This window comes from Akebia trifoliata, chromosome 4, assembly GCF_017979445.1.
Source record: "Akebia trifoliata isolate Shusen 1 chromosome 4, ASM1797944v1, whole genome shotgun sequence".
Classification (NCBI taxonomy): domain Eukaryota; kingdom Viridiplantae; phylum Streptophyta; class Magnoliopsida; order Ranunculales; family Lardizabalaceae; genus Akebia; species Akebia trifoliata.
This window is the reverse complement of record NC_141378.1, coordinates 29,511,908-29,583,996: the sequence shown is the minus strand read 5'-3', so window position 1 is coordinate 29,583,996 and position 72,089 is coordinate 29,511,908. Positions and strand designations below refer to the sequence as shown.

Below are 72,089 nucleotides of genomic sequence, written 5' to 3'. Positions count from 1 at the left end.
TCGCCTGATTAATCAACTCTTCAACCCTATCGCAACGGTTCCCAATGATGGGTGTTTATTCCAATACTCTATTTTATTACCAAATATGTTTCAGAAATCCGGATGAGGTATCTTGAACTGACAAAACTGTAGAAACCACGCTACGCTAGGAAAATATGACCCCAGAAACATAGAAATCATCATCTTGCAGACAAAAATAAGATTTACGATAAAAATCACTAAAAAATGATCAAATTATCAAAATACCCCTAACCTTAAAACATCCTTAGAGCCCACGCTACGCTTAGAAAAATCCATTCAAACACATAAAACAACACATCGAAATCGAGTAAACCATGTTGCCAATTTTCATAGAATTCGATAAATTTACGAAAATGCCCCTCATAAAATTCACAATCATTTCGCACAAAAAAATTTCATAAATGACACAAACCAATATTCTCATTGAATTTATTATGAAAAACTGATTCCAAAACATCCTGGAACATTGAAAAACGACTTAAAACGCAAAAAAATCCTCTCCGAGAGCAAAACGATAATTTTACAATTTTAATAATTAAAATTTTTGAAATTAATAAATAAATCATTAAATAATGTAAAGTGAAACATTAATAAAATTAATTTAAAATTTTGAACCAAAAAATCGATCAATCAGGTTTTCAGGCAAAATTGTTGATGGTTGCCAAGATATTTATTCAAGAACCCCTCCATCTAGGGGCCCAAAGAATTAAAGATATAATAAAAGGGGGTTCTCCAAAAATTAAAGTCAATCAATTAAGACTAAAGTCAATCTTAAAGTCAATCAAGTAAGACTAAAGTCAAGATATTAAAGGTCAACCAAGAAAGGCTATAGTCAAAGTATTAAAGTCAATCTTATAAGACTAAAGTCAAAACCCTAATCTAAACTAATCAAGTCAATCTCATAAGACTAAAGTCAAAATCCTAAATTAAAACCCTAAAGACTGAGTCAATCTCATAAGACTAAAGTCAAAACCCTAAGTAAAACCCTAAAAAAACCTTAATCAAATCTTAATTCTTCTAAAAAACTTTATAAATAGGAGTCTCCACACCCTATTTTCGTATCAAAGGAAAAATCCTAAGAGAAGTAGGTCAAAAAGCTTCCCTAGCGTCCCATAAACCCTAATTTTGAAGTCCCAACTCCTTACCTAACACCCATACTTCGATTTTAGCCTGAAAAATACCTAGAATCCCTTCAAAAACACTCTAAAATCGATAATAAAATTTGAAGAATCTAGATCTAAGAAAGAGATACCTTGCCTCGGAGATCCGAAATCAGATCCGGAGACAGAACGAAGTAAGGAGTACGGTACAATGAGCATTTTTATCAAATCTGAGGGAATAAAATCGTTGCGTTCGAAGGTAAAATCTGTTTTATTTTTTCTATCTAGGTTTTTGTTAGCAATGTAGTCTTATTTGGGATAAGTAGAGACCGGCATTGGCCGGGCGGGATTGGTGCCTAATACCTTCCAACCCCGTAATGTGATCCCCGGATTCAATTTTTTCTTTAGTAGATTAGTTTCTTTATCTATTTAGAATCAGTATTTGGTTCCTAGACCGTAATAACTAGGTGGCGACTCCCAAACCTCAAAGGTCAAAAGCGAATCCGCGCACCCTGGGAATCGAGGGTACTTTCATGCGCGTGATCCGATGAAGATATATTAGGTGCAAGCTTGGGTGTTATCTGACACAGAATAGATACTCACTCGATGGAATGGAAATACCAATGAGATCAAAGAAGATGTTACAAAACATGTCAATGTTGTCCTCACTGCATCTCAAGTTGTAAAGTTCATCAAAGTAAATGTCATAAGTTGGTACAGGATAACTTTTGGAATTAATCTCTAACAACAGGTCACACTTCAAAATCGAGATTATTACTCTATGTTCAAAGTTTAAGATCCGGCATCATCTCCCTACCGTCCTCAGATTAATGAAACGGTTGAAGCAGCTAATAAGAGTCTCAAAATAATCATCATAAAAATGTGTCTATCGCATCGGGATTAGTCAGAGAAGTTGTCATTCATACTTTGGGCATATCGAACTTCAATTCGATCTTCCATTGGAGCTACTCCCTATTCCTTAGTGTATGGTATGAAAACCGTCTTGGTAGTTGAAATGGAAATCCCATCTCTCAGGGTCTTGTTAGAAAGTCAGTTCTCAGAAGCAGATTGGGTTCGTCAACGGTATGAAGAATTAAATTTGATCGAAGAAAAACGACTACAAGCTCTGTACCACGTGCAAGCCTATCAAAGAAGAGTCACCCGTGCATTAGACAAGAAGATCAAGGCCCGACACTTACAAGTCAGAGATTTAGTACTCAAAGAGAATCAGGAACCTATCTTTGACCCTAGAGGGAAGTTCAAACTAGATTGAGGAGGTCCGTTCATCATCAAAGAAATATTACCAAGAAAAGCTGTCAGACTTCAAGATCATGATGGAATTGAATTACCAGAACCAACCAACCTTGACCAAATCAAACGGTACTATATTTAAGGAGGCCATCTTTAATCGAATCAATTCTCCTATTACCCAGTTCAATATATCATTTCTCAACCCCTTTGCAGTGTTTTTCAAAAGAAAAATATTTTTTTCTTGCTCAGTCTGATCGTCCAATCTAGGGAAGGGAAAAATTCGAACTACGTTTTGGTCTGATCCTAAAATTCTGGGGTACGTAGGCAACCTAATAAGTTACTTCAGGTTTGACCACATCAAAATAAAAAGTAGATTCCCCCACAAAAATAATCCAAATTAAAAAAAAATCGTAAAAAATGGAGAAGAAAACTCAAAGGGAAAAAGAAAATAATTTAAAAGAAATGCCACACAAGGGGCATTCTGGGTTTTTGAGCCTCAAAATTCTTTTCTTCTTATGCCCAATCCTAAGCTTACCAATGAAAGTCCTCCTAAGTACCATGTGAAAAAGTCAAGGAAGGTAGCAAAGCATGATCAGGCAGTAACCCTAGAAGTTCAAAAATGAAGGAAAAGAAAAAATGGAGCCTACTAAGTTGAAAATCTAGAAGGGTGACTTAGGCAAAAATTAAGGCAAGCTCGCAAGGTTGAAAATCCAAAAGGACGATCTTGGCAACAATTAGAGTAAGGAAAAAAAAAGCCTGTTAAATTGAGAACCTGAAAGGGCGACTTAGGCAAAAATTAAGGCAAGCTCGCAAGGTTAAAAATTCGAAAGGACGGCCTTGGCAATAATTAGAGTAAAAATAAATAAATAAATAAATAATATAAAGCTCGCTAGATCGAAAATCTGAAAAGATGATCTAAGCAAAAGTTAGAGCAACCAAAAAAATAAAAGAAAATCTCTGTTGAGTTGAAAAGCTAAAAGGCGGTCCAAGCCGAAACATCAGAAGTTCGAATGACCAAATTTCAATACCCAGCTTAAAACAAGCAAGGATTCAAAAGTCACGAGCATCATCTACGATTGATCTAAAAATTTTCTGCTTTCCTAAGTGAACCAAGAGAAAAAATGGTGGATTCTACAATGAATCTCAAAAGGAAATATTTTGTTCTCTTGAGCCTGCCTCAACATCGTCAATATGAAAAGTCAAAATTAAAAGTTGAATCTTTATTGCACTTGTGGTAATCAAATATTTCAAACCTTCATAATAAATGGTACTTCTTTTTTTTTAGTGTGTAATTTTTCCCCTTACACTAGGGGCGTTTCAAAAAAAAACTGTGTTTAACTATCTTCAGTGCAGTGTTTCCTATCAAACTAATGGCATTTTGTTCTCAAGCTTGATCAATGTTAATCCTAAAGGATAATGGGAACCTTAAATTTAAGGTTACCTTTTTTATAGCAATTTTTTGAAAACCCCTGAGGTACAAAGAAGTTAAAAAAATCATAAATTTTTTGAAAAACCTTGAGGTTCAAACAGAAGTATTTCTGATCTCATATTTGGTTTTGTCTAGAAATTAACTCATTACCCTTTAGCATAGAATAGGAAATAAGGCATTCTTTCCTTCCTAGATTTATTCATTCCTTCCCAGATTTATTCATTATTTATCAGATTCATCCATTCTTTCTCAGATTCATTCATTATCTCTCAGATTCACTCTATCGCCAAAGGTTTTCTCAGAGTTATACTCAGATTATGCTCCGTTTATGCTCAGATACCGCCGATGGTTTTCTCGAAATTATGCTCAGTTTATGATCAGATACCGCCGAGGGTTTTCTCAAAATTATGCTCAGTTTATGCTCAGATACCGCCGAGGGTTTTCTCGAAATTATGCTCAGATACCACCGAGGGTTTTCTCGAAATTATGCTCAGATACCACCGAGGGTTTTTTCGAAATTATGCTTAGATACCGCCAAGGGTTTTCTCGGAATTATGCTCAATTTATGCTCAAATGCCGCCGAGGGTTTTCTCAGAATTATGCTGAAAGCGCCCTCTATCCGCAGGGTACGCGGATTCGTTTTTGATTTTTGAGGTTTCGAAGTCACCACCTAGTTATTATGGTTTAGGAACTGAACACTGACTCTAAAACACCCTCGATCAGCGGGGTGCGCGGATCCGCTTTTGACCTTTTAGGATTTGGGAGTCGCCACCTAGTTCTTACGGTCTAGGAACCGAATAGAGACTCGAAACGGATAAATCAACTAATCTACTACAAAAAATATGGGTCCGGGGATCACGTTATGGGGTTGGAAGGTGTTAGGCACCAATCCCGCCCGACCAATGCCGGTCTCTACTTATCCCAAATAAAACTACATTGCTAACAAAAAGACCTAAATAAAAAAAATAAAAGAATTTTACCTTCGAACGCAACGATTCTATTCCCTCAGATCTGATAAAGCCGTTCCTTGTACAGTACTCCTCGCTTCGTTCTGTCTCCGGATCTGATTTTTGATCTCCGAGGCAAGGTATCTCTTTCATAGATCTGAATTCTTTGAATTTGTTTACGGATTTCTGGGTGTTTTTGAAGGGCTTTTAAGTATTTTTTAAGCTAAAATCAAAGTATGGGTGTTAGGCAACGGGCTTCAAAATTAGGGTTTATGGGAGGCTAGGGAAGCTTTTTCACCTTCTTCTCTTAGGGTTTTTTATTTGATACGAAAATAGGGTGTGAGGACCATTATTTCTAGATTTTTTTAAGTGTTTGTTTAGATAGAATTAGGTTTTAATTATAATTCTTTTAGTTAGAGTTATACTTTAATTAGAATTGTTTTAGGTAGAGTTATATTTTAATTAGAATTATTTTAGGTAAAGTTATATTTTAGTTAGAATTCTATTAATTAGAGTTATTATTTAATTAGGATTATTAAATAAAATTATTATTTAAGTAGAACTCTATTAGGAATTTGACTTTTGGTCTTATTTGAATGACTTTAAGATTTTGACTTTAGTCTTACTTGACTGACTTTAATATCTTGACTTTAGTCTTACTTGATTTACTTTAATTTTGACTTTAGTCTTACTTGATTGACTTTAATATCTTGACTTTAGTCTTACTTGATTAACTTTAATTTTTTGGATAACCCCCCTCTATTATATCTTTAATTCTTTGGACCCCCAAATGGAGGGGTTCTTCAATAAATATCTTGGCAACCATCAACAATTTTGCCTGAGAGCCTAATTGATCGATTTTTTTTATTCAAAATTTTAAATTAATTTTATTAATGTTTCACTTTAATTATTTAATATTTTATTTATTAATTTGAAAATTTTTAATTATAAAAATTGTAAAATTACCGTTTTACCCTCGGAGATGACTTTTTGTGTTTCAAGTCGGTTTTTGATATTTTAGGATGTCTTAGAATCAATTTTTTGTAAGGAATTCAATGGAAATATTGGTTTGTGTCATTTATAAAATTTTTTGTGTGGAATGGTCGTGAACTTTATGAGGGGTATTTTCGTAATTTTCTCAAATTCTATGAAAATTGACGAAATGATTTATTTGATTTTGATTTGTTGTTTTATGTGTTTGAATGAGTTTTTCTAAGTGTAACGTAGGCTCTAAGGATGTTTTAAGGTTAGGGGTATTTTGGTAATTTGATCATTTTTTAGTGATTTTTATCGTAAAACTTCTTTTTATCTGAAAAATGATGATTTCTAAGTTTTTAGGATTATATTTTCCTAGCGTAGCGTGATTTCTACAGTTTTGTCAGTTCAAGATACCTCATCCGGATTTCTGAAACATATCTGACAACAAAATAAAGCATTGGGATAAACATCCATCATTGGGAACCGTTGCGATCGGGTTGACGAGTTGATTAATCAGACGAATGCAAAAATGGGGTATCTACAGATGCCCCTCTTTGTTAGAGGGTTGAAGCAAATTAGATAGCAAATCTATTTTAGTAGATAGTGCGATATCCCAATGCCAAAGCTAGTAACAGTTCATTTTGCAGCCTGATTTAGCAATTCGTCGGAATGTTCAAATCCTTGAGCATAAAACTCTCCCCGAACTAAAAAGTTATCAGGTTCTTGAACACAAACTCTCACTAACGGTGTCAGATCCTTGAATTTTAGAAAATTCTCCTGGACTAATGAAACAAATGTGCAAGTGTGTGGACTTAAAATCTGAGATAAATTTCAAAGAGTTTAAGTTGGAACTGAGTAAAATCTGAACACAAAGTGATTATAAATTGAGCATAAACTAAGCATAATTTGAGCATAATCTGAGCATAAACTGGGCATAAACTAAGCATAAACTAAGCATAATTCTGAGAAAACCCTCGGCGGTAACTGAGCATAATTCTAAGAAACCCTCGGCGGTAACTGAGCATAATTCCGAGAAAACCCTTGCGGCATCTGAGCATAATTCTGAGAAAACCCTCGGCGGCATCTGAGCATAATTCCGAGAAAACCCTCGGTGGTAACTGAGCATAGTTCCCAGAAAACCCTCGGCGGCATCTGAGCATAATTTTGAGAAAACCCTCGGCGGTAACTGAGCATAATTCCCAGAAAACCCTCGGCGGTAACTGAGCATAGTTCCGAGAAACCCTTGGCGGTAACTGAGCATAGTTTCGAGAAAACCTTCGGCGGTAACTCAGCATAATTCCCAGAAAACCCTCAGTAGTAACTGAGCATAATTCTGAGAAAACCCTCGGCAGCATCGGAGCATAATTCTGAGAAAACCCTCAGCGGCATCTGAGCATAGTTTCGAGAAAACCCTCGGCAGTAACTGAGCATAATTCCAAGAAAACCCTCGGCGGTAACTGAGCATATTTCCGAGAAACCCTCGGCGGTAACTGAGCATAATTCAGAGAAAACCCTCGACGGTAACTGAGCATAGTTCCGAGAAAACCCTCGACGGTAACTGCACATAATTCCGAGAAAACCCTCGGTAGCATCTGAGCATAATTCTAAGAAAACCCTCGGCGGTAACTGAGCATAATTCTGAGAAAACCCTCGGCGGCATCTGAGCATAATTCCGATAAAACCCTCGGCGGTAACTGAGCATAATTTCGAGAAAACCCTCGGTGGCATCTGAGCATAGTTTCGAGAAAACCCTCTGTGGTAACTGAGCATAATTCTAAGAAAGCCCTCGACAGCAACTAGCTGAATAAAACTGGGAATGAATGAATGAATCTGGGAAAGAATGATTGACAATAAATCTGGAAAAGAATAATTGACAATGAATCTAGAAAAGAATGATTGAAAATGAATTTGAAAAATGATAATTGAATATGGGGATGAATAGATCTGGGAAAGAATGATTGAAAATGAATCTAGAAAAGAATGATTGAATCTGGGAATAGATAGATCTGGAAAAAAAAATGAATCTGGAAAAGAATGATTGAATCTGGGAAATAATTAATGAATCTGGAAAGAATCAGGAAAATAATGAATGAATCTGGGAATAAATATGGGAAATAATGAATAAATTAGGGAAATAATGAATGAATTTGAAAAAATTTGAGTAGAATAAAACTTGAAGATTGAGAAAACCTCTGGGAAAAAAATAACAAGTTTGGCGATACTTTTATCCCCAAACAAAAAATTGAACAAACACTAATTAAAAGAAAGTTTTAAAAACAAAATCTTAAAAACTTCTGTTCAAAACATATAAGGCATCTCATTCTTTTTGGGCACATGTTCCGAAACGATCTTTAAATCTGAATTTTTTTTCTTTTTGATAAACCTGGTTTGACAATATCTGGATTTATTGAGATGGTTAATTTTTATTAGGTCAAGATTGCTCAACAGACAACTTGAACACATGAAACATAACAAGAACTTCTACGACTGAGATAAGAAAAATGCCCTTATTTAGAGATGACAAAGAATAGACGAACATGCTTGACTCAAATGACCTCATCCTTTGAAATTCTGAGACTCTTAAGAGCATCATATGTGCAACTTTGAATAGATGAACATTGTTTGAAAAACTCAAAATTTGATGAACATTGAAAGTTTGAATTTTTCTTTCGAAGTTTGAAATTAATCTGTCTTTCTCCCTTTCAGATCATTTAATTAGATGAACATTCCTTCGAAAATCAAAGATGACTTCGATGTCTTCTGATTTTTTATCAACTTTGACTTTGATATTGTCCTTCGTCTAATCTTCCTACTCTGGTACGAACCTTGAAGGAAATTTCTTAGATTCTCCTCTCGAATTCTTCTTTGATAGTGCCTTAACTTTTGCTTAAATTTCCCTCAATCTAGTAGGTTAGGAATTTTATTTTTATTTTTTATATGTTGTTCTTTTTGCTTAGACCGTCCTTTCAGATTTTTAACCTAACGAGCTTTGATTTTTTTTCTTTTTGCCTTGACTTTTGCCTAAGTCGCCCTTACGGGTTTTCAACCTAGCAAGCTTTTACTTTTCTTTTTTTTTGCCTTGACTTTTGTCTAAGTCACCCTTACGGGTTTTCAACCTAGCAGGCTTTTAATTTTCTTTATTAAGAGATCCTTATTGGCAATAGGATGAACTTCCCTTGACCATTTTGCGTAATACCCAAGAGGACTTTTTAGGTGGGCTTAGGAGGGTTTAGAAAGAAAGGATATATGGTTCAAAATCCTGAAAAATGCCCCTAGTCTAATGTACTCTCCATTTCTTTTTTTTTATTAAAAAGAATGCCCCTAGTTTGGCATTCTTGATTTTTTTTTCTTTTATACTTTGGATGAAAGATTTTTCTTTGAGAAATACTCCATTCTTTATTCATTTTTTCTCTGGGAGTAAAATTTTTTTTTTTTTAAACCGGGCCTGAAGTAACTTCTCAGGTTGCCTACATACCCCAATTTAGTTTGGGATCAGGTCTAAACGTAGTTCAAAATACCCTCCCCTAGGTTGGTTGGCTGGTGTGATTTAGAAAAAAAATGGTTATCTTTTCATATTTGATAGAGGGGCTAGCGAAGGAAAATATATATATATTTTTTAAAAAGGGTGAGATTGGGAAAAGTGAATCGTTCAAAGAAAGGCCTCCTTAAATGGGGTATTACATAATTTGATTGAGGTTAGTTAATGTTTTGCCTTTTAAGGTCTCTTTGATGATAACTGATCTGCCCTAGTTTGGCTCAAACTTCTGAACGAGTGATTTTTAACATTGAGTACTTGAGCTGGTCTTCTCTTATAGTGTTGATTCTGGCTCTTAGAGATAGTATTTTTTCTAAAGGAAAAATTTTCCCCCTTACTTGATGTCCCATTTTTGACATCCATTATATAGTGTTCCTTTCCTTGATACCTGGGATGGTAAATTCTAAACGCTGTGATCCTATTTGATGAATTACTTTGAGTATTTGAACTCATTAGTGACATTTGATTCTTCTGAGTGTAATTCATGCTCCGAATTTTCTATCTCTTGATCATGACTCCCTCGAGGTGCGATGTGTCTTCGAACTGTCAGAATAACCTCCGATTCTAGAGATATATGTCGTGCCCATATCATTAAACCAAAGATTCATTGTTGAAAAATATTAATGTTCACATTAAGCGTATCCTCATAGGATCATGCGAAAACATCTCTGAACTCCTTAAGTAAGTCCATTATTTTCTTATATTCCTCTAGGGATTGGACAGTTTTGATTCGCACTTCTCAAGAATTATTCTTAAATTCAATTTTTAATCAAATTCATTTTCAAAATTTGAAGACTTATTGCACATATGATAATCGAAAGAATCTTTTTATTTCGTTGGAATGGAAGGATTCCATTATTAACCTAGAACAATGACTCTTGTAAAAACAAATACTCTTTGAAACTTGACACAACTTGAAAATTAACGAGACAAGAAATAATGGAAAGACTAGGATAATTAGATGTTGTTTTATCCAGCAGACTCAACATTTCACTTAAAGGTTATCTTCCCTGCGTCGATGAGGTCTTGAATAGCATGGCAAAGAGATATACATTTGTTGGTGTAATGACTTGTAACTTGGTGAAACTCGCAGAATTGGTAACTTTCGTCATTACTTTGAAGGGCATTGGATACGGATTTATGCTGTAATAATCCTTTCTTTGTTAATATCCTCAAGGCGATACTCAAGGTCATCCCGAGATTATCAAACTTTTTTCTATGCTTAGATCGCTTAACAACATTAACTATCGATTGGGTTGGATTTGAGTTAGTGACCTTCAGACTAAAATGCTTCATAAAATCTTCCATGATTTCTTCCTAAGTATGAAGTCGGGATTGTATTAGCAATATAAGCCATTCAAGAGCGGGACCTTTGAGGGTGGTGCAAAATAATTGTGCCATTTTCTCATTTCCTAAACCTCGAAGATGCATGTCCCCAACATACGAGCATAGGTGAGTTCTTGGACAGGAAGTTTTATCGTATTTAAGCGTGCTTTGTAATTCATAATTTTTTGAAATATCAATTCTAGTTGTTGAATCCCCTCTATATCTGTCTTCGTTATCTTGGCATGCATGATTCATCTGATTCACAAAATCTTGCATGATTTGACGTAGATTAGCCGCGTTGAAGATTGATGATCCTTTCCGGAGACAAATTAAATATCACGATCAACAAGGGCAAAGGATTTGACCAAATAATAGAGACTATGCTTAGACAGCAAGTTAGATGACTTGATAGAATGACCGGGGTAAAGAAAAAAAATAGGATGATGTAGAATGTCTTAGAGCAATTTCGACCAAATAAAATATTTCCTTCTTTATTGAATCCGGATGCATCTTTTATCATTACCAAGTTTACCAAAATAAGAAATTAATATAATGACCTACAGTCCGATGGGTAAAGTGATGTGACCAATTTAATTCATTTGATCAGATACAAGCATAATGAAATAATAGGAACCCGCTGATTTGACTGGTTCCATGAATGAAACCACGCGTCCAATCAAGTTGTTAGTTCTATTTAGATCGATCTAACCGAATGGACTAAATTAGACTTTTATTTGCTTGTATCAATTGATCCATTTGATCATGTAAGAGTTGATCAAAAACTTATTCCAAATAGGTTAATCGATTAACTACGAACTAACTAGATCCATGGGTATTTTAGTACGTTTTCAAGGTCCATGCAAAATATATCTTTGTAAGTCATCATTTTTCCTCATTTTCTTTTCTTTTAGAAAATATTTTCTTTTGAAGAATATTTTCTTTTGGGAAATAATTTCTTTTGGAAAATATTTTTCTTTTAGAAAACATTTTTTCTAGAAAAATGTTTTTCTTCTGTATAATTTAAGATGGGTTAAAAATCAAATTAGAAAAGGGTTTGAATTCCATTTTGATTTAAATGGCCCGGCCCATTATAATCATTGAATCGAGATGGACTGGGTCATTATGAATCATTGCCAAGCTTTAAAATAGATTTTTTATTGGGCTGGTGGATCCATTTTAATCAAGTAAAAGAAAAACTTAAATCCTTGAGGATAATCATACATTTTGATCTCATCATCTACATCATTCACATACATTCATCAATCACAAGGTCCATTCAATGAACAACCCGGGAACACCCACGATAAATTCGAGTCGTGACCTACATGGAAGGTTTCTAGACTCTAAGCTTACTACGTGCAATGCATTTTTATCTGGCCACCCTTGCCCAAGTACACCTATATACCTCTCGAGCGTACTCAATCAAACAGTATGTGGTGACTTGGTTTTATATACCGTATAGGTGATAATCTAAAATTTTAACTCACTTCTCTGAAGCCAAAAACAACCAGTTTAATCCCTAGATCAGAGGTGGCGCGCGATGCTTGAGCAAAGGCACTCTTAAATCATCTCTTTTATAGAATAAACGTAGTCTATCCTCCTAGCACCAAAGTACATCGGAGCAGGATCTTGCTTAGGAAATGGTTTTGACTAAGAAGTACAATTGATGTACTTGGATCATCTTTGATATACCTTTGGGTACGGGTCAAGAGTTGTAGCTTTCATAAATGGTTTGGCATCCCACGAGGGGACCGACCACGTACTAGTACTACATTGGCAAACGGGACATGTGACTATGTGGCGTGACCGTAAGCAATGAGTCTCTTTTCGATGTGTCAGAACGTTCGACTACTATAGATTGTTAGTGATCACTGACTAATCATCTTCGTCTATGCCTATCAGGCGTGCATGTGATTCCCAAATATACAAACCAATCATATACGACCACCTTTATATTACAAGTTCACTGGTAAAAATAGAGAGGAATAACCCGGATTCCAGTTGTGACTCCACTCTCATACGCCTCCCATACCACGTATAAGCTTGATGGTCCCTACCGTACATCCCAGGATAGTACATCACTCCGAATGATATGACACACTATCCCTTCAAGCATTCACAGACTCTTTAATAGCTCACAAAATAGTTACATGTATATATTATTTTCATTTAAAAATAAAAGAGAAATTAATAATACAAGATTGAGAATGAATATCCAATTTCCTACCATGTAAGTGTGGTTAACCGGCCTAAAATAAATAACAGAACGGAAAAGTAAACAGCGCCTTGCGCTAAGAGAAATTTAAATAAACGTGCAACTAGTAACGTTATCCCTGGATATCCGTTCACCAACCTACAAACCACACAACAATGTAAAATGCAGACATCACCCCTCGAGTGTGATTCTGACATTTTACTATTTCATACCCTTTTTTTCTTTTTTCGATTTTTTACAGTTTTCAATATTTTTAATAAAATATCTATTTTTTGATATTCATCAACTCAATATGAGTTCATTGAATATTAAATCATATTTTTCAACTATAGAATTTATTTTTATCAATAATATTGAAAAAATATAAATTTTATATCAAAACGGGGTCCGAGCAGTGGACAAAACCCAACTAATGGAAATAACCTGTTAAAATGCCCTACCTACGTAAAATTTGTCAAAAATACAATTAAACATATCAAACATGCAATTTCTGGTGTGAATTTTGAAATAACAAAAGAATTCTATATTTTTGGAAACTCACCACAAATTTTTAATAAAATCCTAAATGCAATTTTCACAATCTACGATTACTAATAGAAATTAAAAGTTTCTTACAATCTCTATGCTAGATGATCGAAGCACGTGCGCGGAAATCGAGGCATATGCACGAAAATTGAGATAGATCAGATTTTGAAGCAGTTGATTTTTGAATCTGACTCGGTGGTTTTGAAGATCTCGATGCCGTGGTTTTTTCTCCCTTCTACGGCGAAGGACGGTTTGACCCTGAAACGGATGAAATCCGAGGTCGAAATTACAAAATCCCTATATATATATGGCTATTTTTTGGCGATACGAGACAAAAAAGAAAAGAAAATGGAAGGAATTTGGATGGGTTTTATAGAGAACACGGCTGCGGATGTTTCTCCCTTCTACGTCGGTAGACGATGACGAGCCGTTTGTGATAGATCTGAAGTTGAAAATCAAAGAAAAATAATTTAAAAAAAAAAAAAAGGTTTTGTTGGCTATGTTTGGATGGGTTGGAGAAGACAAATAAATTAAAAAAAATTAAAAATTTTATTTATATAAAATTTGGGACGAAATTGGTATTTTGCCAATTATTTTGATCGACGATAACTTGACCATCCGGACTCCAAAACTGATAAATGAATTCTCTATTTCACCTAATTTTTTATTCTGGATCTAATGGTATAGTCAATTTCTACAAATTCTATCTCTAACAAAAATTTACATTTTTGGCCTGAGGTGACCTCTAAAATTGACGTCATTTTAGTTTTTGACGATAATTCAACTTCCTAATCTCCAAAAATGACAAATAAATAGTTCATATTCAATAATTTTTTGTTACGAATCCAATGGTGTAATCAAATCTTAATAATTCTTGCTCTAACAAAAAGTTACTATTTTAACCTGGTCCGACTCAATAATCGAGGATTTTACAACTTTTATATTCGGACTCGTATTTGAGCGTGCTTACAGGCTAAAATATGTTTTTCGATCATTTTAAATCCAATGAAAAGGTCAGATTCCATTAAAAATGATCAGAAACATCCTAAGTTTTACCCCTAAGTCCCACTTTTAAGATTTTTTCAAAATTTCACTATTGATTTTTTCTCGAGTTACGAATCAAAAATTCAGGATTTTACATCAAAAGCGGATTCAGTGACAGAAATAAAACAAAGAATATCTCTACCAGATCTGAGAAAAAAATCATTGCGATCATCTAGGTATATTTTTTTATTTATTTTAGGTCTGTTAGCAATGTAATCTTCTTGGAAAATAGTAGAGACCGACGTTTGTTGGGCGGGGTTGGTGCCGAACACCTTCCAACCCTGTAACGTGATCCCCGGACTTGGTTTCTTTTTGTAGATTAGTTATTTTTATTCATATTGAGTCAATGCTCGGTTCCTAGACCATAATAAATAGATGGCGACTCCCAAACCCCAAAAATTAAAAGCGGATCCGCACAACTCGCGGATCGAGGGCACTTTCAGAGTGTAGAAGATTATTATAAGGGGATGGAAATTGTCAAGATTAGAGCAAACATAGAAGAAGATAGAGAAGCAACCATGGCTAGATTCATTGTCGGATTGAACAAGGAGATTGTCGATGTGGTTGAGTTGCACCATTATGTGGAGATGGATGAGTTACTGCACAATGCCATTAAAGTGGAAAAGCAAATCAAGTCTAGAAGGTTCAGATCTTGATAATCTTCTAATAGTCCGTGGATACCAAATTGGAAGGATAACAAAATTCCTTTCAAACCAAAAAAAGAAGCAAAGTCGAAGAATTCAATTTCTATTACTAAAGATAAACCTGAAACAAGGCCTCTTATTAAGTCACGTCAGATTAACTGTTTTAGGTGCCAAGGGTTTGGACACATTGCTTCTGAATGTCCAAACAAAAGGGTTATGGTTGTATTGGTAAATGGAGACATTGAAAGTGCTAGCTCAAGTAACAACGAGATGCCCCTATTAGAGGATTGTTCTGATGTTGAGGTGGAAGAACCTGTGCATGGTGATTTACTTGTCACCAGGAGAGCCTTGAGTATACAGCCTGAAGATGTAGGAGATAAGGAGCAACGTGAGCATATATTTCACACAAGGTGCCACGTGAAGGATAAAGTATGTACGTTGATCATTGATAGTGGGAGTTGTACTAATGTCGCTAGTACTTTGTTGGTAGAGAAGTTGAATTTGAAGTGGATGAAACATCCCAAATCATACAAGTTACAATGGCTGAATAACTGTGGAGAAGTAGAAGTAAACAAACAAGTTCATGTTCCTTTTTCAATTGGAAAGTATGATGATGAGGTTCTTTGTGATGTGGTACCGATGCATGCTGGTCATATATTGCTTAGTCAGCCATGGCAATTTGATAGGAAAGTTTCGCACGATGGGTACAAAAATTGATATTCTTTTGTAATGAACAACCGAAAGGTTGTATTGGCCCCTCTCAAACCTTTGCAAGCTTATGAGGATCAGGTTAGGATATCAAGATAGTGCAAAATGAGAGCGAATCCAAGGTGTGAGCAAAAAAAATAGATAATTGAACAACGTGGAGAGGAAAATAATATAATGAGTGTACTTGCTAGAAAACATGAGGTTAAAAGTGTAATGATGGCAAGGCAACCAGTATTAGTACTTATGCAATAGGATAGTATATTTGTTGTTGTTGATAGGTCTAGTAAAATGACCCATTTTATTGCATGTTTTAAAACCAACGACGCAACACATATTGTTGATTTGTTCTTTAAGGAAGTAATGTGATTGCATGGGTTGTCTAAGTCAATTTTTTGTGATAGAGATGTTAAATTTCTAAGTTATTTTTTGCATCTTTATAGAATAAATTAGGAACTAAACTTCTACTACAACATATTGAGTTTGCACATAATAGGACTATTCATTCTACTACTTCATTTTCTCCTTTTGATATTGTTTTTGGTTTTAATTCTTTAACAACTGTGGATATTTTACCTTTGCCTACTAATGAGCATGCTAATTTTGATGATAAGAAAAAAATAGATTTTATGAAAGATTTACATGCTAGAGTATAGGCCAACATTGACAGAAGGAATGATCAATATGATAGACAAGCCAACAAGGGGCGTTTAAAAGTTGTCTTCCAACTTGGAGATTGGGTTTGGGTGCACTTGTGTAATGAGAGGTTCCCTACACAAAAGATGTCAAAATTGCAATCTAGAGGAGATGGACTATTTCAAGTTTTGGAGTGAATCAATGATAGCGCCTACAAACTAGATTTGCCAAACGACTATGGTAATGTTAATGCAATTTTTAATGTTATTGATTTATCTTTGTTTGATGTAGGTGATTCAAGGACGATTCTTTTCGAATAGGGGGAGAATAATGGAGATCGGGTTGATGTTCCCAAATCTTCTCAAGAACCATTGCAAGAAATTGGCTAGGGCAAGGACAAAGAGGATGGAAGAGGCATTACAAGCATTACAAGGCTTGATTATGGAAGTACAATACAAAGAGGCCATTCTAGAAGATTCTAAGACCAACTTTGGAGATGTCAAAGCTTCACCAAGGATGGTTAACTATCTTTTTGTGCAAGGGAGTGATTTGTAAGAACAAATTGGATGCAAGGGTTAATTGGGAGTTTGATATTCTAATTGTCCTTAGTTTTGATCTTTTATTTCCAATGGACTAATTAAACCCAATCTTGGTCTAATTTGTCTATAAAGGGCACCTCATGTTGTATTTTGAACATAATTTACAATTCTAATTCTAAGATTTTGAAGTTTATTCAAGAAGCTTATGCTTGTCTTCATGTGTTCTTCTTTATGAGTTCTTGATGAGTTCTTGATCGAGTGCATGAATCTTCGACTTATCAAAGGAGTAATCAACCTTTGTGGTGTCTCAAGATTAGGGTTTAAAGGACATAGTTTCCTTAAGGTTTTAATCCGATCAATATCAATTTGTTCCTAAGCAATTTAGATTGTTTCGAAGCCATCAAATTCAAGGGTTTCTAGAGGAGATTGTCTAGAGGAATCCATATCCATGGAGATCTTCTAAAGGGGATCATATCAATTGTGAACTTCTCTAGCAAACGGGTCGTAGGAAATAACGTCATTGTCCCTAATCCAAGAGCAAGATTGTCGAGGTCTGTGATATTTTTCAAGGCGATTTCAACTTGAGTTATTCAATGAGCTAAGATAGGGTTGATAGGTAATTGATCATCTTCTAGGTCTTTACGAGGTCAAAACAGCTTGATATTCTATAACTTTATCATTTTTTCTGTCTTCAGGATTCAATTTGTTTTGGAACAGAAACAATAATCTGTGCTTGAAAGAATTTCAAAATTTGTCGAAGTGCTGTTTCACCCATGGTACTTGTTTCTTCCTTTGAAAATGATTGACTACTTCGACTTGATAAAAGTACTCTGGTAAGATGACTCCTTTTACAAACCCAAAGTGGCACAGATGGTGGTTTAGAACGTCTAGGAGCAATTATTACATGTTTGAAGTAAGCCAAGATTAACCATTGATTCCGAAGGTTTGACTCTTAACCACATGATTAACAATTTGATATAAATTAGCCCAAGTCCAATAGCAAACATTGAGTCCAAATGCACTCTAAGTCTATAGAGTCCACAAGGGTGAGAGAGGTTAGTCACGGGTTTACCCCTGGTTGGGGTAGAACCTTGGGTAAGATTAGTTAGTTTGACTTCCTAATTACATCTTCTTGGTGCGAATTAGGTTGAGTCTTTGAACCTAAAAACCAATTGGTCCAACCGGTTTGGTGTTGGCCGGTTAGATCCATTTGCCAATTTGGCCAACTGGATTAATTAGTTTATGATGATCAGTATCCTTTTTGTTTACCAATTGAGTTTATTGGGTTGGATCGATATTGCGGGTTTAATTTGAGCGGTTTAGACCGATCAGTCCACTTACTTGTTGGTTAGATTAGATAGATCAACCCGGGAGTACTCATGTCGATTCAAGTCATGGCCTAATGGGACCGCACTTAAGTTCAAAATTCTAAGTTCTAAGCTCATTATATGATTGAGGCTAGGTTATGACAAAGCTTATGATACTTCAGCCCAAAACACCGATATATTATCCTAGTTTTACCTAGTCAACCAGTATGTGGTGCTCCAGTTTGATATACCCGAAGGTACTGTACTGAAGTTGTAGCGTTCACTGTCATCCCCCGTGTCCCAAATGACCAAGTTAGCTTAGATCCGACTACGGGGTTTATAAGGACATGTCATGATGCAAATATGAGTATGCATGCTCATGAATGTATGCGAAGGGACAAATTGCATCCGGGACGTTTTCGCGAATATTCAACTATACAAGCCACATACATTTATCTAATCCAATCACAAGAAATAGCCAATGACAAAAATTATCAATCAATTACATCCAATCACATACCTATGAAAGAAAGGACAAAATCTAGTCTAATCTAAAAGTTTCTTTGAGTCAATTAGGTTGACTCGAGTGAAAAGTCAACCTAGGGATAGTCTTAAATCGGGTTAAGTTTGACCCTAAAATCCTCAACGGAGTTGCCATTGAAATCTCCTCGACCCATTTTTCACTAAATAATGAATAGGGTTCGATTCATTATATTATTCATAAAATACATTAAATGAGCCAAAATAAATTAAAAACAGCATGCAAACTTGATTCAAATACGTTCAAATATGTACAAATGTAATGAAACAATCGATCTATCGAAGATCGCATAGATTTTCTATGAAAGTATTGTATGACTAGAAAGTAGAAAAGAAGACAACCTACTTTGAGTTATTCTCTACGGTTCAATGGAGTCTAAGGATCACCTTCGACCGATCACAAAGGTTTTCTTTTGATGGAAATCAAAAATTTTAATGTCCATGAGCAACCCTCGACAAGAGGAAGAACTTTTCTTCTTGCGACGAAGTTCGGATCATTCTCGTTTAATGTAGATCTAAGTTTCAAATCTCGAGGAAATTTAGGACTGATATTTGTTTGGAGATGAGAATAAGAAAATTCAAAATTTTCTTATGATTTCAAATATTTATAACTTAAGTGGGATGCAAGCGTCATTTCTGAAATTATTTTCTCGAATTTCGATTTGGACAAACTTATATTTTATTTCAGGTGATTTTCCGAAACAAACCTAATGGTAGGATCGGATTCCTCAACTTACGTCTCTAAATTATCATTTACCTACTTGACTATTTTTATGCGAAACTCAAGGATTTGATAACTTTTTCAATTGACTTCTGATTTAGGCGTGCATAAAGGTTAAAGTATGTTTCTCGACCCTTTTGAATCTATTAGTAAAGTTAATTTTCATCAAATATTGAAAATTAAGGATTCATACTTTTGAATCAACGTAAAAACTTAAAATTCTTTCCTCGAGATACATATTAAGATTTTCAGGTCATTACATACAATGATAACATTCTCGGCTACATTTCTATTTTTTTTATATCGTTATCATTTCTCGTACTGTTTGTGGTTTCAAATTTTTTTCTTACCTCCCTTAGATATCAATCTTGAGCTTCTACTCCCTCACCTCTATCAACGAATTCCCTCAAGTATCTATTTTTGACAAGATCGTCTATTGTGAACTTCAAACTTTCAAGAAGTCGTTGTATGTTTGCAGTCTTTATGGAACATGCAGTACTTACTCAGGTCCCTGCTTTTCAGATTCTCGATCATAGGCTTTAGCCATTTTAGGAACGGTGCGTTCTTGATAATGCCAAAAGTTTTCTCTAATTAGGTGTTAAGTGGTGTAAATTTGGGAAAGAGATTGGGAGGTGACCTTGTATTCATGTTCTCTTGTGAGACGATCTGCTTTTGATTCGACAACTCCCCCCAATAAGTGATTGCGAGTATAACAATTTGGCTCAACCTTTGGTTATACTGCTAAACTTGTTGTTGGGGAACTTTGTTTTTCTTGGTATTTCAGTATACTAGAACGGGTATAAGGGGCACAGTCTGCATAGTAGAACTTCTCAAGTTAGCCCTGTGCATGTCATCCAGTCAACAATACTTCTCTGCCCTGTCTAACAGATTATCTGTATCCTCGGGCTTTCTTTTTACCAAAGAATCAAACAACCTGAAATTCTTTGATAACCCCCTCTTGAAAGCCACCAAAGTCTTCTTCTCATCGTAACTTCCAACATGTACCATCTCAGATCGAAATCTCTTGACGTACTCTCTAAGTGACTCGTTTGCCCTTTTTTGCCGTTGAGCAAGGTGTTTGAGTAGCAATCTTGGTTTCTGCTTCCCACAAATTGGATGAGGAAACCTCGGTAGAGCTATAGAATGATGAGACCAACCTTGCTTGTAAACACCTAAACCATGTTAGGATTGCTAATGCGTATAGAAAGAATTTAAAATTTATAACCAAACTTTGGAGGTAAGTGAGGCTCTAACACTAGGAAAGGGGGTAGAATTAAGTAGAATGAATGAAATTATTTGAAACTAAAACTATTAAAACTTTTTTTTGTATTTTGAAGAAACAAAAATAAAGTTACTGGAAAATTAACTAATAGAATTGTAAACTAAGAAATGGGAAGAAACACCATTAAAGTGTATTCTACCTAAAGCAATTAAATCCTACCTAACCTAGTTTTTATTATCTTCTTTGACTCAATCCTAAGGATTTGGTATTAACTCATTGGATTAGAAAGTTTAGCAATTAAAGCTTAAATTTGGGGAACCTAAGGTAAAGTTCCTTTACCCACTCATGTGTGAAGCTCTTAACACCAAATATCTAACTTAAGCATGCCTCATATTGAACTCATCTAAGTATGAAGCATCTAATTCTAGCATAAAAGGTGTAGGAGTTCACTAAAACATAAGAGTTGGACAAGCTTTGAAGTGAACTCATAAGTATCAAAGCAAGATAAGAGAAATAGAAACTAAATTACAGTAGAATTAAAAGCTTACTTTTGGTTTCTCCACTCTTCAATAGAAGAATGATTAGTCTAAGGTCATTGCAAGTAATATAAAAAGATAGAAGTAGAAAAATAAGCCTTTTTTCATTAAATAAAGATAATTACACTCTCTTCCTCACTCTCTAACTTACAAGATTTACAGAACTTTAATGGAAAATCTAAGCTAGAAATAGAAAATATAAGAAAAAAGACAAAATGGCCTTAGGTTAAGGGAAGAGAAGCCCTTTCCTCATTGGGGAAGGCTTTATTTATATAAATCCAAGGTTCTGGAAGGATCTATTTTGAGCCGTCATCACATTTGTGGATAAGATTATGTGAAGAGAAAACTTCCAAAAAATTAATCCATCAAAATCACGCGATGATGTCAGCACTTTTTGGGCTAGATTTTTATTGGATTGCTCCATTTGTCTACCTAATTGTAATGCAAAATTATTTTCTTGATTTTGGATTTTTCTTCGATAATTTGATCTTTGACTTACATAGTGAATAACATGTAATCATATTTATGACAAATGCAATTATTTAATGTAAATAAGTTTATTTAACATGGTGTAACATGCAACATGATATTTTGAGGTTTTGCATGATTATTTACTTAATATAACAAAATGGAATGAAAATCAAGATAAATATTTGGAAAAAATGCGGATAAATCAATGTTTTGAGATACTAATCAATTGTGCCTTGTAGGCTATCCGAGAATCTCTGATAGTTTAGAGCTTCGTTTTCCCCTTGTAACACCATCATTTGCTAGTAATGGTAGAGATGATCCATCAGATCATACGTCTCGTCGTACAGAATGAATTTTGGCATACATGATTTCATCTGTGAAAGGATTTCCTTGAAAATTATGCATGACTATCGTTGCCGAATGGTCAGTCATCCTTCCCCAACTTGAGGCTAGTAACTGGTCAAAATCTTCCTTAGGTTTTTTGAAGAGTTTGGCAACTTCTTCTTTCCCTATGCCATCTTGATTCACCCAATTCTAATTTTTTATATACTTTCCTATCAGAAATTCTCCTTTCATCGAGCTAACATCTTGTTGGAAGGGAGTAATACTCATGATCCTCATAATATTTTAGAGCTTCATGAAGATTCTCCTTGTGATTACCTTCTTATGCATTGCATGTTCCCCTTCTTGCTATTGCTACACTACTAGAAGGTGGGAAAAGCTCCCATGGCTCCAAATTACCAACTCTCATTTTTTGTTGTGCCACCATCCTCAGTGTTCTAGGTGTCGATTGCATTTTTCTTTTAAGTTGTATTGGACATCAGTTTGGGTTTTTAAGTGTGCTCTGAGTAAGGCGTTCTCACACTGGAGTTTGATCACCTGGTCGCTTTACTCTACGAAGTTTTGTTATAACTCCGTGAATTGGTTGTAGAAACTGTAAAGTATTGTAGCCTTGGTGGAAGCTGATTGTTCGGCCATCTCCACTAGGATGTAAAAGGGGTCCCTGAGATTGATTGTGCGTGATTCATTGTCCAATTGGTGATATTCCTTGAAAAAGATTTCATTGAGGTAAAGTGGACAACAAATTCCGAGGTCTTTCTCACAGATGACACCAAAAGTGTGGAAGGTTTTTTAGACCCCACTCATCGAGATGTGTAGAGTCCTTGATTAGGCTTGGTAAATCTTGATCTATCAAATCTTCTACTCTGATTGGTGCTTTTTTAATTGTACACCTCGACTCGTGTTGGTGTAGCTAGCTTCGAGCTTTAGAAGGTTTGAATGGAGAAAGCTAAGGCTCAATGTGGTGTTTGCCAAAGATTCTCTGAAAATCAAATAAAAATAGTAATGGCATATGAAAAGATGAAGAGGATGATGAATAGTGAATCTCAGAGAGGTAATGGGGATTATACTTATTTTTGTTATAGAAAATTTGAATCTTTTTCCTTACTTTGAATGGGGGTTTTATAGACCCGAGTCTGGACAAATGTCTCCACATGGTTTCAGGTCATGAGTTGATTACTCTCTTAGGTTCCACTTCTATGCCTCATTATTGTTAGCACTTGAGTTTGATTAAAAAAATATTACAACTCATTAATTACTAAGTTGAACTGATTTTATTATTTTTGGGGTTGGTAAGTCAGGGCATGTCATTGTCAGCTCTGTTGATAAGTGTTAGTGGATATCTCATTAAATGTGAATATTTCACCTCTGAGATATAATTTAGACTGCTTTGAATTCCTAGTATTACATTTGAGGTCTCTTCTTCAGGGAAAAGGCTTAAATTGATGCCTCTCTATAAGTCGAAGTTCAGATATTTTAGCGTACTCTTATTTTTATGCCTTGGTAAATAGGGTTCACAGATGTTTGGGTCGGTTCGTAACAGATTACTAGAGGACACGTGTCATTTCCCTGGGCTGTGATAAAAATAGGCTCCACAGGGACTTTCAGGTATTTAACAATCTCGAGTTCACAAAAAATTTCAATAAACATGTACTTTCATATATGGCTTGCTCATTGAACCCATTTGCTAGATTGAGAGGCCGAACTATACTTCTTTTGATTTATGAATATTCTACTTTATTCCTAAACTCTAAATAATCCTAAAAAATAGTATTAACTTCACATTTGTTAAATCTTTATAAACACTAACTTGTTAGTGAGACAAGTGCCTAACACCTTCTTTGTCTCACATTGAACCTCCTTACTCTTTACCTCTAGGTGAAGGTCAGATTTTGAGTCATTATTTATTAAAAAATTAGATTTTAAGACACTTTTTTATGGTGTTCATTTACACCTTAAACTCTTTAAATGGTGACGACTCCTAAACCTAAGTAGATGATGTTTAATGTCTTTAACTCTCAATCATATCTACAATTATCAAATGCAAATTTTCTATCAAATAACATAATCTTATACTAGTCATTGAAATATTTGACCTTGAATTTGTATGTAAATGTATTATCATTTAAACATTTAACATAATCTAAAGATAATATATACATGGTAAAATATTACTATCAATAGACAATATATTCTGACATGTTTCAATAGGTTTTAGACTTAAGGAATTTGATTCTTTTTATGGCCATGGGTCACTCACTTTTATATACTAACAATGCCACATATATATGGATGTATCATGGGTATTTTGAGTAATCACCATTGGTGGGACCATATCTACAACAAAAGATGCATCACCTTATAGAGGAGGTTGTATTTCGTTCATAATTTTTCCATCACACAAAAATCCTGTCCCGTTGTAATTTGATAAAAATTATACAGAATTCTTGAAAAATTATATAAACATGATACTAATGGATAAGTTAAAATAATTTTGTTATGGAAAATATATTGTGTCCAAAGTCTCGATAAGGAATTTATCACAAATTATTTTGTAGAAGTTAGACCTCTTAGACAATAATATTTCATCTTTAGAGGGGTTTTGAGGAATATTATAATGGAGAGGTAAATTGAAAATGTTTCATGAGAGTGAAGGTTTCTAATGCTATTTTCCCAAGCTTTGTTTGAAGGTGTGAAGCTTCAACTTGGATTTTGTTTGAATGTAATAACTGAAATCGACTTTTATGTTGGTGGTTAGGGCATTACTTACAAGACCATAGATTTCCTTGGACTTTTGATTATCGAGAATATGGTATAATACATAAACATTTGAACTTTAATTGGGAGGTTATAAATATTTTTCAAAAAGGTTAGGTTAATTCATTTGAAACTATGGTTGCAAAATTGAATTACTTATGTCATTAAGGATGCCCATATCTTGTCGAGGGATATTCCAAATTGTTCTTTGGGGGATGGATCTGATTAATGAAACATTGTAGAGTACCAGATTTGTCAAAATCTATTTCAATGATGACTTGGAATGCAAAACTTCAAGCATTTATGGAGTGTACCAAGGAATGGTACGGTAGATCTACCTAGATTTGTAATACATTCAAAGATGATTAAAAATACCTTATCTTTTTCCACTAAAAAATAAAATGTAGAGGGGTGTTATTGAGAAAAAAATGTGATGGACAATGTTAACGTCTTCATAAGGTTTTATATATATATGGGAATGCTAAGGTTCAAGACCTCATAGGGACTTGATAGCATTATCTATCACATTTTTTTCAATAATACCCCTATCTATTTTATTTTTTTTAGCAAAAAGATAAAGAAATATTTATATATAGGGGGAATGCTAACGTTTAAGACCTTATAGGGATCGTAGCATTCTCCAACATCTTTTTTTGTTTTCTAATAATGCCCTTAAAAGACAAGGGTATATTAGATTTTTGCATTCCAAATGCTACTAAGGTTGTTAGGCTCATATGGATTATCAAATTGGAAATTCAAGACTACATACTTCTAGATTTCATTGAAAATATCATATTAAAAAGAAAAACAATTGAAAAAAAAAAAACCTTTTTAAGCTTGATTCAAAGTGTTGAAAATTGATGTTTACCGAACTCCCAAATTTAAATCTAAATTTCAACGGTGAAAAATAACTTTGTTTTTTTTTCGAATTTTAGTTCAAAGTTATTATAATTTTGTCTTTTATAATTCTGTGACATTAGATCATGTTTTTGAAAGCCAAAAATTGATCCAGTTAGGATCCACTCCAAGTATGTTGAGTAACAAATTAATGCTTCAATTTGAATTTTATGACGTGGATCCCCACTTGAGGGTTTGCTTGGTAACAAACTTGATAAAGTGAGGTTTGGTGAGTAACAGACTTCATAAAATAAGGTTCCCTTGGAGTTGTCAAAACGTCAAGGGAGTTTTTGTAATAAAAATGCTACAGTTGGGTCTATCAGGTAAATCTCTCTCTATTAAAGAGACTTATTGGGCATACCTATATGTTGCAACTTTATTTCAAAGCTCCCTTACTTTTATTAAGTTAGTTACCGATCAAACCTTTACTTTATGAATCATGCTAACATGACTAACTTAGTAAGATTTCAAATCTTACTAAGGGTCGTTGGGCCCATATGGATTATCAAATTGGCAATCCCACAATACGTACTTCTAGATTTCAAGGAAAAAATCAGATTAAAAAGAATTTTTTTTTCTTTTTAAGTTGAATCCAAGGTATTGAAAATGGTTGGCTACCAAACTCCCAAATTTAAACTTAAAATTTAATGGTGAAAACTATTTTCTTTTTCAAACTTCCTAGAATTCTATCTTTTATAATCATGTGGCATAAATCATTTTTTTGGATGCCACAAATTAATGAGGTTAAGATCCACTCCAAGTTATGTTTAGTAACAAATTAACTCATCAATTTAAATTTGATGATGTGGATCCCCCACTTCAAGGTTTGTTGGTTAATAAACTTCATAAAGTAAGGTTCCCTTGGAGTTATTAGATCTCTTAGGGAGTTTTTGTAATAAAAAATGCAACAATTAGGTATGTTGGGAAAGTCTCTCTAAATAAAATAAAAAATGACCTAAATACCCCCACTCTCAACTTCTTAAAAAACAATTATTGTTTTTTTTTTATTTTTCTTTTCTCAAAGCTTTTCATCATCAACCTCTTGGATAAAAATTTTCACTATTTTCTTCGACCTTAAGATTCTACATACTTTTACCTTTAAACCTCAAGTCAAGATATGATTTAAAAAAAATAAAATAATAAAGTTTTGGGATAGAAAAATCAAGAGTTTTCTACCATAGGTTAGGAAGAGGTAGAATAGGCCAAAAGTAATTTTCAATAGATATGGGAGACTTTGAATACAATGGATTTCTGTGAGGGAAAAAAAATAAGGTTTTCTTGGCTAAATGTTGAAGATGAGAGCATTTAGGTCATTTTCTTTGATCAATGAGAGAAGACCTAGCTCAAGGTGCATGTCTTCAACTTGAAAACACAGGTAGGGGTGTCTCAATCATTCTCAAGAAAAAAGAAAAGAAAACTGCTGGAAAACAACAAATGATGTGGTGGTGCGTACATAATCGAAGATGCTTTTTACTGATATCTCGCAGAAAAGCATCTACGGTAATATGCACGAACCACGTCATTGTGTCACCCCAGCACGACTTAGAAAAAATAATTTGAAGAGGAAGGAAGGGACATGCCCTTAATATTTATAAGAACATCAATATATCGCGAGAAATTAGAAAAGAATTCTTTGATGTTAGTGAAAAAAAGCACCTTTTTCTCTTCGTTTAGCACGGTAGAGAAAAATAGAGGTGGCAGTGTGGAAAGGAGAAAGAAGGCAGAATAAGAGAGGTGAGAGAGAACCCATTTTCCATTTCATTTACAATCTCTCTCTCCCCCTCTCAACACGGACAGACAGGCTGAACTGAATGATAGAGTGGTAGATAACCCCAAATCTCTCTCATAATCGCCTTTTTGTGATTCCTCTCTCAGAAAAAAAAAAAGTACTCTCTCTCTCTCTCTCTTATAATTTGTCTTCCATGATTCCTCTGTGAGAACATCATCATCATCACCCACAACAACAACAACAACAACAAAGGTGTGTGACTCGTGTGGAAGAACCGAGTCATGGGTTGCTGTGAATCGTCCTTATTTACCCAAACTCACCTAGAAAAAGAGCAAAACCAACATCACCACCACCCACACAACCCTTCCTTCAGCCACCCTTCTCTCTCTGTAGATTCTGACCAAATTGGTGGTGGTGGCGCCACCACTGGAGGAGTCCCGTCCTTCTCTGAGTTCTCTCTCTCAGACCTCAAAGCTGCCACCAACAGTTTCAGCTCTGACTACATCGTTTCCGAAAGTGGCGAAAAAGCCCCAAATCTCGTTTACAAGGGTCGTCTCCAGAATCGTAGATGGATCGCTGTCAAGAAATTCACCAAGATGGCTTGGCCCGATCCCAAGCAGTTTGCGGTATAATCGCTTTCTCTTCCTTCAATTTGATTTTTTTTTTTTTTTTTTTAAATTTTAATTTGAGGGTTTTTCAGGAGGAGGCTTGGGGTGTTGGGAAGTTGCGACATCCGAGACTTGCCAATTTGATTGGGTATTGCTGTGATGGCGATGAACGACTACTTGTCGCGGAGTACATGCCCAATGATACCCTAGCCAAGCATCTATTCCACTGTATGGCTTTGATTTACATTTTCTTCTAATATTATTGAATTTCAGATGCATTTATTCTGGATTTTTGAATTCTAGGATTTTCATATTATCTATGATAAAGTACTTGTTCAAACTAAATCCAACAATGTTACATATTTTTTAAAATTTTATGAGTCATTTAGTTGATTGATTTCAGTAGCTGAGATTTTTTTTTTTTGTTGGACCCACCTATGAGAGTTTGTATTCGCTTGGTAGAAATTTTGTTAGTGTCCTTGAGGGAAGAAGAAAGAAAGTTACGAACTATGGCAGCATTTGCCACATCAAGTTGTGTACACTTATGAGAGCGTCTTAGTTGGATACATGATTCATTTGGTTGACATATGTAGTGATACATGATTCATTCAGTCTTGAACCGAAATCAATCTCTAGGATAAGGCTTCGATGATGACAATAATGATGAATGTCTGAAGAATAGTAGAGGTAAATGGATGATAGAAGGGCATTATCAACGTGTGTGGTAGAAGAAGTAATCCTCTTGGTTATGGGCTTTAGAAACTCAATATTGTTTGTGTGTAGTGATACATGTGCCATTAAATCCAAACTTGTTTTCTCTTTACAGGGGAAAATCAAACCATAGAGTGGGCCATGCGCTTAAGAGTTGCTCTATACATTGCTGAAGCATTAGATTATTGTAGTACTGAAGGCCGACCACTTTACCATGACCTAAATGCTTACAGGGTTCTGTTTGATGAGGTGTGTTTTATTTTCTCGTTTTGTATATGACTTCCAAATATTTATTTAACTTCCATTTACTGTTGGGCGATTAATTACTTTTGGAGGATCTCTAAAGTTGTCTTAACAACCAACTGATGATTTTTGATTATTCTGCTTGTTGTTTGTAGGATGGTGATCCACGACTTTCCTGTTTCGGCCTTATGAAAAATAGTAGGGATGGAAAAAGTTATAGCACAAACCTTGCCTACACTCCTCCTGAGTATCTAAGAAATGGTGTGCTTTCTCTTGGAATCTAAATTTCATATTTTTTGTTAGTTGCGAGTTAAAATTATTATTTTATTGTTGTTTTGGGAACTGATTGAGTAACCCTCATTGAAGTGAACCCGTTAAGTATGTTAAACTAAAATTTGACTCCTTAACTACCCCATTTCCAATTCCTAACTTTCTTTCTCTCTGTTAGTATAATTTATGAAGATTTGAAATTTAAACAACTATATTTGAGGCAATACACTACTATGAGCTACAAGCTAAAATTTCCTGGTTATTTGTAGATGTGTCTATGACTATGTAACAATTATGCGTAAATCTGTATTGCTGTCTGACTTGGCATGAGGTGTTTGGTATAAAATCTTAGAGAAGTCCAAAGATTTGGAGTCAGCTAAATGAATCATATTTCTCCATTTCACTTCGACCAGCCAAGAACTCTATTTAACTTCGAATTTTTTTTCTCCAATAAAACATGGAAAGAATATATGAAACATAAATGGAAACTTTTCGTCACACATAACTTAATAATAGTAGAATTCTTATTTCAAACTGCAGTTGTGTAGTCAATTGGACAAACCCTATCATTGCCATGTCCTTGTTGCATAGGTATGCGTGGGTTATGTTAGGCTTATAGCTAATATATGTAAATTTTAAGAAAATGTATAAAATCTAACACTGGTAATCAGAGTATGTTTAATTTGGAATTTTGAGTTTGCTTTGCTAAAGGAATGTATGGAAAGACACTATTCTTCTGCCTTTTCCTCTCATGCATATGTTTGAAGAAATCTATTCTTTTGTATCTTTGTTTTCTCCTAATACATTATTTCCATTTAAATGATGTAGATTGAGGTGGTAATAAAATATGTAGAGACATTTTTACCAAATGATATTCCTCTAGATAGAATTCAGTGGCAAAAAAGAATCATGTTGCCAATCCTTACTAGTTAGGATAAGTTATTGTGTATGTTGATGGGGATATGCATAATTTGTTTCCATATATATGTTCTCGGAGTATAGCTTAGTAGTAATGAGAAAGCATTCACTGGGTGTGGAAAATTTAAACCTTGAGAATAGGGGATCTTTTCATTGGTAGTTCTAAGAAACTGTGTATATCAAAATCTAGTTGGAATTAGAAAGAGGTTGTCATCTTTTCCCTTGAGGAGTGTGTTTGTGATGAGGACATCACATGCATACCCTTTAGAGTGTTCCAAAAGAGGAAAAGACACTTAGATTCATTGTGGTTGGACAGAGTATGGACAAGCACTGTTGGATCCTTCTCATTGGGTCATCATATTTGATGTTTTTATTTAGTTTATGTTTATGAGTCTATTTTAGTATTTAGGATGACTATTTTGGGTTATTTTCATGTTTTATTAGCCCATGGTGCTAGTATAGGTGTTAAGGGGCAATTTGTTAACTTTATAATGATTTTTTAATGAGTTTTCATAGGTTGAAAATTCAAGGGAAATAAAGTTACGGGATTGGGACATAGATGATTCTACTTTTGTTTTATTTAAGCTGTTTTACGTTTTATTTACGACCATTGGATCTCATTATTTTAGTTGGATGGTTGAGATTAGATTTAGGGTATAGAGAACATTATAAATATTTGCTTCTTGCTGTAATTTTCTTCAATGATGAATAAAATTGAGATTGGAGCTTTCATATTCCCATTAATGGTGTGGTGTGAGGCCATTTTGGAGTCAGTCTAAGGTAACATTCATTTTCTCTATCTAGGTAGGTATTTACTATTTTGTTAACATCTTTCTCACTATCTCTATTAAATTTCTGTTTTGAACCTCTACAACATCCATAAATGGCTACCCAATCCATTCTATAAATTAAAACCCCATCGAAATTCTTTCATCCGTGGAAAAATAACCCTAACACCCATAAAAACCAGACCGAACCCTTTCTTACTCGAATCGCATCATTCCTTACTACCCAAAATCCTAATCAACTTCCTTTTTTATATGGCCTACAATTTTTCCAATCCTTGTTAACTTGCTGCCCTCACAAATCAACATCATTTATTTGACTATTTTGCATTAAAATTGAGTCTAGAAATCTATTTTGAACATCTAACTAAAATCCTAGGTAGAGGAAGACTTGTTTTCCATTGGAACCTATTGTTAGTACTTGAATCGCTATTACCATGGGATTGTGGCGAACCTTAGGATTATTTTGATTATTGCTTGGATTCTCTTGCATATCCATGAATATATGAATTAGTGATTTATATTGGCATTGCTTATGTTAATTCAGTCTGATCTCAAATTTATCATCTTAGGGTAATATTCACTGTCGTGCATCGGTTTGGCTCACTAATACCATGGTTGATGCTCACTTTGGAGTGAAAGGATTGGTCTTGTGGATGAAAACCTCGACTTTTAGGAAGACTAAGATCACATAATTGTAACCCAATGAAAGTGGCATGTTCATGAAGCTCACAAATTTTCACACGCTTAGGATTTAATAAAACACTTATGTTCTTTGGGTGTACAAATGGTTTAGCTTGTTAACGATGGAAGACCACCTATAGCTTGAGGAAGATTTTGTAGAATCTACTCATTTTTTGTATGATATGTATATATATTTGATAAATTAGGGAAAGAAAATCAATACAAAGGGAATGTCGAGATGACCAACCAAGAAAAAACAACAACAATAAAAAAAGAAAAGGGAACTAAGAATCTAACAGATTACAAACAGCTTCCCAACGCACTAAAAAGTCTTCGAAAAATATCCCTTTAAATTCTTTGAAGATCTTGGACCAAAAGAACAATACACCCAGGATCTCCAGAAAAATTTCTTGAATAAAACTCGACTTTCTTACATTTCTTCCCTTCCAAATACCCCATAAAATCATGAAGGGTGTGAGATATTGGATATAATCTAGTGTTATTTTAGTCCTAGTTGTTTAGTATTAACTTTTATTCTTTTATTTCTTGTAAGGGCTTTTTTGTCTTTTAACTCTTTTATTATTATAAATTCTTGCCAAGCTCTCAGATTGAGACTTGACAATTATTCTTCTCAATTCTTCTTGGTATTAGAGCCAAGGAATTTCATCCCCTTTCCTTGGTTCTTCTCCTCGTTTTTCACCCCTCCTTCCTTGTTTTCTTCTCTCTTTTATTCCCTAGATCTTTATACCTAACCTAAAGCAGCTTCGTTAGATCTTTTCCCTTTCGGGGGGTCTTTCTCGTTTCTTTTTGTTTATCATTTCCTTTATCGCATGTTGCGATGGGATTTGATCACATGCTGCGTTTCTACGCTATCTCTTACCCTACAAAATAGTATTTTTGCCTTTGATAGGCTTTGTTAATGTTCTTTGCCCTCTGTTAGGGTTTTTCTCCATCGTTTTTGTCTTTGGAGAGTTGTAGCAGCAACTACAGGGACTATAAGATCTTGGAATAGCACCTAGGGTGCCTTTGGGAACCTAGTACAACAGCTACAGATCTTGTGGAGGCTTGCGGCAGCAGCAACCACCTACAACAGCCCTGTGGGTCCCTTTAAAAGTCTGCGGTAGTACATAGGGTGCCTTTGGGAATATGCTACAACAGCTACAAAGCCTTTGGACGCTTGCGGCAGCAGCAACAACAGCCACCTACAACAGCCCTATGGGTTCCTTTAAATGTCTGCGGCAACACCTAGGGTGCCTTTGGGAACCTGCTACAATAGCTACAAAGCCTTTGGAGGCTTGTAGCAACACTTACAAAGCCTGAGGAGGCTTGCAGCAGGAGCAGCTAGGTTCAACAGAACCTGTAGGTGCCTTTGGAGGCCAGTAGCAGCGAGAACACAACCTAGGGAGGCTTGCGACAATAGCACCTAGGTCAAACAATACCCATAGGTGTCTTTGAAAGCTTGCGGCAGCATCTGTATAGCCTAGGAAGGCTTGCGATAGCACCTAGGGTGCTCTTAAACTTCCCTTCAAACCAAAGCAATGACTTTCGAACAAGCAATTACGACTTCCGTCACATTCTTGGGTCTAATTCTTCAGCCCAACATATTACTACTATTCTTCTCAATGATCAGAATTTTCAGTCATGGTCTCGATCTATGCACCTTTATCTAGGTAGTAGAGGGAAATCTAGATGGCTCTTTGGCACCATTACTAAACTACCCCTTACTGATTCCAAATTTGAGTCATGGGAGATCGACAATTACGTTATCTTTGGGTGGCTATTCAACGCCATGGAGTAGTGCATCTATATCATGTTCATGTATCATGAGACTGTCCCATCTTTATGGTCCGCACTTAGACATATGCATATGTCAGGAATGACTTGAGGATTTATGAGCTCTATTGAGACATTGCCCATGCTACCCAAGGGATTCGGAGTGTAGTGGATTAATTTGGATTTCTTCAGTCACGTTGGGAGGAACTTTCTCATTATGAGTCTATGACTGAATTGTCTTCAGAAGCAACATATTTTGTCGTTAAGAGGATTGTTCGACATCAGACTTACCAATTTCTTATGGGTTTACGACCTGAGTTTGAGGCCTTTCGAACACAAATCCTCAACACCACTCTTTTACCTTATTTATTTGAGATCTTTGCGACCATTGATAGTGATGAACGTCGTCGTCGTATTGTTCCTTCTCAAACTCAAGTACTCAACATTCTTTCTACTTCAGCTACAGATTAGATGGCTTTAGCTGTCAACTTGAGTTTCTCCAACTCTCGTACCCCTGGACCAGAGAGTCGTGGTCGTGGTAAAATGAGTGATCTTACTTGCAATCATTATGGGAAGATTGGCCATGAGAAAGCCCGCTGCTTTTAGCTCTATCTTCATTTAATACCACGAGCTCCTTCCATTCCATCTTTGGGACAATCTGTTCCTCATGTCGCTATAGTGGAGTCATCATCCACTCATCTCATTGATCCTCTTTCACTTGACACGATTGACTTGCAACAACTACAAACTTAGATTGCCACTATTGTCTGAGATCAAATTTATGCCCACATTCACTCCTCTTCGACTGTGGCCTTAGTTACTACACCTCTAGGCACATCCTTTACTTTTCATGTCATTCAGTTTAGCTCTGCTCCTCTGACATGGGTTATTGATTTTGGTGCCTTTGATCACATGACTGGTGAGTCCAGTCATTTTACCTCTTCTACTTTTTCTACCACTCATAGGGAGGTTTGTCTTGCTGATGGATCTCTTATACCTATCTACAGCAAGGACATCATCCCTTTATCTTCTAGGATTTCATTAGATTTTGTGCTTCATGTCCCTTACTTATTCCTTAACCTTTTTTCTGTGAGTAGTATTACTAAATCTCTAAATTGCTCAGTTATCTTTTTTCCAACTCATTGTATTTTTCAGGACCTGACTTCGATGAGGATTTTTGGCAAGGGGTATGACAGGGATGGGCTGTACTTGTTTGGATCTCAGCTTATTGCTATTCTGGCTTTGGTGCTTCCCTCCTCTTGGAGTCACATGTTTTCGTCTTAGACTCTAGATTTATGACATACTTACTTAAGACATGCCAATTTTCAACACTTATGTTCTTTATTTCTTATTTTAAAAATTGCTTGTGGTGGACATAAATTTCAATGCTCTGTATGTGAACTTTCTAAACATGCACGTACTTTTTATATTATTCGTATGCATTGATTTAATGCAATATTTGATTTAGTTCATTCTGATGTGTGAGAGCCTTCCCCTATTACTACTTTTAATGGTCATAGATATTATGTTACATTTATTAATGACTATTCTTACTGTATTTGAATTTATCTGATGCATTCTCATTTTGAGGTGCTTCCTATTTTTGTTAATTTTCTTAAAATGATTCAAACTTAGTACAACACCACTATTAAATCTCTTCGGTTTGGTAATGGGGGGGGGGGGATATATATCTGATGAGATTCTTTCCCACCTTCATAAGCATGGTATGCTTCACCTGTTGACTTGTTCTTATACTCCTGAATAGAATGAAGTGGCGGAACGTAAGAATTACTACCTCATGAACACTGTTCGGTGTCTTCTTCGAGGAATGCATGTTCTTAAGGCATATTGGAATATGAGAGTTCTCATTACGACTTTTCTTATTTACTGCGTCCCAAGTCGCACCTTAGATGGACAAGTGCCTCTTTATGTCCTTCAACCCGATAGTATACTTCTTTTCATTACACCTTGAGTCTTTGGGTGTACGTGTTTTGTTCAGGACAAAACTCCTAATCGCATCAAATTAGATGACAAAGCTATTCGGTGTGTTTTCTTGGGTTACTCCTCTACGTCAAAAGGGTATCGGTGTTATGATTCAGTTTCTCACCATGTAATACACTCTCTTGATATTATTTTCTTTGAAAATGTTCATTACTTTAGTGTTACATCTACTTTGCAGGACTCTTTGATTTTGTAGGACCTGTCTTTTATAGTGTTGTTTTCTCCATCTTCGCATATGCTTAAGGTCTATACTCGTCACCCTCGCCCTCCTTCACCTTTGCCCTTTTCCTCCTTGGATTCATATATATCCTCTCCTACCTCTTCAAATACTTGTCTTTATTCCTTCTATTTTTGACTCTCACTTGTCTATTGCCATTCGCAAAGGTAAACGGGGGTGTGTGATTGATCATCCTATCACTCAGTTTGTTTCCTATCAAGGTTTTTCTTCCTTTTATCAGGCCTACCTTGCAGCTATTGATTCTATTTGCGTTCTTCGGTTTGTATCAGAGGCTTTGTGAGACCCTTAATGAACTAGAGCTTTGACTGCTGAGATGGATACTTTGTAGAAAAGTAATACCTAGGAGCTTGTTACTTTTCCATCTGGGGAGCGGACCATTGGTTATAAATGGGTCTTAACTGTAAAATATCTCGTCGATGGGATTGTTGATCGGTATAAGGCACGCCTCGTTGCTAAGGGGTTTACATAGACTCCTGGAAAAGATTTTGGTGCCACGTTGCTCCGGTTGTCAAACTTTCCACTATTCGATTGTTTATCTCTTTAACATGTCATTCCTAGTCACTTCACCAATTTGATGTGAAGAACGCCTTCCTGAATGGTGATTTGACTGAGGTTTGTCTTCAGGGGGAGCATTCTGGAAAGGTATGCCGCCTTCTTAAATCTTTATATAGTTTGAAATAGTCTCTGCGAGCTTGGTTTTAACGATTTTCTGAAGTTATTTTATGTATGGAGTTTTTAAGATGCCACTCATATCATACTTGCTTTGTTCGTCGAGGAGTGGATGGTCATTGTACCATTGTCTTGATTTATGTGGATGATACTATTGTGACTGGTGATGATGCATAATGGATTGATAAAGTTAAGATGCTATTGGGTCGTGTTTTTGAGGTTAAAGGCTTGGGTCCTTTCAAGTACTTTTTGGGGATAGAAGTGGCCAGCTTTCGCTGTGGTATTTCACTATCTTAGCGTAAATGCACATTGGATCTTCTTCAAGACACGGGGATGCTTGGTTGCCGTTATGCTTCCTCCTCTATGGATCAGAATCATCGTCTTCATGTTGACTCTGGTGATCTTTTATCGGATCTTTTTTCTGATCGGAGACTTGTAGGTCGTTTGATTTATCTGACAAATACTAGACCAGACTTGTCCTTTGCGGTTAGTGTGGTCAGTCAGTTCATGTATACTCCGTGTACTTTTCATCTTGATGTTGTTTATCGTATTCTTCATTACATGAAGTCGGGTCCTGATCTCAGGCTTTTCTACTCTTCCATTGCTCAGTCGCATTTGTCTTGTTTTACAAATGCTGATTATATTGGTTCTCTTATAGATAGGAGATCTACCTCTGGTTTTTATACTTTTTATGATAATAATCTTATCTCGTACAAAAGTAAGAAACAAAATGTGGTTTCTCGTTCTTCTGCTGAAACTGAATATCGTGCTATGGCCCTTGGCACATGTGAGCTGATTTGGCTTTGGTCTTTGCTGACAGAGTTGGGATTTCTTATTTCCGATTCTTCTACTTTGTTCTGTGACAACAAGTTTGCTATCATGCTTGCTTCTAACTCAGTTTTTCACGAAAGAACTAAGCATACTGAGGTTGATGTTTACTTTCTCTGGGAGAAAGTTCGATCTGGTGATCTTCAGACAACCTTCGAACCATCTTCAGATCAGCTTGTCGACATGCTTACGAAGTTTGTTGGTCCTTCTATCACTAATTCTCACATTGTCAAGTTGGGTTTAGTTGATTTATTTGCCTCAGCTTGAGAGGGAGTATTGGAATAATCTAGTGTTATTTAAGTCCTAATTGTTTAGCAATAGCTTTTATTTTTTTATTTCTTGTAAGGGCTTTTTTGTCTTTTAACTCTTTTATTATTATAAATTCTTGCAAAGTTCTTAGATTGAGATTTGACAATTATTCTTCTCAATTCTTCTTGAGACTCTACATCATTCTCTTCGATAGATGAAAACTTACCCTCAATTGAGTCCATTCAACCAACACTCCTCTCAACGAGCCTTGAACACAACACTCTACACCAAAGCGAGCTAGAAACATAACTCACACCTCCTTAGTCACATCACAATGGACTAACAAGTGGTTCGACAAAAACCCCTCTTCCTTAATTGATCAAGAATAAGGATCTTATCTTGAATTGCCGTCTACACAAAGAGGGAAGGTAGGCACCCCACTCTTAATTAAATCATTGTAAAAGTCTTCGACAGAAAAAATACCTTTGCTATTCGTGCTCTAACATCTCAAGTCCTTGTTAGAAACTCTTGGAACATTGTTTAGACACCCCAATAACTCTATGATTTCCAACACTTTCCAATCGTTTAACCTTCTTCTAAGCCCCGAGTCCCACCTTGTACTCCCATCATCCATCGCCATGAAACTAGCAATTGAGGAATTTTTCTTAGTCAATAAGGCGAACACCGACGGGAATCTATCTTTTAAGGTGCCTTCCCCACACCACAAGTCCTCCCAAAACCTAACCTTATCTCCCCTTTCCACCTTAATTTTATTCTCCCTTTGAATTGAGGAAGAATTTTGAAAATGTCTTTCCAAACACCATGGCCATACGTGTTCTTCACTTCACCGCTCTCCCAACCATAGATTTTCTCCCCATTCTTAGCGACAATTACCTTTCTCCATAAACTAACTTGTTTTACCCCAAATCTCCATGTAGCCATTTTCCTAATAAAGCCTTGTTCAAATATGTTAATTTCTTAAAACCCAAACCCCTCCATATAGCCATTTTCTTGGAAGCCTTCACGGACTGAAACGAACTTTAATCCTTGTGAAGGAAGTTTTCCATTTTCAACTTCTTTGAATCCACCTCCAAGTGGCCCCCCAAGTTGTCTCCCAAATATCTAAAAGCCTGAGGACCCCACAGATTGAAGGGCAAACCTAAAATTTTTCCCTAAGATCCCTCTGTTTTCCAAGATATTCTCAACCCATTACAGTTAGCGAACTATTGTGGTAAACACACTACCACTCCACCAACCCGTCACTGACTTGAGGCGAATAATAGAATCATTGGTTAACTTATTCTCGGCCAAAATCACCCTATCGTACTTACCCCAAAGATAAGATTTGAGCTTAGTAATCCTCTTTGAAACTTCCTTAAACAGAGCTTTAGAAAGAGTCTTCTTCAGGAGAGACCAATCTACTAAATCACTGAGAGACCTGCATACTACCACACCTTTCCAAACACCAAAAATGTCCTATAAAGTCACGCTATTTGGATCCTTAGAACTTGTTGAGATTGCACCTTGAACAGCTTGAGCATCTTTCTTGTTACGGGTCACATCTACCCACCATTCAGATCTAACCGAGGAAGCTCCACTCAACCAACAAACTTGCATTTTCTCATTAAGAACAAAGAATACCTTCAATTGAAGACTTCAAAGCTTCCACCCCTTCAGGTCAATGTTTTCAGGGATCACTAACAACTAATTTTTGAATCTATCCCTGAAGAGTTGCACCTTGAGAAACTTACCAAACGGATTAGAATTTTCTGAAACTACCATGTTCCTTCCTTCCATTACAAATTTCTTCCAAATACTTTTACCGGAAGGACCTGAACTTACTAACACCTTACTTAGCCATAAGCTTTCCTTTTCCGACAAAACCAGTCAAGAAACTCCTTTCCTGCTAGCTTCCTTGATCCCCACACCCTTGAGTTACCCAACCAACTTGATCTGAGGGAGAATCTTTTCGATTCTACCTGAATATCCACTGCCATATTTCTTTTTCCCCACCCCAATATCGTAGTTCTTTGCTTGGTATCAATATCATTGGGGTACTTGAGATCATAGAAGACTCAATGACTTTGGGTTTGGGTGTTTTTTCAAATGCTTTAGTTGTCGGGGGAGGTCAGAAATCCTTTGCTCAACCTCAATGGAAAATCACGCAATGATCAAATTCCTATGTGGATCCGACTAAAATTAATTTCTCTCTTGCACCCATTCATTTCATACTCTTTGGACTCAAGAAAAGAATTTATTCCAAAAAAACATTAAAATTTAATATTTATGTGTGACCTAAAGTTCATATATATATATATATATATTTTTTTTTTTGATAGAAAAATGCATGATATATTAAATGTGGTCGAGATGACCAACAAAAAAGAGTACAAAACAATACAGAGAAGATAAGAAGACTTCTTTGAACTCAACGAACACTTTGCACCAAAAGAAAAAAGAAAAAAAACACCTTTGATTGACACGATAATGCTATCAAAAGAAGTCTCCTTTCCTTGAAAAACACGATGATTCCTCTCTTTCCAAACTCTCCAACATACGACAACAGGCAAAAATAGACCACAAAATGCGTTTAGCTTGCAAGAATGAGTCACCTTAGCCCATCCAAACCTTGAAGAGACCTTTCACCGTACAAGGCAAACAATCCACAATGCCAGAGCAATCCCAAAAGTACATCAAAATCTCCCAAACCAACAAGCAATGAAGAAACAAACACTTGACTGACTCTCCATCCCTCCTACACATAACACAGAAGTTTGGTGTACAAAGCCCTCTTTGGATACGATTGTCCAACACTCCAATGTTAGAATGTTATCCTAAGAAGCGGATCAGATAAAGAATGAAACTTTCAAGGGGACTTTCGATCTCGAAATTTCAACGGAAAGTAGAGCTTAAATGGATGAGATTTAATCCGAAATCAGAGTGATCTGAATCTGAACCAAATTTAGCAAGTTTGGTTCCTTCAAGTATATCCGAATTAAAAAAGTGGGTCGGATATGGTTTGATGTCCCTTGACTTGAGTAGGATCCGGGTCATACGGATCCATCCCTGTATCTGTCTAGATTTGAATGATATATTATTTTGTAGTTGTAATTTATATTTTTAAGGGTATTTTTTGACAACTAACAAGTGTAGGTGTAACGGCCATGTACTCTGACACCTAGAGTTTAGGTGTAGCTCGCCCCGGAGTCACCCGGGAGCACCCATGTAATACTATGTAAGGCTCGTTATGAAGCCATGTCAGCCCCCGTACCAGGGCATATCTGTTAGCTTAGGGTACGTGTCAGCCCCGTGCCAGGGCACACTTGTTAGCTTAGTGGCATTTTCGTAATAAGGGAGTATGACCGGCCTCTACTTTTGATGTTTCCTTCTGAAAACCTAGTAAAGACTTAGCATACACTTTGTAGGAAGGATGTCAGTGCTATCCCAATCCCCGGCCTATACCCACGTTGTTGAAGCCCTTGAAGCCCAGCTCTGTGGAAGTCCCGCGTGTCATAGGATCATCATTTGCTTGTAACGCATCTATTGCTTTTGTAACGCGTTGCACCGTGTAATCAATATTATATCAACAAAGTTGCCTTCGGGCTTTGCCTCGTGTTGCCTCATTTACTTGTTTGCTAGCTACGTGTGTGTGGTGTACGATCATTTTACAGGCTTGCAAGTGGATTTGACCCCCTTGCGCTGCACGACCTCGCTTCGAAAGAATAGGGCCGTGACAGTTGGTATCAGAGCTACAGTTGTTTGAGCACAGTTGGTATTCCCCCGAGATTCCATTTAGTTCACGCGAACGATGGCAAGAGGAACTACTAGTACCGCGGACCAACAGGCTCCAAACACACCAGCACCACGTACAAACAAGGAACGCATTGAGGTATTGGAGGAAAAGATAGGTATGCTATCCGGTATTGTTGATGGTATTGCGCGAATAGATGATCGCCAGAACACGCTGGAGGAAAGATCCGAGACACTCAGGACCAGAATGACTGACCTCGAGGAAGATACCCGAGGATCCATAGCCACGTTACAGGAATAGATTATGGAGCTCACTACTAAGGTAGGCCTCCTGGTAAGAGCCGTTGGTAACGAGCGGCCTACCGGTAGTGAAGCTTCTCCCTCGCGCTTGCGAGTCCCCGAGCCACGCGCCTTCAGTGGTGCCCGCGATGCGAAAGAGCTCGAAAACTTCCTGTTTGATATGGAACAGTACTTCCGTGCAGCTCGTCCGGATTCAGAAGAGGTAAAAGTAACAACTGCTTCTATGTATCTTGCAGGTGACGCTAAGCTATGGTGGCGAACAAAGTACACCGAGATGGAGAGTGGCCAATGCTCCATCGATACATGGGAAGACCTCAAAAGGGAGCTGAAGAATCAGTTCCTACCCGAGAATGTGGAGTTCATTGCCCGCAGGAAGTTGAGGCAACTCCAACATACTGGTACCGTGCACGACTACGTCAAGCAATTTTCCGCATTGATGCTTGATATCCGTGATATGTCAAAGAAAGACAAGCTGTTCTCGTTTACAGAAGGGCTTAAGCCTTGGGTTCAGACAGAACTACAGAGGCAACGTGTGCAAGACCTCACGACTGTTATCGCCGCAGCTGAGCGGTTGATAGACTATTCTCCCGTGGATGGGAATAGAAAGAAGGTATCCAATCAGTCGAAAGGGTACTCTTCGCAGAGTGAACGCACCCATGGGTCTTCCAAAGGTAAAAATGGAGGATTTAGACACAGTCCAAGCAGGAGATCCCAACGGGATTCCTCCCCTTCGAAAAACACCGGTACCCAGTCCAACAATCACCGCAATAAGATTCAGTGTTTCTTGTGTGGTGGTCCTCATAAGACGTTCAATTGCCCGCAAAGAAGCAAGTTGAATGCATTGTTAGCTTCCCAGAGTGACCCTAGTCACGAGAGTTCAAGTGAGAAAGATGAGGATGAATCTTCTCACATGGGAGCTATGCATTTGTTGAATGCAATGAAACAGACCTCTGAGACTAAGACGATCCGTCAGCGTAAGGGTCTCATGTATGTTGATGTGGAGATTGGTGGTAAGACCACCCAGGCAATGGTTGATACGGGAGCTACACATAGTTTCATTGCCCCTGCAGAGGCGAAACGCCTCAATATCCGGCTCGAAAAGGATTCAAGCCGTATGAAAGCTGTTAACTCCGAGGCCACTCCTATACAAGGGTCGGCTAAGTCCGTGGCCATCAAGATAGGTCCATGGAAGGGTAAGCTAGATCTTTTCGCAGTTCCACTCGATGAGTTCCGAGTTATCATTAGGATGGACTTTCTGCGACAGAACAGGGCCGTTCCGATGCCATTTGCCAACACTTTGGGCTTGCTAGGTGAAAGTCCAAGCTTCATTCCTCTTTCTACAGGTAAAGAAGAGGGAAAGATGATCTCAGCCCTTCAGCTGAAGAAAGGGTTGAAGAAACGTGAGCAAACGTTTCTTGCTACCTTACGAGTTGAACCTGATGATCAGGATCATAGTTTAACTCCCCCATTGGTAAAATAGGTTTTGACTGAATTTGATGATGTTATGCCGGAAGAGCTTCCGAAGATCCTATCGCCACGTAGGCCGATTGATCATCAAATCGAACTAATACCTGGTGCCAAGCCTCCTGCAAAGGGGCCATACAGGATGAGTCCTCCGGAACTAGCTGAGCTACGCAAGCAACTTGATGGACTTCTGGAGTCTGGATTTATCAGACCTTCGAAGGCACCTTATGGGACGCCTGTTTTATTTCAGAAGAAGCATGATGGGTCATTGCGACTTTGTGTAGACTACCGAGCGCTGAACAAGGTTACCGTCAAGAATAAGTATCCGATTCCACTGATTGCCGATTTGTTCGATCAACTTGGGGCAGCCAAGTACTTTTCCAAGTTGGATTTGAGATCAGGGTACTATCAAGTACGGGTTGCAGATGGAGATGAGTCGAAAACTACCTGTTCTACCAGGTATGGTGCTTATGAGTTCTTAGTCATGCCCTTCGGCCTTACGAACGCACCTGCGACATTCTGCACCTTGATGAACGACCTCTTCAGACCGTACCTCGACAAGTTTGTTGTGGTATATCTTGATGATATCGTGGTATACAGTTCTACCCTTGAAGAGCACGTTCAACATTTGCGCAAAGTATTCCAAGTGCTTCGCGACAATCAGTTGTATGTTAAGCTAGAGAAATGTTCATTCGCTCAAGAGCAGATTATGTTTCTTGGCCACGTTGTGGGTAATGGACAGATCCGGATGGACATGGAGAAAGTGCGAGCTATTGATGAATGGAAAACCCCTTCTACTGTCACAGAACTCAGGTCATTCCTCGGTCTTGTGAACTATTATAGACGTTTCGTCCAAGGTTATTCCAAAAGAGCCGCACCTCTCACAGACCTGTTGAAGAAAGATCACACTTGGTCCTGGTCGGACAAGTGTCATGAGGCGTTTGAAGACCTCAAGCTTGCTGTTATGCAAGACCTAGTCTTAGCTCTACCCGACATCACGAAGCCGTTTGAAGTTCACACAGATGCATCTGACTTTGCTATTGGAGGAGTGTTGTTACAGGATGGGCATCCGCTTGCTTATGAAAGTCGGAAGCTCAATGATGCTGAGAGACGTTATACCGCACAGGAGAAAGAGTTGTTAGCCGTCGTCCACTGTTTGAGAGTTTGGAGACATTATTTGTTGGGATCACAAATTCATGTGAAGACCAATAATGTGGCAGTGAGCCATTTCCTGACTCAGAAGAAGTTGACACCGAAACAGGCTCGTTGGCAAGAATTCCTCGTAGAGTTTGACTTGGCCTTGGATTACAAGCCAGGAAAGAACAATAGCGTGGCCGATGCCTTGAGTCGCAAAGCAGAGCTAGCAGCACTTCAGCGACAAGTTTCTCAGGTTACCAACACTTTACAGCAGAGAATTCATGATGGTTTGAATAGTGATCCCCAAGCAAAGGCCATAATGGATATGGTACAGAAGGGGAAAGCACGCCGTTTCTGGATTCGTGATGGGTTGTTATACACCAACAAGAGCCGCATGTTTGTTCCACGTGCGGACGGGCTAAGACGAGAACTAATGAGAGAGTGTCATGACACTCCATGGGCTGGCCATCCGGGCTGGCGCTGCACATTAGCTCTCTTGGAGCGAGGATACTACTGGCCGAACATCCGTGATGATGTGTTAGATTATGTGAGGACCTGCCTCATTTGCCAGCAAGACAAGATCGAGCGCGACAAACCAATTGGGCTGCTGGAACCGCTTCCAGTCCCCCAAAGGCCTTGGGAAAGTGTTTCTATGGACTTTGTTTCAGGTTTGCCGAAGGTTGCAGAGTATGGGTCCATCATTGTGGTTGTGGACCGTTTCTCCAAATATGCTACATTTATACCAACCTCGACATATTGCTCAGCAGAAGAAACATCGCACTTGTTCCTCAAGCATGTCATCAAGTATTGGGGTGTGCTCAAGAACATTGTCAGCGACAGAGATTCAAGATTTACAGGGAAGTTCTGGACCGAACTGTTCAGATTACTTGGGTCTCAGCTTGACTTTTCGACCAGCGGACATCTTCAAACAGATGGGCAGACTGAAAGATTTAATGCCATGTTGGAGGAGTATCTCAGGCATTTTGTCACTGCCAACCAAAAGGATTGGGCGAATTTACTTGATGTCGCACAGTTCTGTTTCAACCTTCAGAAGAGCTCTTCCTCCAATAAGAGTCCTTTTGAACTTATTACTGGCCAACAACCTTTAACTCCTCATACTATTGTTTCAGGATATCAGGGACAGTGTCCAAGGGCGTACAAGTTTGCTAAGTTTTGGCAAGACAACAATGAAATTGCCAGATCTTACGTTGAAAAAGCGTCTAAGCGGATGAAGAAATGGGCTGATGAACATCGTCGACCAGATCGTTTCAAAGTTGGTGACTTAGTTCTACTCAAGACAGATCAGTTGAGAAGGTTCAACCGAGTACAGCGAGCACACAGGGGACTACTACAGCGTTATGAAGGTCCAATGCTCATCCTCTTTCGAGTCGGCAAGGTCTCCTACAAGCTGAAGTTACCGCACTGGTTACGCAACATCCACCCTGTCTTCTATGCCAGTTGTCTCAAGCCATTCCATGCAGATCCAGCAGATCCAGCATGCAGCATTCCAACACGTTCACCTTCTCGTTCAACAATCCAGTCGGAACGTGTTGTCGACCAAGTTCTCGCCGAGCGTCAAGTCAGCAGCAGTTCAAGCAAGCAGCAGCACATGGAGTACTTTGTCACATGGAAGAACTTGCCAGAATGCGAAGCCACCTGGGAGAGAGCAGAGAACCTACAACCATTCAAGCAGAAGATTGAAGAGTTTGTCAGGGACAATGCGACGAGGACGTCTGCAGAATAGTTGGGGGAGACTGTAACGGCCATGTACTCTGACACCTAGAGTTTAGGTGTAGCTCGCCCCGGAGTCACCCGGGAGCACCCATGTAATACTATGTAAGGCTCGTTATGAAGCCATGTTAGCCCCCGTACCAGGGCATATCTGTTAGCTTAGGGTACGTGTCAGCCCCGTGCCAGGGCATACTTGTTAGCTTAGTGGCATTTTCGTAATAAGGGAGTATGACCGGCCTCTACTTTTGATGTTTCCTTCTGGAAACCTAGTAAAGACTTAGCATACACTTTGTAGGAAGGGTGTCAGTACTATCCCAATCACTGGCCTATACCCACGTTGTTGAAGCCCTTGAAGCCCAGCTCTGTGGAAGTCCCGCGTGTCATAGGATCATCATTTGCTTGTAACGCATCTATTGCTTTTGTAACGCGTTGCACCGTGTAATCAATATTATATCAACAAAGTTGCCTCCGGGCTTTGTCTCGTGTTGCCTCATTTACTTGTTTGCTAGCTACGTGTGTGTGGTGTACGATCATTTTACTGGCTTGCAAGTGGATTTGACCCCCTTGCGCCGCACGACCTCGCTTCGAAAGAATAGGGCCGTGACAGTAGGGCATAGTGGCTAAGGCCACTCTTAATAAAACAAGAGGGTCTTGAGTTCAAGTCATACCTTAAGTTATTTTTATTGAAATAACCTTGAATGATTCAAAAATATCCCACCCGACCAACCCAAATCAATTAATTCGGTTGGGTTGGACCCGGATATGGATTTGGTAAAAATGAAATGGTTTGGATATGGTTTTAGTTAGTAGGATTCGAGTCGGATTCAGATCCGGATATGGAACTGAATAAAAAATTCGGATATGAAGACCACCCGTTTTCCTTATAGTCCCATAAAAAGATTTGACCGAGAAACTTCATCCTTTTAAAAAAATGGTATCTAGGGCTTCTGGATGGTTTGTTGTAGATTTGGAAGGTTTGAAGATCTCTCACTTGTAGTTTTCAGATGAAACTTTACTTCTTGCATGCCCATCTTAAACACCACTGATGTTTCTTAGAAGGATTTTAGTTCCTCATGTTTGAGCATGAATATGATAAGCAATCAATATTTTTCGGCTTGGTGATGTGGATATTGTTGAATCGCTAGCTGGAAATTATACAGCTCCATGTCATGATTGCAGCTCTTTTTGGGAAGAAGGGGAAGAAATTTTGAATTTGTGGCTATAAGGGAATATGAATTTCGTTTGCTGAGTGGTAAGGTTTATTTTCATATTGGTTGCAAAGTTTAGCGAGGAATTGCTGATGTTTACCCAAAATTCTTCACCAGAGGTTAAAGATTCCAGTTGGGAAAGGGGGAAAGAGGATTGGTGGTGCAGGGATGCTCCTTTTAAGTATGTTTTTCATTTTCTATTTCAATAAGAGAGACTGCCTAGTGCTAAATTTTATTACTCGGGATGGGAAGGACTCTCTTGGGATTTGAGATTTAGAAGGATTTGAATAGGTAGGAAGATAGATTTTATTGTTAGCTTTCTTTCTCGTCCGTCTAATTTTCATATTTCCCCTTAGTTGAAGATTTGATGGATATGCCATTGTAGAGTTGTGACATTTCCTTTTATTTTTATTTTTTCTACAGCTCTTTATCACTTTTCCTAGAACTATTTTCCTGGGCTTGGGCATGATGATTAATATTAATGCTGTTATTTATAATATATTTCTTGTAGGGAGAGTCACTCCTGAAAGTGTTATCTTCAGCTTTGGCACTGTCCTCTTGGATCTTCTCAGTGGGAAGCACATTCCGCCAAGTCATGTAAGGTTTTTTTTTTTGTTGTTGTTTTTAATTTGCAATCAGTCCAACTGTGCCTAAGATGCTTAAGAGATCAAGTGTTGTGTAAGTTGGTGAAACTTAGATATCTGTATGATGTTCTTGTCTCTGTCCCAAAAGTTCTATAAATTTCATAAAATTAACCACGGCACTATCCCGAATTTATGTACAAATATTATAATCAGATATATGAGTAAAAAGTTACTTTTCTTGGAAGGTGATTTTTTTTTTTTTTTTTGGGTGCCCAACAGGATTGAGTTATCTTTAACCTTTTTTTTTTTTTCTGAATCTATCATTTGAGGCTTCGTAAACTCTAGCTTCAATTATTGATCATTTAGAAGACCTACTACTTTGACCCCTACAATCCAATCCTTTGTTATTCATCTCAACGGAAAGTTCACACGTTTTATGAGAAGGTCCACTTATGTTCTTGGCGAATGCTTCTATGCACTGAGACATAAGAGTATCACCAGTTGTAATGCTATCTCAATGTAATTATTTGAAACAATAAGTTGGAAAATGCTGTATTTGGCATGGGGCACTCCAATACTTCATTTAAAAAATTCCATTTATTCTCAAATCTCAACCAACAACCATTTGATGCAGGATTGTGAATGTTACTTTAGGATGATAAATCTGAGATCAGATTGACTTCACATAAGCAATTTAAATATAAATCATTAGCTCATACATTCATGGATATGCAAGAGAATCCAAGTGATAATTAAAATAGTCCTAAGGTTCGTCACAATCCCACAATAATAGCTATTCAAGTACAAGCAATAGGTTCCAATGGAAGACAAGTCTTCCTCTAGCTTAATGTTTCAGTTAGATGTTCAAAACAGATTTCTAGGCTCAATTTTAATGTAAAAATAGCTAAATATGTGGTGCTGATTTATAAGGGTAGCAAGTTAACAATGTTTGGAGAAATCGTAGGCTTAAAAAAAACGAAAGGTGGTTAGGGTTTTGGGTGGTAAGGAATGATGTGGTTCGAGTAGGGAAGGGTTAGGCGAGATTTTATGGGTATTAGGGTTAGGTTTCAATAGAGAAGAGAATGTCAATGAGGTTTTGGTTTATAGAGTGGATTGGGTAGGGTTTATGGATGTTTTAGGGGTTCAAAACATAAATTTAATAAAGTAAGAAAGAAGATGTTAAGAAAATAAATAAATATCCATCTCAATTGAGAAATCGATAGAGAAAATAAACGTTATCTTGGATTCACTCCAAAATGGCCTTACACCACACTATTAATGGGAATATTAAAGTTCCAATCTGAATTTTATTTATCATATTCATCATCATTGTTCATTAATAAAAAAATCATAATACAATCTATATAAAGAAAATAAATCAAGAATCCTAGTCAAATTAAAATCCCAAATAAATTAACCTTAGTTTCGTAAGTTTCTCTCTCTTAATTATCAAACCCTAATAAACTTAAATATAAGACAAATTAAAGTTACTAAACTGCCCCTAAATATTATACTAACATGGGCCAATAAAACATCAAAATAAACCCAAAAAACATTAAGTTAAAATCCTAAAACAGAAATCTAAATAAATAACTAATCTAAAATAATCCCGGATGATAAACCGATAAATCTAGACCCAAATAAATGAAAACCTAAATAATTACAAATTTTCCATTGAAACTCTTGACGGTTGACTTGATTTATGTTCTGTATTACCATTCCTCCCAACCCCCGACAACCGGATCTTGGGTGACGCTCAACCAAGCATTGTAAATTGGTACATGTTGTGCCATTGTAAATGACTTTCCCCGCTTCGTTGATTGTTGAGTATCTTCCTATCTTTTTTTTGAAAAACGTTTACATAGAAGAAGAGTTCACGAGAACAAGATTCAAAATATTAGAGAATTGAGCAGAATAAAAAATTGGTAGGTAAAGGGGTATTAATAATTGGCATATTTTTTTTTATGAGGGCAAAATGGTCAAAAACCCCAATAGAGCCATATGATATATTTTACACATGATATAGCATGGCGTTGGAGCTCCGTTTTTGGCAGGCGGACTAATTTTTTTTTTAACCCATTTTTAGCTATGTTGGAGATACCATAAGAAAACATAGCTATGCTTGAAATTTTGGTGTATCGAAAGATTGGTGAAATGCGTCAAGCAGTCTCTCTTCCAATAAATTGAAGAAGGGCTTTTTCATTATTGATATTCTTAAGGTTGTATCTCAAGTCAGTTGCTGTCTTTTTGTTATACATTGATTTGTAAACTCTTTATTGGAAGACTCAGAGGTTATTTTTTATAAGAATGGAAAGCAAATGAGTTATGATGTTACATGTTTCAATTTCAAAGTTTTGTATGTTCATAGATTAATCCAACCGGAGTATTAACAAGCATCCATTGGTTAAAGCACTAAGCATACAAAGATAAGGTTGTAAGGCAATTTTCCTATTACAAGTAAATGTGCTATTTCAGTACCTTCAATGGTCAAGCCTTAAATAACGTTGCTGAGTTCACTGCTCTTCTTGAAGGCCTTCACTTAATCAGAGACAGAGACAAACTGATTCTAAGTTGCTGTTAACGCTTTTAAGGGTGGAGGATTCCCTTGGCAAGTGGACAGCTTGGTTTACGAAATTAAAGAAGTTTTGTGAAACTTTTAATGGAAGATCTGCTGTGTATTGTTATGTTAATTGGGTAGCGAATGAGCTAGCCAACTATGCTGCTTTCTCCCTTTCTTCTTCCAGTTTTGACTCTTTTGTAAACCTTCCTTTTATTGTTCGAAAGGCATATTATATAGGAGATCTTTTAGGTCTTCAGTCTTTTAGAGTTTTGTAATTCTTTGGGTTCGGTCCCTCTATATTTTATATAATCAAATTCTTACTTGCTAGGAAAAAAAATGTACACATGCTATTGCTGTGAACACTGGGTGCACTTTTCTTGTCTTTATGTCAATGGCATGAGTATAATAAGGTTGCTTGGAAACCATAATTGTTTTAGAAAGATTTGAAAAATGTTTTATTTAATACATGAGTCGGATGTGGTGGTATCTTCATGTTAAAAGTTCCTTGAATTTATCTCTTAATTGGAGGCCATGCACAGGTGTTTTCTTGGCTTTAAGATTTGTTTGACTTGGTGATATATGTGGCAATGAGCTGGGGAATGTAATTGGTGTGCTAGATAGACTTTATTTTCTTTTCCAAAAGGCTTTGAGAAATTTGTATAATAGGGGTGTTATTATTGTATACATCATATAACATTTTGATAACATGGTCTTATTTAATTCCAAATGAAGAAACTTTCATCAGTTTAGGGTTGAGGAAAATGCATGGATCAAAGTCTTCAAATGGAGAATGAAACTTGTAACTTTTTGAGTCTTTGGATGCTCCATCATATGATTTAAAATAGAAAAAGAACTTATCGAAAGATTTTTCCTGGATGGTATTTGGATGTTCTATAATTCCAAACTATTGTCTATTCAATGCACTCTAGCTTGAACAATATGCTTCCGTCTAATCATTTTGTCTCTTATGTTCACATGAAGGCCCTTGATATGATACGGGGCAAGAACATCCTTCTCTTAATGGATTCACATTTAGAGGGAAACTTTTCAACAGAAGAGGCTACCGTGGTGGTTGGCCTTGCTTCTCAATGTTTGCAATATGAACCTAGGGAGAGGCCCATTTTGAAGAAGCTTGCTGCGACACTTGCGCCATTACAAACCAAACCCGATGTAAGCATGTTTTTTCCTTGGAAGTAGTTTTGTATTTGTACTCTCTCCATGCTTGGGTGTGTGTGGGTGTGCTTGTTCGTATGTGTACTTTTAGTATTGTTTGATACCGAATGGAAATAAATTGTGCATGATATTTATTTATTTTTAATTTCTTTGATAAGTGAATAAGAATGTATTATAGAGGGAAAAGATCCACAAAGAGTGCTACTTAGCTGGACAAGTAGTTCAGCAGGCTATACCACCAAAGATAAGAGACCAGATGGGGCAATGAATAATTCAATTTCACCTAAAAACAAAATCCTTAAAACACCCTTCACAATCTTTTAAAATCGAAGACAATCTATAAAAAGCTTTGTTTTCATCCTCAAAATGTTCTTTTCTACGGGACTCTGAATAGTTTAGTTTCATTGAAGAACAAAATCCTTAAAAAAAAACAAAACCCTTCAGGGTCTTAAGATCAAAGACAACCTATAAAATCTTGGCTTTGGTCCTCAAAATATTCTTCTCAACATCGTTTTGCATCCCTTAAAGGTATGACCGTTCCTCTCTTTCTAAATGCCCTATTAAATTGCGATAGGGAGAAGTGATTAAAGAAATTGACCATGGGAAGACAATGTTAATGCTCCAACTCGTTAAGACATCTAGAACACATTTGGGTGTGTTTCCAACATTTGCCCAGAAGACTTTTAGAAGAGAAAAAAATCAAGTATCATAATGAGAGCTTGGTATATATTTTTAACTCATAATAAGGGAATGGACATAAATGCGCTTACAAAGAAAGAATAGAAATAATAGAAATAATAGAAATAAACTGACATAAGTCAAACTAGAACTAACTATTTTAATATTTCCAATACTCCCCCTCAAGTTGGGGCAAATATATCAACTAGGCCCAGCTTGGCAATATGAGAGTTTTGTGACAGAAGGTCCAACAGACTTCGTAGGTATATCGGCCAGTTGATCTGAAGAAGAAACAAAGATTGTTTTAAATGCACCAGATTGAACTTTCTTCCTAAGAAAGTGAATATCAACCTCGATGTGCTTAGTCCTTTCGTGAAGGACTGAGTCAGAAGCAAGCATGATAGTAGACTTGTTGTCACAGAACATCGAGGAGAAACCAACAGTAGGAAATCTCAACTCTGTCAGTAAAGATCTAAGCCAAAGAAGCTCACATGTGCCAAGGGCCATAGCATGATACTCAGCTTCAGTAGATGAAAAAGAAACCCCTCTGTTTCTTACTTTTTCACGAGATAAGATTACCACCATAAAAAGTACATAAATCAGATGTAGATTTCCTATCTATAAGAGAACCTGCATAATCAACATCAGTGAAACATGATAGATGTGGCTGAGCAGTAAATGAATAAAATAGGCCTAGACTAGGACGAGACTTCAAGTAGCGAAGGATACGATACACGGCATCAAGATGAGAGGTACGCAGAGCATGCATAAATTAACTGATTACACTAATCGCGAAGGTCAAATCCGGTCTAGTGTTAGTCAGATAAATCAAACGGCCTACGAGGTTTTGGTAAGATGAATGACTAGATAAAAGTTCCCTAGATTCGGCATGAAGACGATGATTCTGATCCATTGGGGAAGAGGTAGGACGACAACTAAGCATACCAATATCCTGTAGAAGATCCAATGTGTATTTACATTGAGATAACGAAATACCATGGCGTGAGTGGAATACCTTTAATCCCAAAAATTACTTGATAGGACCTAAGCCCTTAACCTCAAAAGCACTACCTAACTGCCTCTTAACCTTGTCAATCCAGTGTGCATCATCTCCAGTTACTATAATATCATCCACATAAATCAAGACAATGGTATTGCGGTCATCTACTCCTCGTCAAATAAAGCTAGTATGGTCAGAGTGGCATATGGAAAACCCCATATATAGAATGACCTCAGAGAAACGTTGGAACTAGGCTCGCGGAGATTGCTTTAGATCATACAGAGATTTGAGAAGGTGACATATTTTCCTAGAACATTCCCCTTGAAGACGAAACCCAAGAGAGGGGTCCATATAAATGACCTCTGTTAGATCGCTGTTTAGAAAGGCATTCTTCACATCAAGCTAGTGAAGGGGCCATGAATGATAGGCCACTAAAGAGATAAGAAGACGGACAATAGACAGTTTAGCTACAGGGCCAAATGTGGCTCTAAAGTCTTTTCCTGGAGTCTGCGTAAATCGCTTAGCGATGAGCTGAGCCTTGTAGCGATCAACAGTACCATCTGCGAGATACTTGTCTGTGAAAACCCATTTACAACCAACAGTTCGCTCCTTAGAGGGAAGCGAAACAAGTTCTCAGGTTTGATTTTTCTACAATGCATTCATCTCAGTAGTCATGGCTTTAGTCCATATAGGATCACGTAAAGCCTCAGATATAGACTGAGGAACCCGAATAGAGTATGGTTACAAGATAAGCTCGATAGGAAGGAGAAAGACCCTGATAGGAAACAAACTGTGCGATAGGGTGATCAGTAACACACCCTTGCTCACCTTTGCGAAGTGCAATAGATAAGTGAGAGTCAGAAATAAAAGGAATAGAAGTAAATGTAGAAGGGGGCATACCTGAGTCCAAGGAGGAGGTTGGTAAAGTTTGAGAGGGGGGAGGGTGATGAGAGTATACTTGCAGCGGCGGCGGCGAAGATGAAGATGGAGAGAAAATTGGAGATGGTAGCATTATAGGAGAAGAATCTTACGAAGGAAAAAAGTCTTGTAAAGAAGATGAAGCACGAAAATATGGAACATTTTCAAAAAAAGTGACATCCAGGGAATGAACAATACAATGAGAGAAGGGATCATAGCACCGATACCCCTTGACATAGATGAGTAACCAAGAAAACATGAGTAGCTTTGTCATCTAGTTTGGTGCGATGGGGAGTTCTATCCCGAACAAAATAGGTACCCCCAAAAACTCTCGATGTAATAGGGAAGAAAGTGTTATTAGGTCGAAGAATATGACAAGGCACCTGTCCCCCTAAGGTATTGCTCGAAACACGATTCAGGAGGAAAGCAGCAGTAAGAATTGCCATATTCCAATATGACTTGGGATCATGCATCCTTCGCAGACGGCAATGGACGATGTTTATGAGGTGGTGATTATTATGTTTCGCCACCCTGTTTTGCTTAGGAGTGTATGGGCAAGTTAACTGATGAAGCATACCAAGCTCATAGAAATGATACTTTTAGGGTTGATTGACGTGCACCCAGCAGCTCAAAGGCTGATTGCAAAGGGAAACCCTAATGTAGGGTAAAAAATCACGGTGCAAATCTATATTGCAGTATGTGAAGACTTAATAAACTCTTTATTGCAACATGCGATTAAGAGAACATAAATCAAAAAGAAGAAAAGGGCCCTCGAAAGGGAGAAACTCCGGATGAGGTTACTGCTAAGTGATTGGGGTTAAAGTGTAGTGGGATTAGTGAGTGAAGGAAGAAGGGAGGAGGAACAAAGAGGGGTTGCGTTAGGTTTTTTCTTTGGTTCTGATACCAAGAAAAGTTTTAGAAGAGAAAAAAATCAAGTCTCATAATGAGAGCTTGGTATTTATTTATAACTCCTAATAAGAGAATGGACATAAATGCCCTTACAAAGAAAGAATAGAAATAATGGAAATGAACTGACATAAGTCAAACTAGAACTAACTATTCTAATATTTCCAATATGCCCAAATGCACAAAAATGCTATAGATCACCCTCACCATATAATTAAGTAGGTGGGTAACCAACTTCACATTACTTTTACACATCATAAAAAGTATATGGATTTTTTTCCATTATATCAAATGGTCTTCCATTAGAATCTTGTCCAAAGAAGCTTTCCAAATGAAGGTCACCTTAGAGGGGATGTGAAATCCTCAAACAAAAGCAGTTAGATAAATTCCAGAAATTTTATTATGTTGTGCTTTATAATTGCATGAGATTGAAGAAAAGGGTTTTTACTCAAGTGATTTCTCTTGTAGTTTTGTACCAATATCATTTACACTTGTATGCCTTCTTGTTTATGGTTTATTGATGTTTTCATGGTTGTTTGTATCTTTGATGCAAACTAATATGACTAATAGACTGGAGAGGTATACAAGGGTTTGGAATGATAAAGATAAAAAAATTATAAATCTCCTTGTAAATTGGTAAACCTTTTAGGGATCTAAAAAGAATGGAGACTAAGGATAAAGGGGCTAAGGATAATGAATAAATCCTTCCTACGAAAATGGCTTTGGATGCATGGGAAGGAGATTCAGTCTTAGAGGAGAGTCATGGTGTCCGAATACAAGTCGAAAAACTTTGGATGGAAAATTGATAAGCTAATGGATGTAGTGTTTGCAAGGGTTACTTCTAAGATGAGAAGGTTTGGAGAGTTTGTGCATTCTAACACGTTGGTGGATTTTCCGTAGATTGGAAGACAATTCACTTGGTTGAATAATCAGGAGCTCCCAATTATGAACAAGCTTGACAGGTTTTGGTTTCGTCTTCCTGGGAGGTTCACTTTTCAGGGGTAAGTCAAGAGTCTGTCTCTAATCTGATGTCAAATCATTGTCCTATCGTTCTTCGGGTCGACTAGTTTTCAAGGCATCCCTATCCTTTCAGGTTCGAAAATATGTGGTGGTTGCATAGTAATTTCAAGGAGTTAATTGATAGTTGATGGTCAAGTGCGACTTTTGTTGGAAGATCGGGGGTGGTATTAGAAAGAAGTTAACATTTAGCAAAGAGAATCTCAAGGAGTGGAATAGAGAGGTATTTGGTAGGGTGGAGGTGAAGAAGAAGGAAACCTTGTTAGAATTAGAAGAGTTAGATAGGAGGGAATAAGGTGGGTTTCTTTCTCCCGGGGGAAGGGTTAAAAGGGGTGGTCTTCAAGAAGAGTACAAGCAAAGGGTGAACATGGAGGTAGTGAGATGGCAAAAGAAATCAAGGTGAGATGGCTTAAAAAGGGGGACGGGAATACAAAGTTCTTTCATCGAATGGCGATTGCTCATAGGAGTTCAAACCACATTTCAAAAATCAAGATCCGGGGTTCTTGGATCGAGGGGGAGGAAGAGGTTAGGAAGGGAGTTGTGGGTTATTACACCGGGTTGTACTCTGAAACATATCAAGTAAGACCCAAGCTAAATGGGTTGCAGTTTGATAGTATTTTCGAGATGCAAAGGGTTTGGTTGAAAAGGCCATTCAAAGAAGAAGAATTTTGGCATCTATCACTAGTTTGTGCTCGGATAAGGCTCCTGGTTCTGATGGTTTCTCTTTGGGCTTCTTCAAAACCTGTTGAGATACAATTAAAGGGGATCTTTTGGTAGTTTTGAAGGATTTTTACGATCATGGTGTTTTGGATATAGGGTAGAATTACTCCTTCATTGCATTGGTGCCAAAGAAGTTGGGGATTGAAGATATTACAGGCCGAAGACACATTAGTTTGGTGGGTGCTACTTACAAGATCCTATCGGAATTGCTCGCCGCAAGGATGAAAGAGGTGATGGGTGGGATCATTGATCTGAGCTAGGAAGCTTTCGTAAGGGGGAGGTAGATCATGGATGGGGTCCTAGTTGCTAATGAATGTCTGGATTCGAGGTTGGAATCTGGAGTTTCAGGCTTAGTTTGTAAGATAGACCTTGAAAAGGCTTATGATCATGTAAGTTGGAGTAGTATAAGGTACCTTATAGGGAGGATGGGGTTTGGTCATAAGTGGATTTACTGGATTATGAAGTGTGTTTCCTCGCCTACTTTCTCCATTCTTGTTGATGGCTCTCCAGAAGGTGTTTGTCACACCCCAAAATCCTAACACGCATTTGCACAAAGTGATTGTGGGGTGGGATAAGGAAGCAATCAAGCTCCAAGAGTCGAAGAACCTTCTTGACCTTGGGGAGTCTTCAACTTTTAGCTCCATCCCACCAATTCTCACCCTTATGTCACTTAAGCTGAAAGCAAGAATGTTGTCAACAGTGAGGGACTACTTCTGAAAGATTTTTCTACATCTCTTTAGCCCAATATGGTAAATGTAGGCATTGAAAGATAGCTTCTTGATCAAAGCTATAGACCCTTGTCTTTGCATTTACCTATAAGCCAGTTGATCTCTTGGTTCCATTGAAGAGTAGGTATGTTGATAAGGGATTTTGATGTAGAGTAGAACACACAAGCCTAGAGTTTATATTAAAAATCAAGTTATAGGGCGAAATCCCAAGAACTAGGCGTAATAAAGAGTTTCTATGTCGAGCAAAACAAGCTAGAAACCTTAATCTAGGTTTGAGATTGATGGAAATCAGTTGCAAACACCTTAATTAAGAATCAATATCAGGTTCTTCTGCTCACAAAAAACAAAGAAAGGAGAGAAAAAGTCTCTTGTTTTTCTTTTATTAATCAATTTCCAGAAAAAACTAATTATTGAATTTGTTTATTGGTGCTCCTTATATCGATAACTCCATAACAACTTAGAAACCTTTTAAAATACTAAAAAGTAACTTTCTAATCTATCTGTAACATATTACTGACCTTCTAATCCTATTACAACTGAAGTTGGACACCTTGAAACATGCCTAATTATAACCTAAAGAATAAAAACGAATTTAGAAAACAATAAAAAGATAAAATAAATTAGAAACTTCCTAAAGTTGAAATAGAAATTAATTAGGAAAAGAAACTTTCTAAAATTAAAATAGAAACTAGCTATGACTACTTAAGCAACTTAAAAAAAATAGAAACTTAATAAAAGAAAAAAGTCCTAAGAGAAATTGAACTAGATCTTGTGCGCTGGTAAAAAATTGGATTGAGTTGACTGAATCGTTCAAACTGAGTTGACTTAATTTTGACTCGGTCAATTTTTGTTGATTTCTTCGATGCATTTTAACTCAATCATAGGCACTGGGATAAGTGTCGGCAAACCTATCTACATCAGACTTGTTCAAGAATTTTCCCCACAACTCTCTTGCAAATTGACACCCCATAAACAAATGTTCTTCATTCTCATTGTTCCTAGTTCCTATTGCATAACACACAAACTGAGCTTCGAAAGACCTTCAATTTAACGAGTCTATCTTGAGTCGTCAAACTTTGTAAGTAGGCCAACCAAGCAATGGTGTTATGCTTTGGTATATTTCCTTTAAACCACACAATGTTTGTCCAAACAACTTGCTGACCAAGCACCTGCAACTCCTTCATGATAGATTTGATTGTGAACTATCCATTAGGCGAACAAGCCCACATAACCTTATCACTTTTGCCATCTCTACCCATTTAGGAGGTTGTTCATCTGAAATCTCCTCCTCTGAAGAGAGATGAAGGCTTTGCCTTGACTGTAAGTAGAAGATTCTATTAGTTGCTCTTCTAACTTTCATGGAGTGATGAAAAAAGACTGTTGTTGTCCCCCAAGTTGAGCCAAAGTTCTCTTGATTTCTACTTCATGGTATGGCCACAATAGTGAATTCTTGGGCAATATTCTTTCCCTCCTAGCCAACTTAGAGTTGAGGGGGACCTCTTGAATGGAAGTTTGAACAGCCTTTAACCATGACTTGAGGTCTTCAAGCCTAACAACATCCCCTCCAAATTTGGCTTTGTTCCACTGTCTCAGGAGTTATGTGAGAAAACTTTGAGCTTGGTGATTACTTGGATTAAAGGATTACCTTTCACTCTACACTCCCACACATTCTTGATGATGTCCATGAAACCCTTTTTCTTCAAGCCAATGGTTGAAAAACCTGAAGGTTGATCTCTTAGCTTCCGTTTTTTGAATCAATGAAGTAATCATGGGATAATGGTCACACCCAACTGTTATGAAAAACTGCCTCAGCACCTGAAACTTGTTGGAAGTTGCCCTTCCTTTCTTCTTCTTCTTCTTCTTCCCTTAAGAGTCAGAGGGACTGATGTTTTGTTAGAAGTCTTATTGATCAGAGGAGACTGTTGTTTCCTACTCCCCCCTTTTGATGATAGGAATCTTCTCCATAGGGAGTGTTTTTTCCAATTGTTTGTTCGGGGCTAACAAGCTCAGTTCCCCCCTGACCTCCAAGAGGAACTTGAGGCTCTTTTACTCGTATTTAGCTCTCTTGTTGGTATTGTTGCCGTTCATATGACACATCCTGTTCAAGAACGTCAATCCTTATTCTTAGGAAATCAACTTGTTGAATATGTATGTTACTATCAATTTGCGCTCTTTTATATTCTAAATAAATAAACAACACAACTAGTAGGGTAAGCCCAGGATATTTAGACACAAATTTCTTAATAATGTCTGGACTAGACAAGATCCCGGCTACTTTATCCATTTTGAAAAGAAGTTATGGAAATGGGGTGATGAGAAACCAGGTGGAGAAGAAATTAGGGGAAGAGGAGTGGTGAGAAGTCAGGTGTTAGGCATTAGTCTACTAAAATTGTCAAATCAAATTTCATATTTCTTGTTGAAGTTGTATCTTAGGAAATAGAGTAGGAGGGTTTGGTGTTTAAACAATAGAAGGAAACCTGTCAACCTAAAATCAAATTAGGTTGTGTAGACTATCCTAGCATTCTTACCTCTAGAGTCTAGACTTTTTTGTTTTAGGGAAAAAGGAGAGCTTGTCAATAAGTGAAAGAGGGAATAAAGAGAGGGGGGGGGGGGAGAGAGAGAGAGAGAGAGAGAGAGAGAGAGAGAGAGAGAGAGAGAGAGAGAGAGGCAGGAAAAGGTGAGGTGAATATCATCATGCATTCCACATCTTCCCCCGTCAAAACCTCTCTCGTCTTTGGTTGAAACCAATTACGACCATGTTTGTCACGCCCCCTCCGAGAACACGACCAACCACGCATCGTCTTCGACAAGTTTATATCAAAGATGGTACGTGAGCCATTTTTTCTTCTTCAATATTATCAATAAGCCAAGCATACTATCTATAGTAAAATCTTAACTCGGAGTGGCAACATAATTACTAGATCACTACAAATAGAAGTTTCAGTAGATCCCAAAGGTAGTGTAATATTTACAAAACTACAGTCTTCAAAACAACAATCATTGACAACTTCATTTAATATTCCTAGAGTTCTATCACCACTATAACCACCTCTAGTAGGCCATTACATAGTTCTTTGATCGTCATCCAACCAAAACCTCCCACAATCCGCTCACCTATGATCCTATCTAGACTCTTGATGAAACTTTCTATAGAATTCTCCCATATCGATATTTCCTACCTCGAATTCCACTTATTCCTCGTAATATTCTTCATTTCTTGCAATTGGTGTGTAGAAAGGGTGAGTAATAGGAATGTTACCCCAGTATATGGAGGGTACAACAATGGTCATCGAATGTTCGATTAATCATGCTAGATTCATAACATATGGGTATAGATATCAACTTAGGTTTGTATAGTTTTATGAAAGCTAACACAACTTTGTGTGGTTTGTCGATAAAATGGAGCAATCATATACTTAAACAAAGATAACCATTACATGGTTATAAAATTCTCAATCATCACAAAAAGATATCTCAACCAATAACATCCGAAGAAAACAACTAATACAAACACGGTGTATTTGATAAGAGTTATGAGGACCACGACTGAATAACACCTCAATCGGGGATTCCAAGGATTAACTGATGAGGAATTGCACTGTTATAATCTGGTTCTTTGGTTGACCGTTGGATAACCTTTTTCCTGGTTCAGGCTGGCCGGTGACCAGGGTTCCATGATCACGCCTACTATCATTACCCTCGTGGGACAATTATGCCCAATATAACTCCCTTGGGATGATCACGCTCATTCCACTCCTCTAGGATGAGCACGCCCAATTTCACTCTTTTTGGGATCATTCGCCACGTACTGCATTACAACTGGTACTTCCATTACCCCAAAGTTTATCAATCACAATCAACAATATTCCACATAAAGTCATCATTCTTTAAAAGGTGTACAACACATACTTGTCAGTCAATGCGTCACTTGGTCGAATTTTAGAATTCGACATTCGTGATAAACACTGGTCAACTAATCATTACAAACTCAATATTATCATTTTCTCTCAACCGTCATCTTAATACATAAAGTAAAACAACTTGGAAAGTAAACCACCAATTCTGTAATTTAAATACTCAAAAGAAAAACAAGTCGTTTCAGTGTTTCACGTTTAACAGGATTGCAAAACATACAAATAATCCACAGATATTCATTAAAATTTGGGTTTCAAGTTGAGGTTTCGATATACAACTTTCTGCCCCAAGGCCATTCCTAAAGTGACAGAGAACTAAATTCTGTGGTGGGGCCGCAGAATTTGCCTGCAGTGGGACAGAGCGCCACCTAACTTCCCACTGTGGCTTCCACTGCAGTGACACAGAACAATAGTTTTACCTTCTGTTCTGCTCTATGGTTCCCACTGTTTAACACAACTTCTGAGTTGTGTGCAACTCAGAGAATTAATGACTTATCATTGTTATTCAACACATGCAAAGCTTGTTAATAGTAATTCATACAAAGAAAAACATGGTGAGATGCATCAAAACATGTATCAACATCACATGTTCAACATATGAAATATTCAGAAAAATCTCCTAACATATACATAGCTAAGAAATTACTCCTATAACCAGAATTGTGTTCCAAAATCTACATGAGCAAGCTGTGATTCCCTTCTATTCTTGAGCCTCCAATTCACTAAATTTGTTGAGTTGCTTATAACACAACCAAGAGATCCTTGGGTGCTAGAGCTTAGCAATTTGCAAGGTTTGAAAGACTAGAGGATGGGCTGGAATTTGTGAAGAATTTGAGGGTATGATGTTGCTGGAAATTCTTATAGAGGAAAAGAGGAGAATGTTTCACATTCCTCTCTTAAATACTATGTGGGTTCAACTAGCAACTATGGTTAATCTTGCATGTCCTTATGCCAACATGTGGCTAGGGGGTTGCGTGGTGCCAACATGTGTGCATGGGACACCTTACTTGGAGACATGTGAGGGGGTTAGGTGGCATGATGATGTCATGGTCATCATGACACCAAAGTCAAGTGTCTTTGACTTGACTAAACATGGTTAATTTTTAACCATGGTTCCAAGTTTACTTCTTTGGTTGAGTTAAGTGGTGGGACCCATCCTAGGTTAATTAGAGTAATTTTTTGACTTCGACCCAGGTCAACTTAAGTTGACCCGGTCAAGTTGACCTAGTTGATCGCTTTGGAAACGAAGTTTGTGACCCTTGACCGGGCTTGTTTCTTGTTGGAATTTGACGTATAAATCGTTGATTTCAAATAACTTTTTGAGATCTACTGCCTACTGGTATCATCCGTTTCCCACAGTTTCAAATCCTAATCACTTGTCCTTATGACATATTCCCACTAGTCTTAGTTCAATTATCGGGCAACTCTTATGTTCTTTTAAACTCATTAATTTAATATTTTAAATTACTTTATCCTACATAATCTTATAGGAGATTTTCTTGAGATACATGATGACATGATCAGGTCATCACAATGTCTTTCGGCGACTTTTGGATTCTCACTATCTTCAATACCCCTTATTTTTTTTTCAACCATGTGTCATGTACATCAACAATAGAAGGCCATTACATATGCTACAAGTGATGAAGACTAGGGGGGAATAAGTTATTCTTTCAAGAGTAATTCCTGGTTTCATTTAAATTTGATTTGATACTCTGAGTAGTAGACTGACGCTTATACACCTGATTTCTCACCACTCCCCTTTCCATAACTTCATCTCCACCTGGTTTCTTATCATTCCCTTCCCATAACTTCTTCTATTCAATATGGATGAACTAGATAGGATCTTGTCAAATCCTGAGATTATTAAGAAAATTTTGTCTAGATATCCTGAGCTTACCCAAGTAGTTGTTCTATATCTAGAATATAGAAAGGCACAAATTGATATTAACATATATATTCAACAAAATGAATTAATTCAACAATTTGATTTCCTAATAACAAGATGCATCATATGAGCAGCAACAATACCAACTCTGGAGCAGCTTAAGCTCCCTTCTGAACTGGCCTCAAAGCCTTCTTGTTGGAGATGGATGCTAGACACATTTGAAATAAGAGTGGCCAAAAACCGTACACTGAGAACACTTAGGTGGCATCCAGTCACAATCAACCTTCACTTCTGCAACTTTCCCATTCCCTATCCTAATGTAAATTGATTTGGGAATCTCTTTGTTGGCCTGGATCTCAATATGAACTCTAGCGAAAGAAAGTCTGGACAGATTCTCTATGGCATTGTCCAAGAAAAGGGGGTTTACCTACTCCACTAGCCACTATACTCAAAGAACTTGTGGTCTAGAATTTCTTGGGCTTTCTTCTTCTCCAGTTCGATGCAACTGTCCCAAGGTGTTAAGATTAGGAGCTTCCCCCAATGAACCAGATCTCTTTTTGCAACACATCATCCTTATCCTCTCCAATGATAAACTTAAGAATTAGACTCTGTTCTCATCAGAGAGTATCTCTAGGGATCCTTAGGTTTCCAGAGCTTCTCAACAGCATGCTTGCTATCAGGAAATGCCCAACCAGACAGCCTCTTCCTCAATAATGTCAGTGTGAAAATTGGCAAACACCTTACCCTCTGATATCTCCAGTTCCCCAAACTCCAGCTGAGAGTTACCTTTTGCTGAGGTCTTGCTACCCAATATTCCTACTCAAAATTTTAGTCACCTGGCATCCCCCTTGTTTCCTGACTAGAGAAGGCAGGCCTTGCTTCATAGCTCCTTAAGAAGCTGCTGGTGTGCCCTTATTTGGTGGATTCCCATTTGTCTGCGAGGGAGGGAGGCTTCTGGGAGCTCCCCAGCATTTTCCCCTCTGGTCCTAGGATGATCGACTTGGAATGGAAGCCCTCACTGGGGCCGTGGTCTCATGTGCCTTTGTTCTCAAAATTTCTTCCCCAATAAGGGGAAAGGGTTCCCTGTCAACCCCTTTGCTGCAGCGTTCTGAGATTTGAACTTCTACAACTTCAGTCCATATTTCACTATCACCAAAGTCCCATGGGGTCTCTGTCCCAACTAGCTTCAGGTCCTCCATTTCGTTAGCCGTATTCAGACTACATTGGCTTAGCATGGAATAGTTCTTAAACTATTGTCATTTTGATACTTTTTATGCTGGGCTGGAGATGATCCTTAATTCAAGTATCACGTGCTGGGCAGATGCTTCATTGTTAGATCTCAGTTATATATTTCTCCTCTCTTTTTCTATTGTTTTGGGTAAATTGTTCTACAACCTCTTAACGTATTACGGTGTGAGATGTGTTTATTTTCCCTTACGTGGAGTTATCTGTTGAATGTAATTGGGAGTGCATATATTATCATGTTGATGCTCAACAAAAGTTTGCGACTATTTGCTACATTTAGTTTCCCACTCTTTTTTTTGCTAAGCATTAAATTTTTTCGTCTCATCTTATTAGGAAAAAAAAAAACCAAGGCGTTAGAATGAAATTGCTCATATATATGAATCATCAGACCTTGCAGTAAATCATCATCATAAACAAACTATATGCAATGTGGAAAGGAAGATCATTGGCATTCCTGTATACATTAGTATCTGAGAGCCTGCCAGTAACTAATTGTATTATAGATGGAAATGAGTATAATAATGTGATTGCAGACACCTTCATATGTACAATGTTTTTGTTCAAAGTAGAATGCATACTCTTAAATATTGCATTCATGCATTATATGTTTTTGATTTATTAAATGTGAATGAATAAGATACTAATTTGACCATGAACAATATGTGCTTGCTTATAAACAATAACAAATAAACAAGCTTCTTCGAGTTTGTTACGTTTTCAATCTTAGGGAGTCTACTTTCTTGTTTGTTTCTGATCACCTCAATTCTTTTCATAAAGGTTCCATCTTATGTGATGCTCGGAATACCAAAGCACGAGGAAGCCCCTCCTACCCCCCAACACCCGTTGTCACCAATGGGCGAGGCCTGTCAACGAATGGACCTCACCGCCATTCATCAAATTTTGGTGATGACACACTATAGGGATGATGAAGGAACCAATGAGGTAATTGACTTGTAGAAAACAGGATCTCACATGCATATTCCTAAATTATAAGCTAAAAGAAGCTTTATTTGCTTGTTGATTTGTTCAGTTATCGTTCCAAGAGTGGACGCAACAGATGAGAGATATGTTGGAGGCAAGGAAGCGAGGGGATTTTGCATTCCGTGATAAAGATTTTAAAGCTGCCATCGACTGTTATTCTCAGGTACTACAATTTTTTCTCTGGGTTTTGGGAAATTCCTGGCCCACACTATAATCTGGATGGGTGCCACCAAGAAATTGATCAGGACCTTTCAATTGGTGGGTATATCATCAGTTTGAAAATAATCCCAGGGGTGGGCTTATCTCTAATTTCCACTAAAACCTTGGGGGTGCCACAAAATTACCTGGTTTTTTTTGTGTGGATTTGGTCGTGTTACCTGTATTCTTGTGCGCTTGAGGAGTGAAAAATCGGATTCTGGTGATCTCAGTTTTTTGTGTGTGTGCTTGTGATGTAGTTCATAGATGTGGGAACGATGGTTTCACCAACGGTTTATGCAAGGCGTAGTCTTTGCCATCTTCTTTGTGACCAACCAGATGCGGCCCTCCGAGATGCAATGCAAGCACAATGTGTGTACCCAGACTGGCCTACAGCCTTCTACATGCAGGCAGTTGCCCTTTCCAAGTTGGACATGCACAAGGATGCTGCTGACATGTTGAACGAAGCTGCTGGACTTGAAGAAAAAAGGCAACGAGGTGGTGGTGGCCGAGGATCATGAGATTAAATCCATACTCCATTGTTGTTGTACACGAACAGGCTTATGTTTATCTGTATTCTGAGTTGGGGATTCAGTTTCTCAAACCAAAAAAAAAAAAAAAAAAAGTGTAATATAGAGATTCCATATTTTTTTTTCCCTTTTACATTAATGCAAATGGTGGTATTTTTTTTTGTGCGGAATTTAGAGGTAGTTCTTTTAGTTTGGTTAGTTTATGTGATGTCCATGTTGTCAAACTGGTGGCATTTTCCATTGGTTAAGGACTTCTTGGATAGACTTAGAAAAATGATTGAAATATCCTCGACTTCAATCTTTTGTCACAAACGCCAGAAACCCCAATCTCCTAGTGGGGAGTGGATCCTCTGTAGTACATTTTTCCTGTAGTGTAGTTCGACAGTTGAGAGAGGGCCACGTTCAAGAGACATCAAAATCCCACCCTTGAAATTTGGGAGTTGCACTAACCCTCATTTTGAACTCTAATCACCACGTTCGAGGCCATGTGGTTTTTCTCTTCTCTCACTCTCTTTCTCTCTCTTTCCCTTCTTTTTGATTATTTTTCTATGTGATTTTGGATCATTTGTGTGCATCAAGAATAACGAAGATCGATTGTTAGGGGTAAATCTGGAGGAATCGACGACATATGAGATTTTACCTCTACAAATTAAAGTTGTCTATGGGAATCAATTTTGAAAATACCAATAGAAATCACAATGGTGAGATTTGGATCAAGACACCACGTAGAATGATTGTGATTTTCATTAAGAATTGGAGGTTGTCTCGAAAGTCAACCCTTGCAAGTTAGAGTTTTCGATTTGATCTTAATAAGGAACGGACTTTAGTTTCTCGATTGGGTCATTTGATTGTGATGTTTGAATATTTATCTTACTTGTGATTGGATCCTTTGATAAATTATATTCTTATCAAGTTGCAAGAAAGGATTAAATCATGAGTTTTTAGTATAATTGTGCAAGTACAACGATTTTACTGGTTCAAGTTGCTTGTTCTATTCACTAACTATGGGAAATGGGATCAACCCTTGGAATCCAGCTCTACTCGGTCTTTCCAACTCTATTCAAAACCTAGCCCTGCTTGGTCTACCTAGCCGTACTCGATCTACCCAGCACTAATCGAAACCCAACAATGCTTGGTCTACCGAGCTATACTTAGGATTCACTTAGAATATTCTTTGGTTTGTTGTATTCGAAACCCAATTCTACTCACTTTTTGCTTAGGATGATTGGTTAGTGCACAACATAGAGGCATAAAATAAAGTAAGTTTTTATGTAAGTCACGAACTTGGTCGAGTCACAAAACTCCGTTGAGTTGAGTTTATAGTTCAAGAATTCGATCAAGTTAAAAGACTATGTTGAGTCACGTGACTTGATTAGGGGCTAATGACCATGTTGTATTTTGTGCATATGCTATTATTTTTTGTTGGTGTTGATTAAGAGTTGCATGTTGCAGGGAAAACACTTAGTAAATCAAAACTCATGGAGAAAGTCCGATCCATATTCTAAGAGGATCCCAAACGATTAAATTTTTGTCCTGAATGAATAAGGCTCATGAGTGGATAAGACATTCTGAGTGGCAGATCAACCTCGAATGGATAAGGGTCATGAGTGACCAAGACATCCTGAGTAGCAGATCAGCCTCGAGCGGATAAGGGTCATAAGTGGCCAAGATATCTTGTGTGAGAAAGCAGCCATGAGTGGCTTAAGGGTCTTGAATAACTAATGACCCAAGTGACAACTCTGTAGTGAGAGGATGAGGGTCCTAAATGACCAATTTCTTAAGTGTCTACTCTGCCCTGAGTGACTAAAGAAACCCTATATAAGAACAAGGTTACGAGGGACCATCACCTAGTCAAAGGAAGATAAGGGGAAAATATATTCGTAAGATAAAGAGGAGACACAGGAATAATGTAGTATTCTCGTAAGTGGATATGAGTCCCACCAATCTCTATCTCGAAAGGGGACTATCGCATCGTCAAAGGAAGATAAGGGGTGCCAATAATCGAATGGGAGTCTCTATAGTAAGACTTAACCATCACCCTTCTTGGGTAAATCCAAACCACTACTTTGTTCCATTTGAACCAGTGTTATAGGTGTTGGTTTGTTAATGACAACTTGACTGCCGAAGAACACATTGAATGAGACGTAATAAGTTATAACCACTTTAGGGTATCGTAAAGGATAAAATCGATATTAGACGTGTGGTGTAAATAAAACGAATAATGGTCACATGCCAAATTTAATGCGTATCTTGAGGCTTTGATTGATATATTTTGAATTAGATTTGAATAGTTGGAAGAAGAATCCTTTGATTGGGAGGTGGGGGGTTAGAGATAAAGTCATTCCATTGGGGTTCAGTTTGATCTTTTTCTATATAAAGGGGGGCTACCATGTAAAAAAGATGAGGTTTTTGGTAAATCTCAAGAGAGAGATCTTGTAATAGCTTGAAAAATAGTGGAATGTCTCTTCGGAGCCCGGGAACATAGTTTGATTTTGGGATGAACCCGTGAACAAATCTTATTTTTGTCTTCTCTCTCTTTTTCTTTCCCTTCTCTTTGATCATTTGTGTGCATCAAGAACAACGAAGATCGGTTGTTAGTGGTAAATCTGGAGGAGTCATTGACATCTGAAAGTTTACCTTTACAAATTGGAACCGTCAGTGGGAATTGATATTGAAAAGGTCAACGAAAACCACAATGGTGAGATTTGGATCAAAACACCACGTAGAATGATTGTGATTTCCATCAAGAATTGGAGGTTGCCCCGAAAGTCAACCTTTGCAAGTTAGAGTTTCCAATTTTGATCTTAATCAGGAACGAACCTTAGTTTCCCAGTTGGATCCTTTGTTTGTGATGTCCGAATCTTTATCTTAATCATGATTGGATCCTTTGATCAGATATTTTCTTATCAAGTTGCAAGAAATGATTAAATCATGAGTTTTTAGTATAATTGTGCAAGTAGGTCGATTTTACTAGTTCAAGTTGTTTGTCTATTCACTAACTATGGGAAATAGGACCAACCCTTGGAACCCAACTCTACTAGGTCTACTCGGCTCTATTCAAAACCCAGCCTTGCTCGGTCTAGCTAGCCTTACTCGGTCTACCCAGCCTTAATCGGAACCCAACCCTACTCAACCTTACTCAATCCTACTAGGAAATAGGTATGCTCAGTGTACCTAGCTCTGCACGGGATTCCCTCAAAATATACTTTATTTTGCTATATTTGAAACCCAACTCTACTCAGTTTTTGCTTAGGATGATTGGTTCGTGCACAACATGGAGGCATAAAATAAGGTATGTTTTTATTTAAGTCATGAACTTGGTTGAGTCACAAAACTCTGTTGAGTCGAGTTTATAGTTCGAGAATTCGATCAAGTTAAGAGGCTATGTTGAGTAACGTGACTTGATTGGGGGTAATGACCACACTATATTTTGTGCATATGCTATTGTTTTTTTTTTGGTGTTGTTTAAGAGTTGCATGTTGTAGGGAAAACACTTTGTAAATCAAAACTCAATGAAAAAGTCCGATCCATATTCTAAGAGCATCCAAACAACTAAATTTCTATCCCGAATGAATAAGGGTCATGTGTAGCCAAGACATTCTGAGTGGCAGATTAGCCTCGAATGGATAAGGTTCATGAGTGGCCAGGACATCCTGAATAGCAGATCAACCTCGAGTGGATAGGGGCCATGAGTGGCTTAAGGGTCTTGAATGACTAATGACCCAAGTGACATCTTTGTAGTGAGAAGATGAAGGCCCTGAATGACCAATGTCTTGAGTGTCTACTCTACTCTAAGTGAGTAAAGAGGCCTTGAGTGAACACAAGGTTCCGAGGGACCATCGCTTCGTCAAAAGAAGATATGGGGATAATATTTTCCTTTGATAAAGTAGAGACATGAGAATAATGTAGTATTCTCATAAGTGGATATCAGTCTCACCAATTTCTATCTCGATAGGGGACCATCGCCTCATTAAAAGAAGATAAGGGGTGCCAATAAACGAATAGGAGTAAGTTTCTATGGTAAGACTGAACCATCACCCTTCATGGGTAAACTCGAACCACTATTTTGTTCCATTTGAACCAGTGCTATAGGCATTTAATGACGACTTGACGGCTGAAGAACACATTGATTGAGACTTAATAAGTTATAACAACTTTAGGTTATTGTAAAGGGTAAAATCGGTATGGAACGCGTGGTGTAAATAAAGTGAATATTGGTCACATGCAAAATTTAATATGTATCTTGAGGCTCTGATGGGTATATTTTAAATTAGATTTGAATAGTTAGAGGAAGAATCCCTTGATTCGGAGGGGGGGGGGGAGATTGAGTCATTCCATTAGGGTTCAGTTTGATCTTTTTCTATAGAAAGGGGGTTACAATGTAAAAAATAGGAGGTTTTTGGTAAATCTCAAGAGAGAGATCTTGTAATAGCTTGAAGAATAGTGGAATGGCTATTTGGAGCTGGAGAACATAGTCCAATTTTGGGATAAACCCTGTGAAAAAATCTTATTTTTGTCTTCTCTCTCTCTTTCCCTTATCTTTGATTATTTTTTTGTGTGATTTTTGATCATTTATGTGCATCAAGAACAACAAATATCAATTATTAGGGGTAAATCTTGAGGAATCAATAGCCTTCGAGATTTTACGTATACAAATTCACATCGTCTGTGGGAGCCAATTTTGAAAAGATTAACGAAAACCACAATGGTGAGATTTGGATCAAAACACCACGTAGAATGATTGTGATTTCCATTAAGAATTGGAGGTTGCCCCAAAAGTCAACCCTTGCAAGTGAGAGTTTCCAATTTGATCTTAATGAGGAACGAACCTTAGTTTCCCGATTGGATCCTTTGATCATGATGTCAAAATCTATATCTTAATCATGATCGGATCCTTTGATCAGATCTTTTCTTATCAAGTTGTAAGAAAATATTAAATCATTTTAGTATAATTGTGCAAGTAGAGCAATTTTACTGGTTCAAGTTGCTTGTTCTATTCACTAACTATTGGAAATAGGATTAACCCTCAGAATCCAGCTCTACTCTGTCTACCCAGCTTTATTCGAAACCCTACCCTGCTTGGTTTACCTAGCCTTACTCTGTTTACCCAGCCCTAAGCTTGGAACCCAACCATGCTCGGTTTACCCAGCTTTGCTCGGGAATCCCTCAGAATATAATTTGTTTTGCTATATTCGAAACCCAAATCTACTCAGTTTTTGCTTATAATGATTGGTTCGTGCATAACATGGAGTCATAAAATAAGGTATGTTTTTATTTAATTCATGAACTTGGTCGAGTTTATAGTTCAAGAATTCGATCAAGTTAAGATACTATGTTGAGTTACGTGACTTGATTGGGGGACTAATGACCAAGTTATATTCTGTGTATATGTTATTGTTTTTTGTTGGTGTTGTTTAAGAGTTGCATGTTGTAGGGAAAATACTTAGAAAATAAAAACTAATTGAGAAAGTCCGATCCAAATTCTAAGAGGATCCTAAATGATTAATTTCTATCCCAAATGAATAAGGGTCATGTATGGCCAAGACATTTTGAGTGACATATCAGCCTTGAATGGATAAGGGTAACTAATGGCTAAGACATCCTAAGTAGCAGATTAGCCTCGAGTGGATAAGGGCCATGAGTACCAAGATATCCTGAGTGAGAAAGTAGCACTGAGTGGCTTAAAGGTCTTGAATGACTAATTACCCAAGTGACTGCTCTATAGTGAGAGGATGAGGGTCCTGAATGACCAATATCTCGAGTGTCTACTCTGTCCTGAGTGAGTATAAGGTTTTGATGGACCATCGAATCATCAAAGGAAGATAAGAGGATAATATTTTCGTAAGATAAAGAGGAGACACGAGAATAATGTAGTATTCTCGTAAGTGGATATCAGTCTCACTAATCTCTATGTTCTGAGGGGACCATCGCCTCGTCAAAGGAAGATAATGGGTGCCTATAATCGAATGGGAGTCTCTATGGTAAGATTGAACCATCACCCTTCACGGGTAAACTTGAACTACTACTTTGTTCCATTAGAACTAGTGTTATAGGTGTTGGTTTGTTAATGA

The 72,089-nt window shown here is 37.3% G+C and overlaps 1 protein-coding gene across 1 annotated transcript; it reads left to right on the top strand.

Moving 5' to 3' along the window:
- Nucleotides 1-27,308: 27,308 nt before the first annotated feature.
- LOC147404687 (serine/threonine-protein kinase BSK1-like) lies at nt 27,309-66,180 on the top strand. Its single transcript, XM_086440745.1, has 9 exons — nt 27,309-28,040; nt 28,115-28,250; nt 28,849-28,982; nt 29,132-29,237; nt 47,493-47,578; nt 51,107-51,295; nt 65,090-65,254; nt 65,343-65,456; nt 65,749-66,180. The coding sequence occupies exons 1-9, from the start codon at nt 27,696-27,698 to the stop codon at nt 66,007-66,009; spliced, it is 1,536 nt and encodes a 511-aa protein (XP_086296871.1). The 5' UTR covers nt 27,309-27,695; the 3' UTR covers nt 66,010-66,180.
- The last annotated feature ends 5,909 nt before the right edge of the window (nt 66,181-72,089 follow it).

Bases quoted from the DNA above. Each gene is read 5' to 3' on its own strand.
- LOC147404687 (XM_086440745.1), top strand. From the start codon at position 27,696: ATGGGTTGCTGTGAATCGTCCTTATTTACCCAAACTCACCTAGAAAAA. The intron at 28,983-29,131 runs GTGTGTTTTATT...TGTTGTTTGTAG, and splicing joins ACAGGGTTCTGTTTGATGAG to GATGGTGATCCACGACTTTC. The intron at 65,255-65,342 runs GTAATTGACTTG...TGATTTGTTCAG, and splicing joins ATGATGAAGGAACCAATGAG to TTATCGTTCCAAGAGTGGAC.